The sequence below is a fragment of the Larus michahellis genome, chromosome 1, assembly GCF_964199755.1.
Source record: "Larus michahellis chromosome 1, bLarMic1.1, whole genome shotgun sequence".
NCBI classification, from domain to species: domain Eukaryota; kingdom Metazoa; phylum Chordata; class Aves; order Charadriiformes; family Laridae; genus Larus; species Larus michahellis.
The window spans coordinates 98,965,299-99,028,947 of NC_133896.1; the positions used below are offsets into that span (position 1 = coordinate 98,965,299).

The window sequence follows — 63,649 nt, forward strand, 5'->3', positions numbered from 1 at the left end:
AAGCGTTTCTGTTAGTTCATCTCCCTTCTCCCATTGCGGTAAAGTTGTTTAAAAGACAGGACTTCATATTTCAGTATATAATTTGCCACTAAAACCATTCCCATTTTTGACATACTCTTGGACTGAATTGGACTCCAAGCTGGGAGATTTCTGCTTACATCGAGATATAATTATGTACTTAATGGCCTTATTTTAAGCACCAAACCTATTGAAAAGGCCCTCCTGATCTGCAACATTTTACTGAGCCATTCTGCTTAGAATATATTTCAAGGTTCTCTGGTAAGATGCTATTTTCCTTCTCAACACAAAACCAGCTGCAGGCTTTTATTCCTAACATTTAAAAATAAACAGAAAAGTATCGACCACACTCCTACTCAACTTTTGACCAGGATTCGCTACCTTTTGTTTTCACTAGAGCAGGCTAGGATGCCATGCCTGCTCTATCACTTAACAGAACTGCTGCACATATACACTCAGGCCAGGACTTCCCAGGAAAAAGCGCATATCTATGTTGCTGTGCCTCCTTTCAGGAAGTCTGTCAGTTACTGCTCTAACTTTCTGATGTTCAATATGGTAATCCCTTTCCCCTTTCAGCTTGCCCATAAAATGTGACTTAGTAAACTTTTTTCTTCCCATCTGCCACAACTGGCTGTCCAAGTTCTTCATGACTCTCTCCAAATCAATTTTAACTAACATTTGTATAAGTCACATCCCATTCACAGGAGGAGAGATTGATACTACAAGGTTGCAATCTCATCCAGCAACTAACATCTTTCTCATGAAGTCTTGCATGAAGCATGTTGGGGCATGTGTCAGCAGAGAAGCTGTGGCGTTGCGCTTTAAGAGAAGTGTGTATCGTATTTGCCTCACATATCTGAAATGGAAAGGAGCTAGGGAACTGAGTATTGCCAGTCATAAATTTCAAAAAACAGTAGGGCCAAAACCAATGCTATTTTAAAAAAGATGTGAGGCCAGGGAATGCAAGTCTTTCTTCTGTCTTTTGGTTTTATCAAACTTTCTGGTTGATTTGGGCCATCTTTTAAAACTATTTCAACAATCATAATGGCCAGAAACTTACTCTTTTGTATCATCTTTTCTCTCTCTCTTTTAAAAAATTAAATAAATAAATTGGATTTTGGTTCTTCAAACTCTTGCACAGTCATTACTTGCCAGCATCCAAGCGCTGGCAACAACACAAACCAACACAAATTTCCTAGGTTTTATAGTAACTGGCAATGCCATTCTCCAGGGAGAAGCATTAGCCCTGTGCATAAAGCTTGGATTACATATGAAACAGCCCTATTTCTTCTTTAAATTTGCTCATATGTTCATGTATGTCTTTATTAGTATAATATGATATTTCTTTTAAGGCTTTTAATATTTTCAGACTTCCTCTCATTTATAATTATAATTCTTTGCTATTTCAGTTAAACGTTTGTCATGGTTTAACCCCAGACAGTGACTAAGCAGTAGCATGGGGGAGAGAATTGGAAGAGTAAAAGTGAGAGAACTCGTGGGTTGAGATAAAGACAGTTTAATGAGTAAAGCAAAAGCCACGCACACAAACGAAGCAAAACAAGGAATTCATTCCCTGCTTCCCATTGTCAGGCAGGTGTTCAGCCATCTCCAGGAAAGCAGGGCTCCATCATGAGTAATGGTTACTTGGGAAGACAAACGACATAACTCTGAACATACCCCCTTCCTTCTTCTTCCCCCCGTTTTATATACTGAGCATGATGTCATATGGTGTGGGATATCTCTTTGGTCACTTGGGTCCAGCTGTCCCAGCTGTGTCTCCTCCCAACTCCTTGTGCACCCCCAGCCTACTCGCTGCTGGGGCAGTGTGAGGAGCAGAAAAGGCCTTGACTCTGTGTAAGCACTGCTCAGCGATAACTAAAAACATTAGTGTGTTATCAAAGTTTATTCTCATCCTAAATCCAAAATATAGCACTATAGCAGCTGTTAGCAAGAAAATTAAACCTGTCTCATCCAAATCCAGGACAACACTACACCAATTTTCTTGAAGCTGTGTCATTTTTGCCTGCAGTTCTAGCTCTGCATTTCATCAGCACCCATTAGGGCTGTTCATCAGCAGCATATTACTTAAACCTGTACAAAAGATATAACTGGCCTTTTATCATTGATCTGGTGTTTCTAGAATATATTTTCACATTTTGGCTCTCCTCTTTTCAGTACAAATCATTTTACTGATCACAGTACTGCTGTGGTTGCAGCCCAGCTCATCTCATTTTGCTTTAGTGGGACTACAATCAGACAAAAAAAATTAGGCTGCTCTCCCAATTCTTTATCTGGAAGAGACAGAGCTGATACCAATATGTTCATGCTCTGATTCACAATGTTAAGAGCAGGCAAAGTATAAAATCTTGAAAAAAATGAATTTATTTGCTATGGAGATTACTAATCTCATCGACAAAAACAGGAAAACGCCTCTATTTCTGAAACAGAAAATTTTGCTTGAAGTTCTTCCTTTTGGATCTTAGCTTCCAAACGTTGTCTTCACAGGTCCCAGACTGTAGCATTGTAGTCTCACCTCAAGTTTCTGCTTACACCTGAGGCTCCCCTGTCGATAGCATTAGGCACAAATATGTTACAACTAAACATTATGTTGTTCTCTGACATTGATGTACGGACATAATATTTTCTGGATATAAGGGCCTGAAACGTGACACTTAAGCCCTCTCTTTCACCTTCATAAGGGTGAAAGAAAGGGTGCTTTTAATTATTTTCCCGATTTCATAAATGTGATCTCTTCTCCTCAAGCACGTAAACATATCAGTAGAGCTGCATCTTTTGAGGAGCCAGACATCTAAAATTTTTCTAGTTACCACTGGTCAATGCGATTGGAAGGAATAATCTGTGTAAAATCAAATTCTGATTCAACCTGGTAGAGTGACTAAAGTAATTCAGATGCAGGCAGAGGACTAGAACAATATAGGCAAGACAGAGAATTTGGAGGAGGTGCACAGGTGATGACAGATTGTTTCAACCTGGGGTTTGCATAAAAGGAGTAAAGCTAAAAAAGGAAACTAAAGTCCTCACAAAAATGTAAAATATTGAAAAGAACGCGGAGAACAATACATTAACTATAAAATGGAGATGAAATGTACAGAAATAATCGAAGCAGCAGACATAGGGTTCCTGATTCAGCAAAAGAGCTACAGACTTAAGTTTAAGTGTGCTCTTCATTCCCACAGAAGCTAAATCCGTGGTTAAAGTCCTGCCTGTGCTTATGTGCTGAGTTAATCCCGTAGTAATTATAGTCTCCTTCTTCAGCTTTCACTGAGCCATAGGATTCACTGCATCCAGGGAATTAGACTGCTCAGTACTTCAAAATACTGTTTTTATTTAAGAGTACCAAATCCATAGTTATAAGACAGAATTGGTCTTTAACGTTTTTCTAACTGTTTTTACTTGAAGGATCTTAGTAGTACTGGGCATTGATCCAATAAACATAAACTCGTTCAGGGGTAGAAGACAGTATGAGACCCTCCCTAATATTTTCCTCCTCGATGTTACCATGTTTAAATAAGCAAAAAATAGCTTAATTTTTTCCCCAGCAGCCCTGAATTGTTTCACATATACAATGCAGTAAAAATGTAAAAGAAAATTGTTCTTGGAATTTATGCTACCATTTTTCCCTGATAACGACCTTAGGCACAGTAAAATTAACAGATGTTTCTTACCAAAATAACCCAGAACTAAACATTAAGTGTTTATTCTCTTTTTAAAAACACAAACCAATCATCAACTATAACTCTAGAGTGTCAAATAAATGTGTTTTATGTATAATCATGAAGGTCCTATCTGAAGTGAATTAAAAATTAATCTAAGGTAAATATATCATGGTGGTTTTGTAAATGTGTTTCTGAGGATGAGATTAATTACAACCATTGATGTGAATAATATACAATCAATACTCCTTTTCCTTTCTAAAAGGATGAAATCAAATCCATTCTGCAACTGGGATTTTGTTGTTATTCTTCAAAAAAGATCAGCATAATAGGCAATTAAAACCGGAACAAAGGAAAAATGAAAACAAAGAGAACAGTAGAAGGATTTTTATTGAAAGCTATAACAAAACCTAGAAATCCCAAATGAGATTAACATAAGTAGCCAAGAGCAACACAAGCTAGATCCTAAGGCCTAGATCCTGCAGTCTTTTAGTACCACACCTTTAGCTAATGCCACAGAGCATACTACAGGATTCTGGAGGTGTTTGCAAGACCAACCATTCAGCTTGGCTGTAGGTTAGTAGTAACAACAGTTTATAAAATAACATTTGCAATATCATGTAAACTCCCGAAGCTCCAGAGGTGTTTCCATTCTGTACAACTCATGATAGTCTAAATTACTTACAATTTTTCATGGGTTTTCTTTGGATATTTAATTTAAAATACTATAGAACCATTTATTAAAATGAGTTTCCCAAAAAGCAGAATTATGGCACAGGAAAACAATAACTTTTTCAATAACAGTTTCTGTTTTAATGCACATAATTTAGCAATTAAAAATAATAAGAAAAGGGGGGGTTTTGTTCCAGTGTTGTAGCTGTTAAATTATAAAACTGTATTTGAATGAAAAATCCCTTTACATACTATGAAGCTTGGACAGTTTTAGAGATGGCATGTTTTTTCCATGGCATATGTCAAACACACCTGCTGAGCTGGGTCCAGTTATTCATGGGCAGGACACTGGATCTATCTACTCTCAAGTAAAAGGGCTACTCACCTAATGAACACAGAAGTTAAAGATTTCCTTTTACATTAAAGTCATTTTTAGAGTGGCACCCAGACATTCTTGTATTGTGGTAAAGAAGTTTATATTTTCAATATATGCTGCATGTTTCATGGTGTCCAGGAGCGTTTAATCCAACACAGCTTCACAAGAATGCTAGGAGGAAATTAAAGAGAGCAGACCTTATTCAGGTCCCTCACTCTAGAGCGAACTTTACCCTTGTTAAAGTCTTGTAAATGCTAGAAAGCATTTTGGCTAAAGAAAATTATGCAATTTAGTTTAGTTTTGAGTAGTATATGCTTAATATTATTTGCATACTTAAGTATTACCTATCAGCAGACTCAAGATCTAACCTATGTACTGGACTTTTTAGAAAGCACTTCCACAAAGTTAATGTGCAATAGGGAGGCATTTGTTTTTCTGGTGCTAAAACCTCTAAATTTATCAGCCAAATTTGACTATACTGCCACAGTAGCTGTAATCTAAACCACTCTAAGAATACACCCATTAAGCAGACAGAATAATTCTTTTGGATGGACTTCCACCATAAGCAGTGGAATTTGTTTTCTGGAAAAAAGAGGTAAAGTGATCTAATACTTCAGTGGACAGCAGAGAGAAACTGTGAACCTGAGTACAGATCTGGACTTGCTCACGAGTGATCATCTGGGAACAGGGCTAGTAATAACCTTCAGGTGTCTGCTGACATCAAAAAGGAGACATATGGCCCTTAGATGCACATGTAGCACTTGTATTGGCTGGGTGGGTGGGCCTTTGTGTTTAACATCACAGAAAAAATCTGATGCATATGTGACATTCAAAGATTTAAGGGATAAGAAGATGGAGATGCTAGCAAAGACCTAATGTGTTCATATCACAAAGAAAGTTAACAATTTGTCTGCTTTAAATGCATTATTCCTTTTCTTCAAGTGCAGAAGAATCAACCTTCTCAGAATAAATTCTTATGTCAATTAGAGAATACGGATAAGTAACTACTGAAACTGGAAAGTTGAAGATCTCTGTTGCTGATTTAGAACACGCCCTCTCAGTGCAGAACTGTCCTCCATAGTATGTTATCTGGTGCCTTAGAATCATGCAATCATAATTCAGGTTGGAAGGGACCTTCAGGGGATATCTAGTTTTCAACTCCCTGCTCAAAACATGTCTAATCGGGTCAGGCTGACGAGGGCCACATTCAGGACAGTCCTGAACATGTCCACAGATTGAGATTCTACAACTTCTCCAGGCAACCTGTTCCAGTGCTTGACCACGCTGATGGTATTTTTTTTTCCATTTTATCCGGAATATGGAATTTATCATGTTGCAACTTGTATCTGTTGCCTCTTGTGCACAATACTCAGATGAAGTCTTATGAAAGATCACTTCCCTGGCCCTCCTGTTAATACAGCTCAAGACGCTTGTTGGCCGCCTTTGCTGCGAGGGCACAGTGCTGACTTGTACTCACGTTGTCCACTAGGACGCCCAGGTCCTTTTCTGCAGAGTTGCTTCCAAACAGCCCCCATCCTTCCCAGATGCAAGACCTTGCAATTGCTCTTGTTGGACTCCAGGGAGGTTCGCATCAGCCTTTTTCTCCAGACTGTGGAGCTCCCTCTGAATAGCAGCCCTGCCCTCCAGCTGAATTCAGCTTTCGAAATGCAATAAAAGAATGTAAAAGCTAGAGAGCCATGGTGGGAAAGAAGCCCTGTGCATCAGAAGCCTCCCAAGGGAAATTAGAGAACCAGATGGAGATCATAGTTTCATTTACCTCTAGATGTTACTTGTAACGGGAAGGAAATATTACAGAAATGCTTAGTTGGCTAAGTGTTCTTCTATCAGCAGAAAGAAGTTGATTTGACCTTCTGTCTTACCATCTTGAAAAAAAATATTGGGGCTGATTTCTTAAGATGCGTTGGCAATTATTTGCCTTACGATATTGGTATTGTACGATATTATATTTGCATTTGCTTCCCACAACATTTTAATTCTGTATCTGCTTTGACTTGACAACAGGGACAGTTATAAGTCACGAACTAAAATGGAGCCTTTCTTATACAGTTCTGTTTCCCCCAAAGGAGATGCCTGGGAACTCTCATGGACCAAAATGTGCAGTACTCTGCAGCTGTTCTATTTAAACTCGTTTTGTGCTGAAATCTTTTTAGAAGAAGAAAGATTCTGAAAGCCAGGGAGACCATCTGGATTTATCTAATTCTTCAGATTTTTTTGTTGCATAAAAAGCATATATTAAGATAAGCCATCCAAACAGTTGCATTGCTAATGGAACCATATTCCCAATTTTTTGGCTCTGTAGATTCCATAAATCTTTAAGGCTTTTAGTGTGCATACCCTTTCACAGTTTGGCACCACTTCCGTCAGGATGGTGTCCCCTTTGCAAAATATGTAACCTAGGGCTCCACATAAACCATTTGTGGTCAGGGAATGTGGCTTCAGGACAAACTTCCAGGACAGATTAAGCAAATTCAGCCTCTGGCTGCTTTTAGGAATTCTGCAAGTTTTCACACCCCTATTAGAAATCAACCCTCTTACAGATCCAGATATCCTTTTTACATGAACAAATAAAAACCTTTAGAGCAGTCAAATCAAGCTAACAAAACATCCCACACCGCCTTCATAACAGAAAAGGACACAGGAGGAAACCTCTATGAGGTCTACCAGAGACTGTTATTGATTTATGTGTAGGATGCTCCTGTTAATGCATGGCACTACTAAGCCACAAATTATTCAAGGAGCGATTTTTCCAGTACACAACAAATACCACTAATGATTAGTGATCTTAGGAATGTGCTCTCTGTAGTACAGAAAGGATGTTATTGTAGTGATATAGCTGCTTCACGTGACCTGTGGCACGAAACTCTGCGTCTGGTGAATGGAAGACAAAGGAACACATATAAATTACTTTTGATTCATTTCCATTACATGTTGCAGGATGTCTTGGTGACCATTACATCTTACAAAGTGACTTAAAACAGCCTTATCTGAGACCTCCTTCCATTGACTTTGCTTTCGTTGGGGTCTCTTCGTGCATTGCTAAAAAGGTTTCAAAAGGAGAAAAATGTGAAATGTATTAAAATCCTCATTTTTAACATTCACGTAATACACGAGAAGCCACCTCCTGGCAGCTCTGGCACCACTGTAGGCCAAACAAGTAAAAAATGTGCATCAAAAATTTGCTCTCTTTAGTCTTAGCAACCAAATCTGTTCTGGATTCTTCCATGATTTGGTACAAGTGGTATGGTTGATATCCTCAAGGAAGGAGAACTAAAGCTCTGCATGTTTCTTTGTGAGAAAAGCCTTAATCAGCCCTGAGCATAGACTTGGATGTAGTTCAGTGTCCTGGTTCCGGTGGGGATAGGGTTAACTTTTCCTGGTATTCCATGCCATGTGAGCCACGCCCACCCTGAGCTGCCGGGGGAGGGGGCAGGAAGTTGCTGCTTAAAAGCGGGCTGGGGCGTCCCGGGTCCGGCCGGTCGGCGAGCGGCGGGGAGCGGTGGTTCCGTGATCGCGTTTGTATATTCCCCTGTCCGTGGTGTTGTTGTTGTTTGCCTGTTCCCTTTGCTGTCCTGTTAAACTGCCTTTGTCCCAACCCAAGAGTCTTGCCTTTTCTTACGATCCTTCCTGTATTAGGAAGGCACGTGCGAGCGGCACGTGGTTCTTTGTTGCCATCTGAGGCTAAACCACGACATTCAGTTTCCAGCATCTTAACAAGGGACAATAATGTTAAAACAATTAGTAAACATCATCTAAATAGTTCTTCAGGCAACTCAGTGGGCTGGCTGAGTCTGACCCCTGAGATGCTCTTCCTGCCATTTTGGTGTGGTCAGCACTGGACACTACTGGCCAGGAAAGCAGTGTCTGTTTCACAGAGCTTTTTGGGAAGAGGAAGTGGAGAACAATTTCTTCCTGAAGACACTTTTTACAGCTCCACTGGAGCTGGACGGCACCAGGACATGGGGTTGACTTGCAACAGCCCTTCCACAGCAGAAAGGTTGAACCACTGGCAGAGAGGCCAATCTTTGGAAGCTATGGAGTCCCAAATCCCCTCTGCCTTGTGGTGAGAGTGAGCGTAGTCAGTGGAGGGCTGAGAAGGTTTCGATTCTGAAGCTGAAAGGAACATGAAATGACGTCCATCTGGGTGCTGCTCCTGCCCTTCCCCTCATCCCTCCAACGTTGCCAGGAGGATGCATGGCTGGGACTGTGGCTATGGAAGCGTGGACATGTTTCATCAGCATCTGAAAAATACATTCATTTCATCTACCACTGAAAGACATGTAATGAGGTGCTCCCTTCCATGATGCTCCAGGCCCCATCCCTGGAGACATTCAAGGCCAGGCGTGATGAGGCTCTGAGCAACCTGATCTAGTTGAAGATGTCCCTGCTTACTGCAGGGGGGTTGGACTTGATGATTTTCAAAGGTCCCTTCCAACCCAACACATTCTATGATTCTATGATGGTATTACAAAGGTGATTCTTTGACCCTACCAGCGCTTAGGGTGCTTTCCCCCCAAAACATGCTTTGTTGATAACCACGGGGAACTGATTTGGTAGAGTAAGAGCTAACGTAAGTCTCTCTGAATGTGCTATTTTGTGTTCTTATTGCGATTTTAAAACTTGAAAGGTACTTTTTTTTTTTTTTTTAAAATGTATTTATTCCTCTTGGGTGAATTTAGCCTCCTAAAGCAAACCTCTCCCGATTACACACTGTAAACATTCAAAAGCTAGATGACCACAACTAGAATTGTGACACCTCGGGACTTCGTAGCCACCCAAGCCCTCGCTTTTCTACAGCTCCATCGGCGTTTCCGTGTGGAGATCTGCCACACCAGCTTGTCCTCTTCTATCGAAAACGGCAACACCCGTGTTTCCAAGGAGTTTTGCTTTTCCAGGCAATTCTGCCTCACTTAATCGCTACCTTGAAAAAAGAAAAAAAAAAAGTTAAATATTCTTGGCCAACTCGTTCGGGAGGACGGAGGTGGGATAAAGCGGAAATTTAGGGGTTGACTCCCAGGGGGGGGCTCCGTTTCGGGGCGGCTAACCCCGAGCAGGCCGCCCTGGAGGCGCCGCCCTCCCCTCCCCGCGCACCCCCGCAGCGCCCAGGAGAGGTGGAGGGGGGCGACCGGGCTCTGCGGGGCCGCCGCCGGGGGCTTCCCCCGCCCCGAGCCGCCGGCACCCCCGCCGCTCCTCCGGCTGCCTGTGGGCGGCGGCAGGAAGCGGGGCAGCCCCGCGGCCGCCGGGGGCCGCGCCGCGCACCCGGAAGCGGTTGGGCCGGTTGGAAGGGGGCGGTTGGCGGCTGACGGGCGGGCGGGCAGGCGGCGTCCCGCTGGCGGCCGCGGGGCGCAGGGCAGAGAAGCGGCCCGGCCCCTGCCGCCCCGCAGCCCGCGATGCCCTGGGACTGCCGGCCGCGCTGGCCACGCCGCGGGGCATGGTGAGCCCGGGGCGGCCGCTCCCCGCGGGGACCCGGCAGGCGGCCTCGCTGCTTCGCCTCAGCCGCCTCCTCCTGCTGCTCCTGCTGAGGGGCACCGGGGCGCAGAAAGGTGGGTGCGGGAGCGGGCGGGCGAGCCCCGCTGCCCGGCGGCCGGGGAGAAGGGGAGCCGGCCGGGCGGGCGAGGGAGACCGACCCTTCGGGGCTGCGCTGCGGGGAAGAGGGACCCCCCGCCTCTGGGAGACCAGAGCCCCCGCCTCTGGTCTCCCCCCACCCGGCGTGCGGCCCCGCACCCTGAGCTTGCCCCCTTCGTTGCCAACGGAGGGCGAAAGAAAAAAAACCCCGTTCTTGGAAATCCCCTTTTCTTCCTCCCCACTCCCCGCGTTGTGGGGTGCCCGCCCGGTCGGGGAGCGTGGGGGGGTCCCTCGGGCAGCCCCCGCGCCCCCCACAGTGCGGGGAGGTTTGTCGGGCCTGGGCCACCCCCGAGCTCCGACCCCGGCGGGGGGCAGCTGGGGGCGGGAGGGCTTCGCCCGGGAGGGGCGCGACCCGGGGGACCGGGGGAAGAGGCCGGGGTGGCGTTGGGGGCACAAGGGCAGTCCGGAGGCGGAGGGTGCGGTGGGGTTTGTCGACTGGAACGGCATCCCGCTTTCTGGGGCAGGGTCCCCCCCGGGGGAGGGTCCCCCCCAGCCGCGGGTGACCCCCGGGTTTGTCCTCCTTAGGTTCTGCGTGGAGTGATGTGAGCCAGGAGGCAGGTAAAGGGGAGATTCTGCTTGCTCTGAAAATAAATTTACGCGTGACCAAGAGTAGAAGCCCACTATAGGGGTGCGGTATTGCCCAGAATGTGTGATAGACAGGGTGTTCTCTTTTTTTTTTTTTTTTTTTTTGTTTATTTAGAGAAATTGTCGAGATTTCTCCTCCTCGGGTGAAATTACTGATGAGGCTTTAGGACTTTGAAAGTTACGAGGCACAGTTTGGTCACTTCATGGCGGAAGATCAGAGGATGCCACAGTAACTGTCACTTTGATCATATGCTTGGGAGAAAGTGGTGGGAGTGAATGTTTTGACAGCATCTTGAAACTTTCATTGCTGTGAATACAGGGGTTGAGAAAAGAAATTTTATGGTTTTCAGTTCTGCTTGCTTCTTGCACTGGTCTTGCTCCACTTCAGAAACTCAACTCAGTTTTCATTTAACTTTCTGTGCGTCTCAAAGAGAGATGAAAATGTGTTTGAACATCACAAATGCTGTATTTAAGTGCATAAAGGGAATCAGAAGTATATGTAGCTTACATTTTAATTAATTTTTTGAATGGAAAAAGGTCAGAGATGTGTCCATAGAGCAAGCTAGTCACATTGACTTACCTTTTCATCTTATTTCCAGCTAATTGCAATTAATTTTACGTTATGTTCCTATTCACCTATGAAGCTAATGGTAATAAGCATTTGGCATGCCTGGTTTTATTTTGTTTTGTTTCAATTTCTAATGGAGGAGGAGAAGACCCGTTTGCTTTTGAGAGGAAATTGGGCAATTTTAACATTTACCCTTTTGAAGGCTGCTCCTGGGTGAGTGAGGCAGCAGCAAGGTGTTAGTTCATGCTGTAGAAGCATCACACTCCAAATACTTGTGCTGGCCTGACACTTGTCTGACCTTTTGGTGAGCAGACTGATTTTGTTATTCTAGGAGAAAACTAAAGTAACTGGGCGGGGGAGGAAAGAGTTATTCTCCTCCAGATTATTGAGTCAAATTGGCTCAAGTGAGTGGTCAGAGGTATGCTAGAGGGGGTGGGACCATGCAGTGAGAAGTGGGACGGCGTGGACGGCAGGCTTTTAGATACGTTGTTCACTTTATCTTTCTGAACTCTGAGAAATGGCTGAAGAGCTCCTATCCAGAATTTCAATTTACAGTGTCCCTCTAGTTAACGCTTAAAGTTTGCATAGAAGTCTCGCTTTTGAGCAGGAGGGGAACATCTTTATTGTCCAGCTTCATTTTATTTGGCAACAAAAAAGCAGAGCTTGTTTTAAGGTTAGAGCCTCTGATGTTGTTGAATACAGTGCTCTTCAGTGTGACAAACTTGGAGCTTCTAAGAAAAGTTCTGCTTGTGAGGGACTGTTTCCTTGCCAAAATATTTTCATTTATCTTATTCCAGAGAAGGTTGGGGAGCTCATATCCTGTATCTTTAAATGCTGGTATAGTTATAATTTGGGTAAGGAGTCCCATACAGAAATTAAACCGCTGTCTTGCTCATAAATGGTCTGCACAAAGTTGTTCCTAAATTGGTGGATTAAATATATGCGCAGGCTTCAAAGAGAATATGTTGATTGCCAATGAAAGTACCCAAGGCTTAGGAAATTCCACAGTTAAAGTTGGTTTTAAGCTCTTTTATAAAAATAGACTAAGTGGTACTCTGTAGGAGCCTACTCTCATTCGTTACATTAGGGAGGCTGATCCTCTCTTAATAAGCAACTATTAATTTTCTTTTCCACTGTTCAGTAGCTCTAAGCCTCACATACTACATGGTATTTAAATCTTGTTCTGAAGATAGAGTGTTTTCATTTCTCACGTGCTTTTCTGTAGAGCACCTCACTAGTATGAACTGATTTAAAAATAACAGTATGGGTTTGGTCAACGTGAAACTTGTTTTGAATATTGGGTCAAATGTTCTCCTCCTCCTCCCCTGCGCTTCCAGGTAGCTGCAAACTGAGGAATGAAAAAGTGCAGGTAATGCTGTGATGAATATGCTCTTCACTTAGTAGAGCACTGTATAATCTTGTAGGATTCGAGTGGGATTTTTTTCAGTCTATTGAAAAGTCATTCAGTATATGTAATTCAGCATTCTTTGGTCAAGGTCTTGAACTTGAGCACCTCACTGTCTTGGAAAATATGAGCATTTTATGTGAGGTTGAACACCTTCAGAAACACTGAAAAAGACTCAAAAGGAAAGTATCCTGTGCTGCATTTCATAGTCTTGTGCATCAGGGATTGTTCAGTGCTGTGCAAGTCAGCTCTTGGGATTTGGAAACAATTCTGTAGTGGCTCTAGCTCCTGGTTGCAAGGAAATTGATATTTGAAAAATACTTAAAGTGTTTTAGTTGTTTTTCATGTAATTAAGCAGGTGTGAATGAAAGCAAGCCAGCACCATATAAGCTTCCTGCCCTTTGTGGATTGCATTTTGAGAAACAGTGCTCTTAACAGATGTTCAGCTATTGACATAAATTCAGTATGGCCTGTTTATTAGTTAAGTTTAACCTTTTTTTCGGATGTAGAGAAACATTATAAAACAGCTAAGAGGGAAATGGTTGCTTAGCTTTCATCAAAATAGAAGTCGAGTAATGTCTCAGTTATTCTGAAGGTATGAAGGTTGTAGGGTCTGTGGAGCAAGAGCTTTGTTATCACACATGTAGTTTGGTAGTTGTCTGTTGGGATTCCTAGTGGATACTGATTTGCATATGAAACGTGAAAAAAGCCTTAAGTTAGAAATAAACTTTAGATTCTGAAGTGGATACCCAAGTGATCTGAAGCAGATTTGTTTGCCACTTTTTATTAAAAAAAAATAACTCTGGATGGTTGTTTTTGAATGTGATTGCCACATTTTGTTCCAAACAAATACTGACCCATAAGGGTGTTGTTATATACTCAGACCTCATTGAAGAAGGTACAAGAAAGTGATTCATCACAGTAGCTTAAAACTGTTTGCTTCAGTGTAGCAGAGAAAAAGAATTTTTAAATATATGGTGCTGAGTTACCATGACCTGAAAAGCTCAGTGAAATGGCTCTGTATACATTGCGCCTAATGAAACGGTTTTGCGTGGCCTTGTGTTTTGTTGTTGAACTGCAGTATTCCTGGATCTGTTGTGTGTTCCTTGTTCTTTGATTCCTCTGTGTGCCCTCCCCTTCTGTCCACAGTGCTCCTGGGCTCACCTCTGCTTGTCCATCCAGTAAGACAGTAGACAACAAATTAGGCACATGCTGATCCATGAACCTAGCCTTTGCCTTTCTGTAGGATCTGAAATAGCTTGTGATCATTCAGATGTTGGTGGTGGAAACAAACAACTGCAGTGACTGTTGTGACTTCCTGACCACTTACTGTACAAGGGTATCGCAGTGCCTTTTTCACGGAAGTTGCTGCATCTTGCTTGCAGTATGCTGAGTTCAGAAGTTCCTGGGACAGGTGGGAAGATTAGCTGTGTAATTTTGTGAACTTTATTTCCTTAAACTATGTTTCAGACTTGGAAATAACTGTCTGTCCCTTTTGGCCACTAAGATAACCTTCCAATTGTGAACTTCAAGCCTGAAAGGATCTAACAATGTCCAACTACAGGTTTGGAAGAGAGGTGGCTTGATTTGGGGAGAAGGAAGCAGACAAAGAGAAGGTGGCTCTAGCTACGTATCTGTTAACTGGGCAAGAGCGGAAGAGAGGGAGACAGGCTGTAGGATCTCCTTAGATGTCCTGGAAGCGATAATTTCCTTCTGCAACAGGGGACTGATTGAGGGTTCCAGCTGCCAAGGTAGCCCATTGCAGGTGTCTTTTTCTGCTGCAGAGAGCTCCTGGCATATGGGTATAAAGGACTCCCACAAAACCATCTGTCATATGAGCAATTGTCGTGCGTTGCCCTTCATACGAAGCCCCATTTTCAACCCTTGCTAAATTAGATTGGGTGGTGTCTCATTGCCCTTTGTATCCATTGTTCTTGGCTGGGCTCATCTGGGAGGAAGAGAGTCACAGCCAAACCCACAAGGAATTATTTTGATTAAAAAGACCCCCAGCTCTTCGGATGAGAGATTTATTATCCCTCAACTTAACATTAGAATAAGTCTTTTATGATGGGGAGGGCAGTGCTCCATTGAACTATTTGGTTTTGCTGATAGGACGATTTAACTTAGGAATTCAGAGTGTTTTGAAGATGCATTTGTGCAGAATGCAGGCTCTTGGCGATTGTAGACAGGAGTGCTGTGGCAAATCCCCTTCATCCTTGTGCTAAGAAATATGGAATAATTTTTCAAAACTGGGGCTTGAAGTTCTGCCAAGCTTAGGTGACATGTCTGCTGCTTCAGGTTTTCTGATGCTCTTTTTCACTTCCCAACATTGCACCTTGAAGATAGATATGGTGAGGAGGAGGAGGAGTGCTCTACAGAACTGTGTGGAGGAATGCTCTTCCTGGGGGGAAGTGAGCTGGTGTTGGAAGTATAGACCTAAAAATGGTGAATATTCTTTGCCTTTGAAAACAAGAATCTCAGCAAAGTTATTTTTCCTCTTCCAGTTACTGAGCCTTATTTGAAGTGGTTACGTGGGTCTGGTGGGCAGAAGGTACATACATGTGTTCTGCAGAGCCATCCTTTCAGGGAGGTTGCCTCGCAGTACTGATTCTGTTCAGCCAAGCTCGTCTTTGGAAACCTGCTGAGGTTGTGCTAGCCTAGTCCCTTCCTGTGAAGAAAGCAGGAGTCACCATTTTGTGTAAACACTCTTAGAGTTCTCATACTTGATCCCAGAATGTATTGCATTTTGCTTCGGGTTGAAGCAGTACAATGCACGTTGGTTTTATATATTTGTGTGTGTGTACGTGGCTAGAAAAACCTCAGCTAGTGATAAAAAAGGTAACATAAATGTTCTTTCAGAAGTTTGTATGCTGTTACGGTGTGCATCTCAAGCCAGTGACCTTCTAGCATATTAGTGCAGTCTTTAGGAAAATTATTTTCCTGCTACTAAACAGAGATGTTCAGCTTTCAAGATTTGGAGGAATGTTTTCTTATGTTAGTCACATAAGAGGAAAATAATCCATCTCCTTTTCTGCAATTCTGCCACCTGCGGAAATGATGCATTAGGTTTTTAATGTGATCACTGCTGATCTGTATAGTTTCAGTCATCAGCTAGTTAAGTGCTGCCTTGAATGCATCAGCCTTGGTAGCTCAGACAATCATCAGTACAAATGCGATCCTTGTTGGAATTGCTGCTCGACGTATTGGCAACTGTTTCTATATTGGTTATTTTATCCATATTTTGAAAGGTTTTTAAATAAGCTGATGTGTGTCACCCCCACCTTTGTAGCTGCACCTTGTGCTTTGGGGAGGCAGTTACTGTTACCTAGAATTTGTTTTGTAGCCAAAGGATTTCCCTCTCTGCCTTCTGATTAAGAATTGCTTTTAGATTAATTTTTTTAACCAAATATTATGGAACACATGTGATCCTTTTTGTTAAATAGTGGTAGAGTTGAAACCCTTGTCCAAGCATAGGCTGTGGGTTTGTTACTAAACTGATGTTAGGATGGGTGGAGAGGGGGAGCAGTAGTAATGCTAATGTAAAAGGCCATGTAGCAACTTGCTTTAAAATAGGATCTATAAAATTTGCAGGATTGTTTTTTACACAGAGTGGTGGGTTATTGTCTATGAAGCCTATTCATTAATGTGGTCAGACTGTGAAATACCAGATTTTGCTAAGCTTTATGCTTTGCCTTCCATTATTTGAGGCAAACAGCTTGAGCTGTGCTATTCATATTCTGTTTGGGCTTGTTGCTTTATATTTGGACACTTTTTATGTTACTTGAATTAAAAGTTACAGTTGATAATGTCATAGTGATTTGACATTTGGACCACAGAATAGCATTGATTTTGAAAGTGGCTTTTGTTTGAAGAATTCCTTGTCTAGCATTTGAAAAAGATGACAAACCCTGACCCTTAGATGAGTAAGAAACATTTAACCTGTGCTGTTTCTTTTTGGGCATGTCATTTCTGCTGTTTTTCTGCATGACCACTTAGTTTCCATTGGTGAAGAGCTGTAAAAGGATAACATTTCTTTATGGTTGCTAAGCTCTTCAAAAGTGAATTTAAGGCAGATAGTTCATACCTGTTTAGCTACTGGTATCTCAGTTGTTTCAATCAGTTGGATCTTGGAACTGATACACAGGCACTTGATATTGCTTATGGCATTTGGATGCTTCCTGTTGGCATTTCTTACAAAATATGTATGTTTATAGTTGTCAGTTCTGTTTGTGTTAGATTCGTGTTTTCTCTGCAAGTACTTGAATAAAAATAATTTACTATGAGTTAGCAGTGTGTAAGGCTTAGGCGAGCAAGCAGCTCATGGGAGCTGAAGCTCAGTCATTAGTTAACCCTTTGACTTCGGTAAGACTAGTTGCACCCTGAAAATCAAGCACACGAGTGTTTATCTTTGACAACGAGTGATAACTCATACTTTTAAATAGTTCCTTGCAAGTTTGCAGTGAGACTGAGATTTGAGTTAACCTCTGGATAGAAAACAATTGAAATACATTTACAGTAACAATGTAACATATAATTCTAAGTGCATGAGCCATTAGAAGTGCAAGGATTTTTAGCAGTTACTGGTAATCATTTTAATAAGGTAAATCCTTTTAGAGTAAAAAGATTCCTGGAAGCCGAATATGTGTAAATGGGGTTTGGATATGTACTTGTCAGATGTGCTCACTTTTAGTTTTTGCTGACATGGAGGGGATGTTTTGGCCCGTTTACTGGTCTCTGTATGACAGGTGTTCTGTGTTTTGTCTCAGGTAGTCATTATTTTCTTACAATTATTTGACTGCTGATCTTAAGAACCTCTGATCTTCATATCTTGCTGAAAGTACTAAGTTTTAAGTTTTTGACTGAATGACCTTCTGTCCTAATAATAGAAATTCCACGCATCTTGTTTTTGAAGGGTAACAGAATTAGAGGAGTTCCAGTTCTGCACCATTGTTACAATAGCATACATAGCTGTTGCATTAGTAAATGTTTTTGTGTAAGCTGTATAAAGTTTATGAACTTAATTGTGTCATTCTTGGCAATAGTAGTACTGAATAATAAGGAATTAACCCATATGCCATAAATAAAGTAGGTGTATTTTTTAAGAATAAGTTAGAAACAGTTGGTTTGGTGGTGTGGTGTTTTTGTTTGTTTGTTTGGGGCGGGGGGAGCTTCCTCTCGAAGTGTTTAAAACATGCTAGCTGTAGTTAAAAATTCTCTCTCTCAAGATACCTTTAAATCAAGTCTGAAAACTTTCTGGAAAGTGAAATTTAATGCAACATCCTAAATTCCCTTTGGTTAGAATCATGACTAGCCAACTGTAAGTAGTTGTGGTATGCAAAAAATTATACTTAAAAGGGCCCTTCTGGTCTTCAGCACTGTGAATCCATCTTTCTGTAAAATGACCTATAAATTAGGATCAGGGAGGTTCAAACTTGGCACTTTTTGTCTTTTTCAGAGGCAAAGTATGGAGGTTTGTTTGTGTGTTGTTTTTTGTTAGAAACATTTCTCCAGTGGTTTCTTTATGACGGAGTTTTTATTTCATTGGCAAGGCTGTATTACATCAGTTTTATTAATTGCAATATTAAAAAAAAAAAAGGAAAATTGGATATTTTCAGTTGTGTTTTTTTTTTCTGTTCTGTGTGGATATCTCTGTTTTTGTTAACATTTTTTGTTGATCAGTAAAATTTTTAGATAAATGTATTACATTTTTAACTTTCCTAAATTCTTTATGATGTGAAAACTCAATTCAGCTCCAGCAAAATCACAGGAGGCTGCCTTATTAACCATATTCCAGAGATTATGCATCATTTATGTACTAAAAAATGAAAATAAAATCAGTGGTCAGATCATCTATATGCTTTATTAAACACTCTCCTCCCCACTTTATAACTTCCCTTGTTAGTCCCCCCTGTAAATCTTCTTCTGAGGCTTTTGAAGTTCTTTCCAAATTTGCTTTTAGCTCAAGGAAGAGGTTTTGTCATCCAAGATTGGAATAGTATCCATCAGAACGATAATCCTTCCAGCAACTGATCTTTGGATCATCAGCCTTGCTGAAATTTGATGTATTGTGCATGAGGTCACATGGATTCTTTTTTTTAAGTTTTCTCCCCTACAGCGGTTCTTCAGATAGAACCATTTCTTCAAACAGTACACTGATTTTCTTGGTTCTTTACTTGAAGCGCTGTGGGAGATAACCATTTGATACGTCCTTGAGAAGTGTTATTAGTGGTGGAAGAGGGAACTTGAAAAGCTTGGTATGCTTCTGTGAATGGTTGTGAGCAGATAACTTTCCTGTCGCAGTTTCAAAAAAGATGGTGTAAAAGCTTCCTAGAGAGATGCCGTCAGTCATATTACACTTATACTGTTGATCTGGTATTTAAACATAGCTTGTAAATAAATATTTTGTAAAATTATTCCAGATTTGCAAAAGGTTAATTGAATGCCATTAATTGAATTAATTGAAAGGTTAATTGAATGCCCTGAATGCCATTTTCTGCTCGTATTCAGTGATATATTTATGATTTTCCCAGATTTAGATTGGGCAATCCTAAAACCTCAAATGTTGCTTAACTGTGAAGAGCAAATTTTTTCAGGTCTCTTAATTGCTGTTTCTTGGAGTAGAAGTAGTAGTTGTTTCAGTGCTCAGTTGCAACTTCAGATATTGATTGAGGGGGATAGAAACACTGAACTGGTTTAGCAATTTTGTCACAGTTCTCTTTACACATCCTTTTTTTGCACTTTTATATTGAGGTGAAACTAAAGAGGTATATTAATTAGACTTGGCAAGGCAAGCAAGTTGTATAGCTGCTTGGCTGTAAATTTTTTTTGTACAGAGAAACCCCACAGGAATAAGGCAAATGAAAGATCCTCAGTATCTTGAGTGGAAAGATGAATTAGGAAAGCAATGGAAACAGAAGACAAGTTACAGTGGTGCAATTTTGCTTCTTACTTCTCAGAGTTAGGAGATTCTGACTCTGAAAGGATAGTTTACTGCAGTGATCTAGCATGTATTTGGAGTATGTTGTGCACTTCTGTTTGCCAGCAAGTCCACAAAGGTTTTTCATAGTTGGCAGATGTTGCATCTTTAGCAGGACTGTAGCCAGTTAAATCCATATCTGGTGATTTTAACTTTGCTCCAAAATGATTAAGATGTGGGGAAAAGACATCTTACCTCATTCAGTGTGGTAGAAAGAAGCCACTGGTGCTTGATTTTTCTTTTACAAGTCTGTGAGTTTTGTGAAACCAGGAAGCCACATTTTCTGTTAATTTCTATTTTTATGGCATTGTATACAGGTGTCAAAATATGTCTCAGTATCACAAGGGTGGAAAGAGAGGTGCACTAAATGGAATGCTTTTCAACATTTACATATGAAGTCCAGTGGTGATCAGCAGTTATGTTTTTCTCAAGGGTATTTGAAAACTTCAAATAAAGCATTTTCATTACTTTATCTCTTAATTTTTAAAAAGCTGTTTTCAAGGTCTCCAGTTCTATTAACACAGGGCATCCTTTTCTTCTTGCTATGAAGAAGTTATAGCAAAGCTGATGGGCAAGTTTAAAGTTCACAGTTTTTACTGGAGCTTCATACACTACCAATTTCCTGCATGCTCTTGCTATACTTTTGTGATAAATTTAGCACTTAAAAAACAGTGACTCAAATGTGTGAATTTATTGTCATCTTCCTAGTTAATTTTAGTATTCAGTAGTACATAATGTTTGGTTTATTGATTGTATTTGTAGAGGGTCACAAGTGTGAAAATACCTTCCTTTTAAGGGAACACCTATAAGGCAAAATTAGGAATGAATTACCTTTTAGAACAGATTGTGTATTATGTTTCATGGTGCTAGAATGAAGCCATGTTGTTCACAATGGAAAAACCCCAAATGGTCGCCATTGTAATTTTGCAATAAGAATTGGAAATGAGTGTTAGAAATTAAGATGATGCTGTATGTCACCTACGCAGGTAGAAGGAAATACTGGTGTAGAGATGCAGCGTTACTGTTTCATCAGTTGGACAACAAACTTTGAAGAGGGTTAGAAACTGACATTTAAAGTCACTGTTCTTGATGCAGCTACAGCAGCTGTTTTTTGAAAGCATCTAGATGCCCCACTGTTCTTTGTTCAGGTACCCAAACCATCGGCTTCCTTCCTCCCAGCTTCTGTTGATTTCACGGTAGCCAAACGTGATTTTTACCACTGGCTGTTGCTGTCTCACCTTCTCCTCCCTGTCCCTATCTTGCATCCTCTCCATTGTGCAGGCTCCAGTGATTGCTAGACCCTTGTTGACCCCTACCTGTACCCTTACTCAGTAAAAGGCAGATGAGGTGGTGACTTGGGTATGAAACTGCCGTACAGCTCAACAAGGGTACGATAAGCACTGGCAGTGGGTAGGGTGGGAAGTCCCAGCTGTTCTTATAAAAGGCAAGGTGGTTCTGCTGTGTCTGGTACTTAGATCAACGTATGCCACCATGGATCTGCAGTGTAGGCTGTGCAGTCTCATTTATGAACTGACAATGGAAGAGAGAAAAAGATGACTGTAGTGTTAATTTAACATGTGAATTACTGGTACGTTCGGAGAATTTTTTGCTGCTTTGTTGACGTTTGTAAGACTTGTGAAATTTCATTTGGTCCTGGTGTGGTGAGGAGTTTGAAGACCTTACAAGAGATGTGAAGCCTTTTCTGACCATGACTACTGCTTATTCTCATAGAGTTTTGCTTGACCATCTGTGTGTTATTTTTCATTTCCTTCATCAGCTGTGTTTCTGCTGTGTAGCACTTGGAGCAATGAAGCATAACAGTGTTTATTTTTACAAAAGTGTTGGTGCAGATTGCAAAGTAAATGATATGTCTTGGGATGCGGGCAAGTTGCGTGTGCCAGACAAAAGACGGCAAGCAGCACGAGCTGTCTGTAAGATTCAGCATAGGCAGCAGATCAGGAGGGCTTCTGCATTATGTATCATTGAATGCGGAGCCCTCTTACACAGTCCTCATGTAAATCACTTTTCACTGTGGTCTTTTGGGCTGCTTTTGCCTGCGTACTATTTAAGCAAGTCATAGCTGTCCCCGGGGACTTATTCACATCATTTCCCTGACATCAGTAAGCAAAAGCTCTACAACACAGTCTTATACGGCTGATCTTTCTTTTCTGTTCTTTTGAAGCAGTCTGGTTAGTACATGATGGCAGAGGAAGCAAATGTCTTACCTACTCCGACAATTTAATAATTTAAGATAATTTGTTTTAAAACGTTACCGTATTTTGGATGTTAAATTTAGCAAGGCTAAGTGTTACTTACTCTCTGGTGTAAAATTCAGTGGCTGAAAGCTAAGACTGCTTTTCCAGAGATGGTGATTGAAAAGCTGCGTGTACAGATGAAAATAATAAAGTGCTAATTATCACTAGCCCAGCATGTGGCTAGCGCTGTAAATGAAAACAGTAAAATTTTGTTGTAATGGCATCTTAAATTTTGTACTTTTGCTATAAGAGCAAGAATCAGCCTCTTTCTCCCCCCCACCCTCGAGCTGCCAGCATTTTGAAAGGCAAAATGCTTATTGTGCTTTACCTTTCGTCCTGTTCCTGTCTTTGTTAAACCTCAACCCGTAATTTTATTACCCTTCTAAGGGTGCCCCACAGCCAGTAAATCAATCCAAGCCGAGACACCAGTAATCCCACCTGCCCTCCTTTCCTTGCCCTCTACCACTGGCAGTGGCACAAAGAGCTGTCTCAGAGAGGCGAGATGTCTGAAATCCAACACTGTGCCGTGGGAATGGGTAGGGGCACTGGTCCGTCTTCAGCCAGCTCAGTTCCTGAAGCCAGTGCTCCGCTCTTGTGTGACTGGTCTTCCCTGGGGAGTGGTGGTTTCTACATTTTTGGTTGGGATTCAAGGTTGTTTAAAATGCAAACGCAGGCTGGCAGTGCTGCTGAAAGGAGCGGTTAGTTGGTGTTTCCCTACTCTCACACTGTCCTGTCCCTCTGTTGGGGAAGGCACTGCTGCATGTGCACACTAAAATAAATTAGGGGATTGCTCTAGGGTAAAACTAACAGCTATTTTTATCTCAAGTCCCTGGTCTGCTTTACCATGTGGCTGTAGAAGTGTTTACCTCCAGTGCCAGGAAGGGTGTGAGAACAAGTGGCCGAAAGCGAGAGGCAGACAAGGCTTGCTTTTGTCTGTGGCTGCACTAAATTAAAGTGCCTTCAAGTGTTTATTGAGCTATGGCCTCGCTTGTGGAAGTGTTGGGTATTTTATGTTGTCAGACATCTGTAATGGGATGAAACGCTCAAACTGGTGTGTTACTGAGGCAAAAAATGGTCTAAAGATGAAGGTGGACTGTGTGCTTGTTGGCTTGTTAAGAAAATTAATTCTGACAGAGGAGCAGATTCCTTCCTGAAGAGCATAGTTCTGTGGGTTTTGGTGGAAACAGTAATGAGTTTGGAGGACATAAATAAGGGCATTTGAAAATAACCTGAAAAAGCTATTTAGAATTTGATGTCTCTGTGGTCTTAATTCATCAGTGTTTCTTGTTCATGGAACTGTTTTGTTGGTCGTGTAAACTTTCTGGCCCACACTGAGAAAAGCAAAAAGGTGCAGTGTCTTTTAGTGGCACACTGATAAAGAGCAGGGAAATGCAGAGCACAGGAGCTAAACAGAAGAGGAGAAATTATAGTATTGCATTGAATCAGAAAGCTGTGTATTTGGAGTTAAAATGAGTGCTTTAAAATATCTTTTTGCTTATGTAACTCTAATAGATTTGGTTCTACCTTTGCTTAGTTAAGAAAAATTTAATTACATCCTGTATATAGTCACAAACTTACAGAAAATCATAGCTTATTTACGTAAAATCTTTTCAGGAAACCCACTGGTTAAATTGAGTCTGCTCAAAAGACAGTGCCACGTGTAAAAATTGAGATCGGTGTTTTGATATACATCAGTTATGCCTTATAGACGGTAATCTTAAACTGTCTGATGTCTTTATCCTTCTCCAAGTAAGGAACGGGAAAACATTCTCTAGTCTTAAAGATTAATTTTTAACATGTTTTGGTAGTGAGAACAAGATTAGCAGGCACTAACAGCAGCCAATCTCAGGGGGAAAAGGTTCTGATTAATTGACTTCAACAACTATAAAGAACAATTAATCTTTTTTGTGGGGATTAATAGAGTACTTAGCACCCGCTCCTGCATGTGCAATATCCTTTCATTTTATTAAATTTCACATTTTCTTCTTATCCAGTGTCTTTTGGTATGTTTGTATTGGTTCAACTTCTGTATTTTGTTGATGTAAAGAACTTGGGTATGAGAAATCGTTTTAAATCATATGCATGATTGCATCAGACATCAATGTGCCATAGCCTCGGGGTCATATGTAATCTGTCAGGATAACTCATCCAGACTGCATTCGAAGGCGCCTGCAGAAGAGATGAATGGTTCTCCTGACGGCAGCAGTCTGCTTTCCTCTGCTGGCTTCTTAAGGGGCACCCATGTTTCTAACACACGTTTTGATGAGGAGCTGAGCTTAGTCATCTTTGCTGTGAACATGGTCCTCAGGACACATGAAATTCAATGCACATCTGCAGATCTTCCAGCTAGTGTCAGATGTAACGTGTATGTGCAAGTGATCTGGTGCTTCTGTGAAGAGCTTAATCTATTCTGCAACTAGATGATCTTTAAGGTCCCTTCCAACCTAAACCATTCTATGATTCTGTTGTGCAAGTGCAGTGGGTCTGTTGTGTGACAGAGAGGGCTGGAAGAAAGCAAGAGACTCCTTCAGCTGTGTGCTGACAACAGAAGTTGTCAGCCCATGCAGGAATAATTGATTTAGGAATTGACGTCTGTCTCTTCTCTGTGTTCTCGGATATTCCACTCTCATGCACGCAGATTAACAGACTCAAAAGGTTCTCTGGCACTTAATTAATGACTTCCAAATGAAGTAGCTAATGTTCCTGTATATGTGGCTGTAGTGAAAAGAATTGTACTTTCTCTTTTTCTTGGGGAAATTGCTGAGTATTGCAGATTGCTCCTCTGATACAGGATGTATGTATGTGTCTCCGGGGTTGATCGGTGGTCTTTATACAACTTTGGCAGAAATGATGAAGCACCACTTACGCAGAGAGGCTCAAGAGCTACCCTTGTATAGGACTGATAAAATAAAATGAGGTTTCATTTTTCTGCCAGTTTCACTGTAAGTGTGATTTTTAGAAATTTCCAAACAGCTCCTGAGTGATGCTGCTGCGCTTGGCAGACTGTATATTGCATGCCAGACATGCAATGGTAATCTTTAAATTCTTCGAGCATGAAGTGTCTTGCACTTCTGCTATCACTAACCTAAGTGAAACACACAACAAGATGAGATCTAAAATGTCCAGTCACAATCAACTACTTCTAAAAATTGGCTTCGTGGTAAGATGATGGCGTAGATGCAGTTCAGCACAACTTTTTTTTCCTTTCCATTCCTTTCTAGTATGATTTGACAGCAGGTTCTTTAATGTGGGTAGGTTGGAGGAGTATTTTTCCTTGCATGTTCTCAAGAAAGCCTACAACAAAAGGGAGATTTGAGATTTGCATTTCCATTAAATTTTGTGAGACAGATTAGAAAGTTTTTCTATCTAGCCACTGGAAACACGACTGATTGTTCCAAGCTACAAGGGGAAATTTGACATTTCTTAGTGATGTGTCTTTAAAAAAGAAAGTCTCAATGTCTTTTATTTTATTTGCATTTTATCACCTAAATGTGTAAGAGTGTTTTTGGAGTTCTTTTCACTTTTCTCATCAGAAAGGTGTGCCCTGATCATCATACAAATGCAGTGCTGGTATTGTTTCATGCTTGAGACAACTGAACAGCAAACTAGTGAAGAGAACGGTTTAAATGAATGTTAGGTGTGATCTTTTCTACTTTTAACTGGAGAAATTAACAGTTTAAGTACAGTTTAGGTAGAAGAAGAGATCCAAGCTGTCCTTTGTCTTTGACTTTCAGCAGTTTAGGCTTAAGATGCAAAAGTGTGGGGAGGGATCAAAGGTACGTAATTATGTGCATTATTGATACTTCTGGTTGCAAGAAACATCATTTGTGTGGTTACTGCCTTGCAATAACAGGCTCATTGAAATGAGAATTAATTAACTACCAAGTATTCTAGATCGTGCAAACATTTTAATTTTCCTTAAAATGTTCTCAGAACAATGTATCTGCCCATAGAGGTGAAAGCTACTATGATTCCATGTTCAAAAGGCCACTGTATTAGTGTATCTGCAAAATATTTTCAATCTGTAAATGAGTAAACAGTTGCTCACCCCTGTCACAGGGTAGGAAAAGCACAGAACTGGTTAAATGGCTCAATGTTTTTATTTTGCATTTAACCTAAAACTGACTGCTGCTTATGTTCAAAATTAATTTTATATGTCTGCACTATAAAGAGTTTTGAAATACTAGCCACAAATATCACCATGAAGACCTAGTATGTATTTGTTGTTTTTATTGTTTTTAGTATAATAAGTTCCATGTATTTTGTAATGTGTGTGAATACTTGCTTGCGAAAAGCCAGTTTACTCGCAAAGGAATCAGTATTTTTCTTGACTATTAAGCGTATTGTGACTAATAAGGAATCTGACATTTAAATGTTTACTGGCTAATGAACCAAGGCCTTACAGGTTTTGAATGATAAACATTTCACTTACTCTCAGGTTTATAATGTGCCTTTGGAAAGAAACCAGGATTAAAATGATACACAAAACATACGGTTTAAGTTACCTCTTTGTAATGTTGGACAGTTGTCTCGTATATTAGAACAAGAGTAATTTAGGAAAGTAATTTATCGGCTGTCACCCAAATGGAAATAATATTTGTCATGGGATGGAACAAAGTATTTTAAAGCAAATTGCTAAAATTGGATGAAGAAAAACATGGCTAAACAACAGCTTTACAAATAAAAGTTTTGATTTTACTGAAGCAGATATTCCAAAAGAGGATGCATCATTTTGTTTCGAGATTGTTAACAAGAAAAAAGTTGCAGTTTGCATCTGTTTGTGATTCTGTATATACCAGCAGCACTTTAGCTTTTGAACACGCAGCTATCTTTCAATGTGCTCAGGTTGTAAAGAGAGTAGGTTTTGTTACTAGAAATAGGTGCTTTTGCAAACAGATTAATCCGACCTAGTTCAATATCACAGTTTGTTTTTACCACGTCACTTCAGTGCATTGGACTTACTTTTCCATTCAGTCTTGCATGAAATAGACTTAAGAATTTTGAAATTTAGTTAAAATTCCTAAGTATGTGTACAACTTTTGTCCCTAAAGCTTTGCTTACTTTTTCGTGTTTGGCAGAGGAACTATACGTATTAGTGTGTAATATGAAACACTTTCAGACAGTCACTTTTTAGCTGTCAAAACAAACATCAGTCAATATAAACGATGTTGACAATTGTGGATTTCTAGAGTGTGAAATCTTAATGTAATGTTAAATGTGTTGTAGTCATTTGGTAGGAACTGCATACACAGGCATGAATTTTGAAGGGTGAGATGGACCTACAGATAGTATGTTTGGAGTGATGTCAAAGACATTTTTTAGCAGCATATCTAATCTGATTCTTGTCTTTGCTATTTTTTCTTACGTTGCTTTGTTTAAGATCCTGAAAGGTCCTGGCTGCTTTTAGGATAACGTGTATAGATCTCTTTTAGAAGATCTCTGGACTTTCTAGTGTCAAATCCTGAAAATGATAATGCTGTTCCTGGCCTACTCATTTCATGGGACTAAAGTCAATAAATAGGCTTTTTAACCTCCAGTGCTAACAAAAATTAATCAGAGACATTACGAGGCTTATTTTGTGGGGTTTACGTTATTTCAGGTGTTAATTTTGTTGGATGTGTCCTTGTGCTCAAGAATACTTTGTTTCATCTTGATACAGAAATCTATAAAGAGCCAGTGAGGGTGGATGTTACTTAAAGAACATTCTTATTTCCAAAACAACACACAAACTCTTAACACTTCTTGTACTACATACTGGGGGAAATACATGTCTAGCTGTTGAGTGAATAGATTTTTCAGTTTACTGTTTATAATTTGATTTTGAGAATACACAATTTGTGCTATTTTTTCCACTTGTTAACAATTCTTCTTTAGTATTGTTACTGCAGTTTAAAATTAATACTCAAGTGTTAGGTAGAGGGCTGCAGGTTGGACTTATAATTTAATTTGTTGTAGAAATCCAGAAAAATTGAGTGTGTTCTCTAAAGAGATGGAAAAATTAATAACATTAAAATTGTGATACAGTAGAAAACAATGCCTTGCAGTTTGATGATGATCAGACCTGGCAGTTATTTTCAGTAAAGTATTTGCTGTCCATTGCCTTTCCACTTCTCTTCTTTTTCATCGTGTTGTGAACACAGTAATAACAGTAAAACTGATGTGCTCTTGTTTTAATGGTGGGTTTCTCCCTCCTCAGAACCTGTTTTCTTCTCTGCATGGGTGTTGAGGGAACATGAAATAGCAGGGACACTTTCTGTACTGCCTGTGCAATTTTTTAAGTCATTATGAATAAATTTTTATCTCATTGTGGAAGTTGTAGCAGCTGTCTGGTCACCTATCATGAGAAGTTAAACATCACGCAACACTAGTTGAATGTTATTTTCTTACAAGTACTGTTTCATCTGCATGTGACTTACCTTGGAGTTTGTTTGGTTTGTTTTTTTTTTTTTTTTTTTTTTTTTGCAACATGAGTATGGTTAAAAAACCAACACAATTCATGCCACTGCTAAAACCCAGGGTGAATAAAACACCAGTGAAGCCATGAAGATGTACGTATTTAATTTATTTTTGTTCTTTTGTAGGTGATGGATGTGGACACACTGTTCTGGGCCCTGAAAGTGGAACTCTTGCTTCGATAAACTACCCACAGACCTCTCCCAATAGCACAGTGTGTGAATGGGAAATTCGTGTAAAGCCTGGGCAGCGAGTGCAGCTCAAATTTGGCGATTTTGATATTGATGACTCAGATTCCTGTCATTCCAGTTACTTAAGAGTTCATAATGGGATTGGCCCCACCAGGACGGAGATAGGTAGGAGCTTTTATTATTGGTATTCGAAAGCTATTGTCTTTTACAGAATTTGGAAGATACTGTTGGTACCTTTGTTCCTTTTTAAATTTCTCCTTGTTTGCCTGCTTTGGGCGTAGAATAACTACTAGGTGTATGGTATTAGTGAAGTTCTCTTTTGTAGCACTATAAAAATTTTATAATTCAGTTGGCTATTGGGCACGGTGAGACCTTACCTGAATACATCATACACTGCTTTGTACAGTGTGCGTTGTGAGTCTTATGAGAAGTGATGAAAAGAAAGAAGTGTTTATTATTTACAGGAATCTCAAGTAAGGAAAAGAAAGGAATTTTAGTAATGCTGTAATCAGAGTTGTGTTTTTCCTGAGCTTCATATCAAGGAAACACAGCCAAACTTTGAGGGGTGCTGCGTGTACCTCACCACAGTAGAAAAACAGCTATCAGGGACCAGTTTTAGTAAATATACCACTGGTAGTGCTGCTACTAGAAAGCACGGCTAAGGAGAGATTCTTGTGTATGCCCTACAGGTCTTCAGTACAGAGAGGGAATACAGGTGCAACTGTAACTATAGAAAAATAAAAGTGGTGAAGAAAACAGTAGTGTGATTTTTCTCTTTGGTGACTGCTCATTTGAAGTACGCTTACTGTTGTTCCTCAGCAGATGACCTCTCTGTTTGTAATGCCAGAGTGTTCTTAATGTAATTATTCTTAAGTAATTCCATTTTGTTTACTGTTATTAAAGCGTATGTAAATGTCTGTCGTCTTGACACAGTTCTTATATCCTAAAAATGTACTGAAAAAATTATGAGTAATAATGATAGCAGAACATGCTACATTTTGTTCATGCATACAGCTAGATGCTAAATGCAACACAGATCCTATAATAATCTTTTACTCTTCAGATTCTCAAAGGAAACTCCACTGTAATGTTTTGTTTTGTCCCCTTTAAGGGGAAAAATTGAATTTCGTTACTATAATGCAGTTGTTTGTTTTTCTTTTTTTTTTTTTTTCCCAAATAGCAGTGTGACATTATCATCTACCTCAAGGTATATGTAGGTATTTAAGACCCTTGTGATTGCTTTGCATAAAACTCAAAATACGTTGTCATTCTTCCTTCACTAAAATTAGTTGGTATTGTGCAGATTAATTTTCTTTTCTTTCCTAAAGCTATAATTTGGAGAGGGAGAGAAAGAAAGATTTGCTTCGCCAAGATTCTTTTTGTGCAACTCAAATGCCAGTCCCACTAAATTGAGTCTTTTTATAAAGAGGCTAGTGGAATGTTAGCTTTGTTAACCTTCTTTTCCAACCTAGGTAAGTGTATGTGAAAATAAGTGTGTGCTTGGAGCTGTTGAGCCAGACTTGGTCTAAAATAGGAAACACTGAAGTCCTTAAATGGCAAGGAACGTCCAGTTCTGATAAGTCTATTATTCACTTTTACAAGTGACTTAACGGGTTCGAGTAAATTTTCTACTTCATTTGTTTCTCTTGACTTTCAGCTGTTCCCAGCTGGTGTAGTAGCACAGTATGTTGTGCAAAAATGTGTGCGTTGTTCTGCTCTTAATAAATTAAATCACAGAGCAAACAGTGATATTAACAGTGAGAGATACAGATGATGCAGATTCTTGAATGTTCATGCTTGAAGCAGCAAACAGTGGAGAGACTGAAGTGACCCGAATTTGTTTGGAAGAAATCTGGAGTTATCCTAGTTTTTTCCATTCAAGACAACTGACATGGTCTAACATTAAAATACCTGTATCGCATAAAATTTAAAATTCAATGATATCTACTTTAATCCAAAATGACTTAAAAATTGGTTGATTAGATCAAAAAATGAATCGTTAGTGGGTTAGTTCATTGTTAAACACAGAAAGTTTCTAATTAAGCTTTTAAGGGCTAATTCTCATTTCAAGACTTTCGAATATTGATCAATAAATCAAAAGAAGATTAAAATCCTTGAATCTTCAAGATTCAAGAAGAAGATTCAAATCCTTTAAGTAAAATCTAGAGGTGTTCTGTATTAGATTTCGTCACAGTTCAGTCACTGTGTGTCTACAGTCAGATGTACTTATTTAATACATACAGTGTAAGCCCAGATCTATAGGAGCAGAGAATATAAGCTACTCTCCTCCTGTCATGTTGCACTTGGGGTCCTTCAATACGTAAGTACAGACAAAATAGTAATATTGCGTCTTCTGCACATACCACTGACAGAGGCATCACAGCAGTCGTTTTGTCCATTTCTAGTGCCCACTTTTTAAAAAGATTGCTAAAAATCTGACAAGAGGCCAAGGAAGAGTTAGAAAAATGATTTATAGTCTCAAAAGTACATGTTGCCATGAATCATAAGGTGCATCAGTCTACAGTTTGTCAAAGGCTGTATCTGCATAGTGCAAGCAGCCCTGGATAGTTTATCCAAGCTAGATTTAAATGTCTTGCCCTGTGTATTTGCCCAGAGAGGATAACTGATGTCTTGAGGACAGTCTGAACTATCCTGAGAGGAGTTTCATGCTGGTCAATTGTGTAACAAGATCCAGTGGCTGAAAACAAAAATTAAAAAAGGAAAAGAAAAGTGGTAACTGGAAAAATGATGCACTTCATCATGATGAATGCAATTAATCATTGAAACACGACTTAGAGCAAAACATAGGGTCAGTGTGGAGCCTTGGTAAAAAAGAACTTACTTTGTAACTCTTGCTGATAACCAGTTTAAATAGCGAATTGATGTAAGGTTATATTTGCATAATGTTATAAATTTAATTAAAGTATTGTAAAATCCATTTTCTTTTTTTTTCATTAGAAAATAGCCTTGCTTTGTTCTAAAATACCTGAATGAGCAACATTTGGAAAGCTCTGAATAATGATAGAAACTTGTATTTCTAATTTTTTTTATTATTTTATTAGTACTTGAGAGTACAGTTCACTTTTTAAAGGAATTTGACATGCACGCTTTGTTTGTTTGTGTTATATTTGTTTTGTATTGAATTTGTTACAAACTATTCCTGCAGGGCACTATTATTCCGCTCCCTCTACTTTATTGTCATTTGCCTTCAGTTGAGAAGGGAGTCTGGTGTCTTCTCTTGCTATGTTGAAGTATGATAACATACTTATTATCAAGAATGCAAATAAATGAATGGTAAAGTGAAACATATGCAATGTCATTTGCTGCTGGTGATTATCTACTTTGATTATCCACTGCAGAATCTTAAGTAGGGTTATAGATGGTTTACAACATTGAATGATCAAGGCAGCCTATAGAACAGAAGATGGGTTTTTTTTTTCTTAACAGGTTAATAAACTGCTCAGTATTTTATTAAAGTTTCTAGTTAGTAAGACTGGAGAATTCCGTGTTGACTCGGGTCTGTTTAACTGTCATTCCTCCAGGTAATGCCATTTGGTAGTAATTCTAGGACTTCATAGGGCAAATATTGTCAACGTCTGTGGACTTCAGCATCTCAGTTTAAAATGTATTATTTTTGGTCATTTTGGATGGCATGAGAAGTATCCAGATGCAGAACCTCTGTTAGGTCATATAGGCGTAGCAAAACAGAAAGTGAACCAGCTAGCAGTTTGTATTAACTCACATATGCTTGTACGTTAATGCTGAAGTGCAGTCATCGTGCCTGCTGTTGTCCAAAATTAACAAAAGTAGTTGACAGAAACCATGCAATAGTCAACAAGGAAAAATGCCCCAACAGCTGAGGGAAGAGAAGGGCTTTTTTTCTCATTTGCTTCTGTAGATGATTCTTGTTGCCCTAGCTTGATCCTTTTCCTTGACAGATTTCTCGTGGTCTTTGAAGAACTGACTGGGGGGGTTATGTGTGGCTGGAGGTGAATGGGATAAGGTCACATTTATTTGCAAGTGTTAAGGGTATGAGAGACCCTCACCTGTTGACAGTGGCAAAATAAATGTGGTACCCAAACTCTGCCATTTGCTTTAAATGGATACCGACTACATTATTTAGTGTCACGTGTGTGTATTGTTTTTGAATATATGCCAGAAGTAATGTGAAATTACACTGCAAATGAAAAAGAAGCTTATTACATATGTTGGTTTTGGTCCGTGTCTGTTCTCCCTCTTTTCTGCATAGGAAAATACTGTGGGTTTGGCTTTCAAATGGATGGTTTAATTACTTCAAAAAGTAATGAAGTCACAGTACAGTTCATGAGTGGAACACACACTTCTGGACGTGGATTTCTTGCAGCTTATTCAACCACTGACAAATCAGGTATTTATAATTTGGTAATTTTTCTGTGCTGGTAAAATTAGAGCTGCCTAGTAAAACCACAGAACTAATTTATTCCCATGTTCTCGCAAATTAACTTCTAAAAATTAAGAGTTTTAATACAGTCTTTCTGATACTTCTGCATAGGAAATTGTACTGTCCATATACTATTTAAGTTACTGTAGTTTTAAATAAATGATGTCAAAGCTTAGCCTGGATAGCAAGGCAATAATCACAGTTATCTGTTATTCGTAGTTATCTGTTATGAATGAAAGAGCTGCTTCAGATGAAGGACAAAATGCATTTTTTTCAGGTAGTAATCAAGGTGGCAGATAACACAAAATTTTTCTTCTTAAACTCCATGTATCTTATACAGACCAACCTTGTGGAAAATTTTATTACAGTAATGGTTTCTTACACTCCCTCAACTCTTTAATTATGTAATTTGCTGACTACTTTTTAGGTTTTTTGCCATTTCTTCTGTTTTTTTCATCTTTTTGGTTATTCTTGCCTCTAAAGGAGGCTGCTGTATTTGTTTTGCATCTCTGTCCAGTCATTGTAATAGTGAGTGGAAGATATAGTCCACAAGGAAACAAAGGATTGCCAGCAACGGCTTCACAAGGCAAAAGGCTTGAGAAAACCCTTTCTAGAAGTAATTCCAAAAAGGGAAGATAAAGAGTTTTCATTTGTAATTTGTGTTTGTGGGTCTTCTGGTGTTTTTTTTCCTCTGTGTTTCGGAACTGTATGTACTGATACACGGCAGACTGAACATAAAATTTGAGATATCGGTTATGAATGCCATTTACATGGCACTCTAATGTTTGCTCCTTATGCTGCCTGGTTCCAGTACTGTAGGACTGTTAAATGCTGAAAACACAGCCTGTTTAGCTAGCGTATTAATTTAATTTTGTGAAAAGTGTGTATGTTTGTGTTTCTGAATTATGTCAGGTACTTCTCTGAAGTATAGCTGTAAATTAAAATTGAGCTGCACAAAAAATGAATGTTTGTAGTGTTTCTCTTCTTGTCTGTGTCACGTTCTCAGTGGATTTCTCAGTTATTCAGACAAATTATCAAGGTTCTACTGTAATACAAAATCTGTTGCAAGAAAATTGAGTGGGAATATGGTGTTTTTTTCATTCTGAGACTTTTGGTTAAGCCACAGAGTCTCAAACGTATATTTTTGTGCGCTTTAAAAAAGCATACTTAAGCTTGTTGTCTTTATCATCTTCTTGACCTAACGTTTTTTCTTTCCAGACCTAATCACCTGTTTAGACAATGCAAGTCACTTTTCCGAACCAGAATTCAAGTAAGACTGATTTTATCTGTTTCCCCCCAATCTCTTTAATGAAGTCATTTTAGTCTTTCTACCTCACTTTGTTACTTACACCTGATGGAGCTTGAAAATTGGCTGTCCGGAGAACTTAAGAAACAAACTAACTTGGGTTAGAGCTGAATAGTTTTGACGTTTGCACTCCTTCCTCGCACTCCCCCATTTTTGTTATTTACATGCAGTATACAGTAGAACCTCGTTAATTTGCACTAACAAATAAGAGCTAATATCTCAATCCCATAAAAAGAATATTGCTTTCATGTAAACCCATATTACAGCATAAGTGTACACCTTAAATACTGAAATTCATATTACAGTTACCTAAGGAGCACTAAAACTATGCAATGTGTTAAAAATTGCAAGCCCATTTCACAGTTTGGTGTGAATTAATGAGGTTCTGTGGAGACATAAAATTCTGTACCTTCTGATGGGGGAAACATATGTAATTTCCATGTTTTCTCCTTCTCCATTTCCATCTGAAGCAAGGGCAGTGTTTAAAGCTGCAGACTATTGTTAAGTACATAAACTTATGTTTTGGAGAGCTTCACCCCTAGTGTCACAAAACGTTTCAAGGTGCAACCTTTGCATTTTGCTTTCATTTTCCCAAGTTCCAAAATACAGCTGTAATTGTAGGTTTGGGCCTTACTCAACATGTGTTGAAGTCTCTAAATTCCACTATTTTTGTGGTACCTGCAAGGTTGCTTCAACTGTTGTTGTAATGCAGTGAAAATATTAATAGTTTACTCCAGTTCACTGTTAAATCTTGAAGATTTAAGGGGTTTTGTACGTGCACTAAGAAGTGGCACTAGAACATGAACAGGGGCTTGCATCAGAGGTGCAGATGTCTTGCCTCTTGCTTTTAATGAGCTAGTGTTATTAACTGAATTTGGCTAGTTTTTTATAATCAAAGCATTGCAAGGAGGTATTATGAAGTGTTACTTTCCAGATGTATTATTTAAGTGTGCGAAACAGATGGATGTGCAAGTCTCTAATTTATAAAATAAAATTCATTAATATTGCTACCTATATGACTTTTAATTTACAGAAGCCATGCAGTATTTATGTTATGTCTTCAATTAGGATATATACTTAAATAGTGATATGCGAATGATAACGGTATATCGTAAATGAAAAACGTAGTGACTAACATTATGAGTTGTAGTTGCACGCGTATCTTGACTTGATATTTTGTTCTCTTCCAGTAAGTATTGTCCAGCTGGATGTGTGATTCCTTTTGCTGATATTTCAGGCACTATTCCCCATGGATACAGAGATGTAAGTGAAAATACTGTGGTCTTACTGTGCGTGTTTTACCAAAATTCAAGTGTAATTAAAAGTCCATTACAGTTGTACACATTAGTTCTGCTGCCTGGGTTCTGGAATTTGTACCTCCTAAAGTGAATAGCATTTTTTTGCACAGCTGCTAAATGGCTGGTGCTTCAGATGTTGCCATCTCCAAGAAGTGAAGTAACACAGTAAGAACTGCTGAGAAGGGTGGATCAATCAAAATATTGTTTTATACTTCCTGTTTTGTTGTTGTTGGCTTTCTCAAGTTGGGAAATTCAGATTTATAAAGAGAGAACCAGTTCTTTTAATGGTGTCTTCTTGTTTTTGATGCTGTAACACATCTCTAAACAGAATTTCAGTGGTTATCTTAATTTTTTTTATTGCAACATGAGAGATTAAATACTATTTATGCTCAGCAGCTATAAAAACATTTGCAAAACAGAGTTAATACTGTAACATTAATAATTCTATAAATTGTAAATGAAAATATTTAATAATGTACTACTTACTTAGAACAGTACCAAAACCTATATACGCTTTTTCTGATGTAAGCTTTTATAACTGAATTAGCATACCTGCCATAGGACTGGAGGGTGTTTGCTTTGTTTATTTGTTAGTGATTATAATTTTGCCAGCAATCTAATAAAAAATTACATTAAATCTCTTTGTTTATGTTAAAATACATTTTTAATAAGCCATTAGATCTAGCACAGACAGAAGGCAATTTAAAACATTGGTAAGCAAAGATTTTAATATTCAATATATGAACCTAAAGTGTGCCTCTCTGATTTTATTAAATGTCTGTAAATCCTAGACTGCCTGCTTAAATAATTACCCATATGTAAAAATGTCACCACAGCATAACTGTGTTATGTGTTCTGGTCCACAGTGAGTCCTTGCTAAATGGCTGCGAGGTAATTTTTGTAGCTAGTAACAAGACGAAGTTGATTCGCTGCCTAATGTGTTTGCAGCATTTGTCGGAGCTCTGCTTGTTGGGAGTTTTTTTCCAAAATCTGGAAAATCTGTTTTCTATGGAGGAAAAAGGAAACATTAGGAAATAAATGCCCTGTGATTCTTTTTTTTGTATACTTTATTGCTCTGAATAAAAAGTTGTGTGCAAAGAAAACAAATTGTCCAGCACTCTAGACAGAGTTTCAGGTAGAGATTTCTCACGCATCTCTTTCAAATGATGGGCAGCTGCTTGCTGCTTCAAAAAAACCCCTAAATTTCGTTCTTTTGTGTGTCACCTTAATGTCCACAGTCCTTGAGGACTTGGAGCGCTCATTGCTGACATCTTCTGGTGAGCAGGGAGGAGAGATCTGCATCTATTGCAGAATGCTATCTCGCTCTTTCAAGGGAAAGTAGGAAAGGAAAGGGGAGCTGTGTGCATAAGCAAGACATAATTACATTTATTTAGAAAGCTTTTGGGATATTTGGGGGGTGGGTAGTAGGGTTGGAGGTTTTATGTGTGAATATGCTGAGGAGAATTATGTTTGGGAAGGTCTTGGTGAGCAGTTTGGTTTTTTTTCCAGTGAGCTGAGATATACAGGCATCCTGGCCTGCTGCACCATGCAGTTATTTCTAAAGAAGGTACAATGGAGAAAGTTGTTCTGTTTTTAAAATAATGTAAGAAAGAAAATCATTCATTAAGTCTTCCTTCTTTGGAAAGGACCTCTTCCTGATTCCTTCTTAAACAGTTGTGGTGAGGCTCTGTAGCCTCCAGTGGACTGGCTGGCAGAGCAGTGTGGCAAATGTGTTTAGTAGCAACAGCTAGCAGTGGACTTCATTTGGGGGAGCAACTGTTAACAGTAAATAAAAATCTGCAGTCATCGTCTGTTGTTTATCGACTTGGGCAAGCCTGCGCTGGGATACCACACTAGTAATAACAACCTAAACGTGGTTTATGGAAGGTATATTGGGAGATACCCAGGTGGTCCTTCACAGACGGCCTGGACCCCCTCAATTTCTCAAATTCCGGGTGATCCCAGTCTCGTTGGATGTGAGGGAGGGGCTGCAGAATTGCGGTGTGTCCGTGCATACCCCGTTGCTGCACGCTGCAGGAACGCCAGTGAATAGCCCTGTATATGCCTGTTGCCCTGTGCGTAGCCAGCAATGCTTCTTGGTGCATGGGTGCAAAGCCACTGCTGCTAAGCCTTTTTTGGAACTAGACTGTGTCTCTGCTCCTGAGCACTAGGATGTTTCTTGGTCAAGCCCCTTTGGCCTGGAAGGGTTTGCTTCCCATCTGAGAAGGTCTCCTGGGCTAGTTTTGGTCCAGGAGACAGGAGCATCTTGCTCTGCTCACTCTGTGCTGCGCCCGAAGGACTTGGTGTAGCGAGTCAGCCCTGCTCTCTATGGCATAGCTAACCTGCATCCAGGGAACTGAAGTGTCACTGTCACATTTGTTAGCGGATCTGGGCTAACAGTCATCCAGGGAGAGAAGGAAAGAACAGGATATACTGCAAAAACTTCTTGCATAACTGATCTCCATTGACCTGTACAACCTAGGTAGTCGGCTTCTTCAGAATGAATTGTATTCACGTATTTGTGTGGGTTTATATGGATCAGATTGCTGGATGGTTAAACCACGTTTAACCATGAGTTAAAGTAAAAAATATAGCCCATTGGCTAAAAGTTACAAAATCTGCAGTGCATCACTCCTTAATTGTGAGAAAAGGAATGAACCTACTTGCAGTGTGCTTTCTAGTAAAAGTTTTTCTATGTATTTATATATTCAACTTCTGTTGTCTTGCATAATAGACTTATTGTAGGCTGAAAGTCTGGCTGTCTGGCCTTTTCAAACTAATACACCTTGCTGTTTGTTTGAGGCTGTTTTATTACAAGGGTTACATTCCAAATACATCTGGGCAAGGATGCAGTGAAATATAGGAGCTTCTTTTTGTGTTTTTATAAATCCCATAATAAACCAAAGATGAATGGCTTCTAAATAACAGAGGTAACAGTTAAATAAGAACAGTTTCTTAATGTAATAGTAACAAAAACTATAACTGGACAATATAGCATTTTCAGTATACAGTGTAGTATTTAATTTATTTACAATATAGTATTAAAATTTTCTTTTCCCCCCCCTCTTCAAGTCATCATCACTTTGTATGGCTGGTGTTCACGCAGGCGTTGTGTCAAATACTCTGGGTGGCCAAATTAATGTTGTAATCAGCAAGGGCATTCCATACTATGAAGGCTCCCTGGCTAACAATGTCACCTCAAAAGTGTAAGTGTCCTTCTGGTATTCTTTTTATCTTTAGCACTTTAGATCTTGGTAGTGTTTCATCGTGAGATTAATTTCAGCTGGGGGAGCCATGTATTCCATGGATGGGTTCTCTTTGGTAAGGTTCTCACAATGGTCTTTTGCTACAGTGTAATTGTTTTACCAGATATTTTCTACCTCTAGACCATAAAGATTAATTTTCCAAATTCTTCAGGGAGGTTGGGTTGTATCTTACAAAATGCATGGCATGACCATAAATTCCTAACGGTCTGTGGAAAAATGGTAATTTAGAGGCAACTTTTTAGTTGCAGGGGAAAGAGTGTAACTTGTCATTTTATCTCAGAAGTCCAAGGAATGAAAGCAGAGGAGATTGGTTTTTGTTATTATGATTAGCTTAATTTAAATGGGAAGCATTTTAATGAAGTCTTGCGTTTTGCTGGGCAGATGCTTGTTTGAAAGCCTTTAGCTCAGATAGTATCTCTGGGCTGGACTTCAGTTGAAAAGGTTTTTGTACTGAAAGCCCTGCAACTTGGTGACAGGAGGTGTTACTTTAATTGTGAAGCGCTTGTTCAGGCATATGTGCATAAGTTTCAGTGCCAAGCAGTCAGACAAGAAAAATAAATGGAAGACAGTTTGTTTCAATTTTCCTCACTGACTACCACAAAAAACATCTTTTGTTCTCTGCAGGGGGCCGTTATCTACAGGTCTCTTCACATTTAAGACAAGTGGTAAGCGTTATCACATATATTGCATGTTGGTACTTTGATACAAATTTTGTAAGTAGAAAGAAGCGTGCTTAATTTTTGTTCTAGTTAGTGAGACTTTTTTTTTAGTGCGTTCCTCAGTAATGTATATTTTAGAATCATTTTACTGTCTCATTTTGATGATTAATGAACACTACGTACATACGTCATGTATAAAGTAAGCCTTGCTTAGCTGCAGAAACAGATTCTTCCAGGGTATGTTCCTCTACTGCAGGCTGGTTTAAAGTGACTTGAGGCCCATATTTCAAATACACTGCTAAAGCAGAGTTGGGCACTTAAGAGTTGCTCTTATTTGTACCAACTAGGTACATTCTAGGTTTTTTCTGGGTTTACTCCTTACACTTTCCTTGTTGCCTGCTAAGAAAGCTAGTGGAAATCCCAAAATGATTCCTCAGCTTTTCCCACCCTCTTGTACTTTTTTTTTTTCTTCTGTATTCTTTCAACTGAATGCTGGGTGATAAATTACTTGTCTCTCTTGCTCTGGAAAGGCATCTCTTGGGCCTTGCTCTGTGTGTAAGTTGTGTTCCTTCTTGGCTGCCATGTTTTGTTTCGTAAGTGTGTACCAGGTTGCTGGTTGGTTTAACAAGTGTTTCCCTCTTCTTAAAGCTTTACTGCTTTGCATGTTTTTACTTTCTATCAATTATCTGTTTTCCAAAATAAATTAGCTGTAGTTTTCTAAATGGAAGTCAGCTTTTCTCTAAGTCACTTTAAATGCCGTCTTTGAGTGGATGTTGGAAATATTGTGAAGACAATAGCCTTTCCTTAGTCTGTTTAACTATTCTAATAACAATATTACAAAAAGAAAAAAAAAGAAAAAATAACCACAAAAAAATAATGAAAGCATTACATCTGTTTTCTGTAAGGATAAAGTTAAAACCAACAAAAAAAGGAGTGTATGTATGATTCCCCCCCTTACATAAGTAAAAGTGATGCTGAATAGGGATGTAAAAGCAGGAATCTGAAGCTGGCGGGCAGGAGTGCTTGGAAATGGAAATGCATACAAATAAGCAAAAATTAGAAAATACAGTTCATGTAATATTAAAATAATCTATCTCCCAGACCTCTGTAAGAGCTGGAAAGAAGAATAGCATATCTGGTAATGTTATGCATGGAGAATATCAAACAGTGATCGAGGCAGGGTTTGTTGGGGTTCTTTGTCTTTCAAAACGTGATCTGATAGTGTATATGAAAGTAATTATGCGGCCTGGAGATACGAAGCGATAGGACAAAATGCTGATCTAGACTATGGATTTCACTGACACATTTGAGAAATAATTGAATAAGCTGGAAACAAGATGCAGGTCCAGATTAAAATGTACGGAGTTGGGTGGCCTAGGAGCTAGCTGAAGGAAAAAAGAGGACTGTAGTATGCTCAAAGGAGGTTTATCAGACTGTGTTCAAGTTACTAGTGTGATTTTTCTGTAATAGTTGGTTTCATGACTTGGTACGAAATAGAGGAGTGTGCTATTAATGCTAGAGATGTGGTCAGTGCAGAGGAAGATGAAACTATTCGTACAGGAGGACCTGTCTGACTTCGGGACTTGAGTAATAGAAATTTCACTGAAGAATCACAGAGCAAAAAGTGTAAGGTCAGGTATGTAGAGACTGAGGCGTTCCTGCTTCAAACCGGCAGCGTGTTAGATGGAAACGACAGATGAGGTTAGTGAAGTGCTAACGTGATCCTGTGCTGTAGCAGGTGAAGCGTGTCCAGTAGAGAGAACGAATTATTAATGCCATCGTAGGGGACATTAGTAAGGCTTGGTCTGGGATCCAGTCGCACATGGGCTCTGCCCCCTGCGCCTCCCTTGAGGGATGAGCACCCGACCTTGGCGCACGGAGCGGGGCAGCTCACAGCAAAGGGGAAACCTGGCTGGGTGGTTCAGGCTGCCTGATGGAAGGCAAAGATTGCTCTCTGCTGACCTGTCTGGGGAATACACGTGTGAAAGGGGAAATCCGTTGGCACTACAGAACAAGATTTTAGCAAAGAGCAAATGGATATCAACAGCCGCAAGGAAATTTAGCCAGGAGTACAGGAAAATGCAATATGGGAAGAAACCTCTAGTGAGAACGGTGACAAAAAATTACAACTGATTTCAAGAATGTGTTTGAGCTCAGGGCCAGGATTATGATGGCTTCCTACCTTTGGTGTATTGTTTGAATTATCGTTGTGATACTGAGGTGCGTTTAAAAAACAAGAAGTTATATAGACACAAAAAAGGAAAGAATGACCAAGTAGTCTGTTTCCCATTTCTGCATCACCCATACATACTATCAAACCACGGCAGCTCCCCCGAAGCTTCTCGTCTAGTGCTCTGTGTGGGTGGTGGTTGAGAGAATATCTGCATTAATATTGAGCATGCATAAACCGTGCAGTACTCAAAACCATAAGTTTGGTTCCAGCATCACTTCTAGAAAGCAGACAACAGTGTGTTTTGTTGGTAGGGTGGTTATGGAATAAATTTAGATGGCAGTTTAATATTTGCATATGAAGTGTTAAACTCCAAGCAGGTAAAATAATTGTGTAACTTGAATTTTCATTTTGAATCCTCACCTTTTCTGTTGCTCAGGTTGCTATGGGACACTGGGGATGGAATCTGGGGTAATCCCTGATTCCCAGATCACGGCATCCTCTATTCTTGAGTGGTCTGACCAAACAGGACAAGTGAACATTTGGAAACCTGAAAATGCCAGATTAAAAAGGGTTGGTCCTTCTTGGGCTGCATTTATCAGTGATGAACATCAGTGGTTGCAGATTGACTTGAATAAAGAAAAGAGAATAACAGGTAAGTGAATCTGATGTGGCTTTTAAGCAGCATTCCAAAAGTTTGGTTACTGACATCCTTTTTTCCACTGCTTGATCTTAAAGTCCAGGTAACGTTTAATTACCATTACAGCAAAGTTGGTTCCATGTCCTAGCTAATACACTGAGAAGCCTGGAGTTAAACAGATGGAGTTTCACAGTAGAAAACACCTCTTCCATCAGAATTTGTGTTTACTGTGGTTTTATTGGATATTGGATGCTTCCCTTTCCCTGCTGTTTGTCTCCTTGGAGGTGCAAATCCCTATGCGGTCAGCTCAGTCCACCAGTACTTCTGATGCGGGTATACTGACTTCAGTTTCTAGGTTTTCCCTACTGCCTGTCACGCCTGTAGTGAATCCAGCAGTGGAGATGGGAACAGTTGGAGTGCAATGTGAGATAAGCAGCGGACAGAGTAAAGCAGCTGGCAGCCTCCCTCCCCTTCACCTCCTTGCCTGAAGTGGAGCTTGGGCTGAGGTGGTGGCCCCTCAGCAAGTGGACCGGACAGTGCAGACGGATGCAGCCAGAGTCTGGGTTAGGCTCTGCTCCTCCTTCACGGAGATTGTGAAGGACCAGCCATTGTGATTTTAGTTGCTGTGTTTATTTGGCGAGGCAGCTGGAGGTGCCGTTTCCCAGTCCGCTCTGGATGTTTGCCTCACATGCTGGGTGCTGAGCGAGCGAGCTCATGGTTACTTGTTCCTGCTGATCACAGTGTGGCCCCCTGCTCCTAGTGACCTGCTGAGGCATTTGCATTTTGGGGTTAACCTCGGGGGGGGTGGGGGGTGGGGGGGTGGGTAGCCTAAGTAGCGACAGTGCAGCTATTGTGTCTTCTGTGCTGACCTTAAGTGTTTTCTATATCGAGTTAATTGGTCAGAGGTGATTTGCTGTTGTTAATTGGCATGTTTGCAATCTGACTTAAGTCAAAAATAAAGTGGCTTTAAGTAGAGTGCTTCGTCGAGTCCCAGGCTTTAAGACTATCGTGAAACGTCTTCCTTTGATCAGTTTGGGTTTGTCTCTCTCTCAAATGCAGGAGCTGGTCTCTGGAAACTCAGCCGCACATGCACATCAGCAGCCTGGCTTCCTATCGTTAAGCGACTCGGGATTACCAGCAGCATTTGTTATTACCTCCCTGGGGACTATTTGGATTTTACATTACTCCTCTAATTCCTGTGCTAATAAGCTTTTACAAAACAGCTTTCCTGTGTGAGTCGTTCTGCAGCGCTGAAGTGTCAGCTTTAGGAAGCTACGGGTCTTTCAAGCTTGCTTTTCCATTGGGAGTACAAAAGCAGGGAAGCGTGGTGCCGTCTGGGCAGGTGGAGACAGGAGTGGGCCACGGTCAAATCAAGAGGCCGTCTCCATCAAGGAATGGGGGGAAAAGTGCTTAGCAAGGTTATATAAAATGAGAATTAAAATACAAAAGTAAGTAAAATGATTATTAAGTTTCAGTCACTGCAGAAGTGTCTGACCTTGGCACCTTGGATAAATTTTTCTGAAATGTAACTGGACCAGTGGAGATCACAACTACATAACTCTGGATTCAGAAGCTGATCTATTAATTGTTACAAACTGGTACCAGTTTTTTGTTTTAACTGTGCACCTTCATTTTCACAGGTATCGTAACTACTGGATCAACCTTAGCAGAGTACTACTACTACGTCTCAGCCTACAGAATTTTATACAGTGATGATGCACAGAAATGGACAGTGTACAGAGAACCTGGCATGGATAAAGATAAGGTAAAATACCACACACTTTCTAGGTATGTCCTGCGGAGATTTCACAATTGTAAATACAACTAATTTTGATACAGTGAGGAAGCATTAAATAGCTGTCCTTTTCAGTGTAATTTTGAATCATAAGCAGCCTCTATGCAGAAGAAAATATGAAAATACGTGAGGATTTGAACAGTTCTGAAATTCAGAGGTATTCTTCCTACTGTTTTGGGATGGGAATATTCTCTACAAGAAACTTCTGTTGCCAGTGGTAGGCTGTCTGGTACTGCCTCCCTGTAAGAATAACCAGATTTCTTTCAAAATAGGTTGTATGTTTCAAAATTAAGGTTTACTTTCTTATCCTCTTGTGGTTACAGAATAAATGTTAGGGATTGTATAATTTTATGTCTTTTATGTTTCTGTTAAACTTAATTTTTGACAAAATACTGGCAAGTTTGTTTCTGGTATAATAGAACAGCCCTTGCAGAGAGGCTTAAAAAATTCATTAATTTCATTCTTAAAAAATGAAATGGTATGTTCAGATTGCAAATCCTTAGCCACACACAAAAGTTACCTAACATTAGCAGCAAGATAATCTTATTTTCCTCATGTTTACAGTTTTGCAGTAAAAATGAGAAGATTAACGTCCTACCTGGTCTTCCCAGGGGTTCAGATCAGATTTTCTTAAACAAAGGAGAGGATTCGCAGTAACCTGACTGGAACTAGAATTTCCTGCCCTTTCTTAAAATTCTTGGATGTAATTTACCTTACTTCCAGAGGCCTGTGGTATTACCTCCATGTAATAGTAACTAGTAACGTAGTAACTTTTTAGGAAAGGATCGCAAGAATGGTAACTCTTTAGCTGTACTTGGTTTCTTCTCTTTACTGTGGGTTAAGAATGTTTCAAGGTCTGATGTAGCGTCCTGTTGATGAAGTGAAAGGCTGAAGTATTTTGTTTGTTAAATTTTTGAACGTTTTGAACACTGAACGTAACCAGAGTAGGAAACTTTCCTGAAAGGAGGAGACTTCACTGTCAGGGCTGGTCCATCTCCTTGAACCAACACGTGAACTACCAGACTGTTAGTATGAAGTATTCAAGGAAAAACAAATCAAAATCCAGCATCTTTTGCTAGTTTTCGAGTGCCCTCTCCTGGTCGTAAAATAAAACCTCAGCTAGTGAGCTGCCTAGATTTAGCTTCATGTGTAGTTCGATTATTTTCTTAGAAAACTTCTGCAGCTGTTGCCTTTTAATTTGAGCATATTGTTTTTCTTGCAAGTTCATGAAATTAAACGAATTGTGGAGCTTGAAATTACAGGCAACAGATCTTTTTTTGCACTCCTTGTATGTACCTTGTATTAGGTGCAATGCATGAAGAACCAGACGTACCCAGAAGCGCCAGCTGTAGTTAAACGACAGAAATAAGGGTTCAGTTATCTCTTACACTTCAAAATAGCAGATTTTTCCTCTGTCTGACATCATCTCCCTTGATACAGCTTTGCTTTTGGATGCACATGCCTGCGGGCTTCCCCCTCTGAGCCTTACATAATTGCACACCAGACAGACCAGGAGGTGCTATTACCCCTTTTTTTGAAAAATGTTTGACATTCCTAACGTTGTTCATGAGACTAGAAGCTTTTCCAAGGCTTTCCTGTAGTCCTCTTTGAAATAGCTTCTAGAGATCTGTCAGTACTCAGGAAAAGCTTTTCTTAAAACTTTTGTCTATGAAAAAAGGGAATAAAATGCTTCAATTGGGGGAAAACTGACAAATTAAAGCTGCAGCATTGGCAAAGTTTTGTTTGACGGTACAGAGGCAAATGGAGAGAGTTTGATAATAAACAGAATATGAAAGTCCTTATCAAAAAACTTGCACTGTATTGATCTCGAGCATTTTTTTTGAGCGAAAAATTAAATGAACAAAAAATACAGAGCTGCAGATAAAGTTAAGTTGCTTGCATAACACTTGACATCAAAAGCTCGAACAATAAAAGCCTGGAGTAAAGAACTACTTTACTGTTAAGCTTTCTTGAAGATTATAGTCAATGTTAATGATTCGTGTTGCCTTTGCTGTTCCATGCTCATCCTCAGAAACCCGATGTGAGACTTTTAGTGTCGGGCGTCTATTTCCTAATCTGTAACTTTTGCATTTGTTGCTTGGTGAGCCGGGGGCAGCTTGTACCTTCTTGTAGTCATGGGCCCTGGCATGGCACAGCGCAAACAAGGATACAGGACAGCAGTGTGGGCTGGGCGCGTTCCCCTCAAAGAGTCACCTCTATATTTTGCTTCTCATTTACATCTTTACCAAAACAAATAATTCTCTGTTGAGGTCTGTAGCTACAATCCTGTCAGATTAGTAAGTAAATTAATAATTTTGCCTTAGTTTAGGGGAAAAGTGGCTGTAAATTGGAACCTGGTCTTCTGTGTTCTTGCCACGTCTCATTAGATTGCGAACACCTGGACACGCTAACTGTGCCTGCTTTGTATTATTCATTTATTTCCAAAATAACACCATAGACTTGCTCCCACCTTTAAACTGTTTTAATTCATTGCTAGTAAGTATATTTGAGAACAATAAGCCTTAATTCAGAGCAGGACAATATCACTGAGAGCCATGTGCTTGTAAATCTGTTCTGCGCTAAGCTGGGGAAGAAGAGAGACTGTACGCTTTCAAGGCAAATCCCTTGTGTTTGCCTACCTAGATTTTTAGTATCATGACTAGGTTAGCAGTTAGTTTGACAGCATTACTTGCATACCTAAGGATGAAAATGCCCGTTACTAATTGAAGCTGTAGAAAAACCAATGCACTCAAAGATGAAGTAGTGCATTTAAGTTACCAAGTGATTTATTTTTCCATGCCGAACAAAATTATGTGTCTTATTTGGTCAGTCAGTGCTTTCAAACATGAAGAGAATTAATGCCTATGTAAGGACAAACCAAAATTCTTACGCTTAAGCAACAGTAATGGGACTTGTGTGTCTTTTGAGAGCGGAGGCAGGTAATGTACGTCAGGGAGCCCAGGTGTGAGTCCCTTAAAGGTCCCTGGGGTTGTTTGGGGTTTTTTTGACTTTTGAATGGATAGCTTCCTGGAATATCCCTGTAGGGATATTCTAATTGTTTTGGTACAAAAATTTCAACACAAGAGTGCAATACAAAAACCACTGTAAGCAAACGTGTTACTCATTTACTGCCACCTCTATGGTGATGTGTTGCAGCAGCACCCAAGAGCTGCATTTGCAGAGCCAAAGCCCAACTGCTGCGCCCTGACACGGAGAGACAGTTCGCTTCCTATCCGAAGACACAGTAATACCAAACCAGCCCTCCCAAAGAAGATGATGGGATGGCTCTGCTGGGTTGCAGTACTGGGCCTAGTTTCTGTATTAAGCGGCTCAGTGCAAAATCTGTAGTTGGCTGTAAATGTGTAAGTGTGCTTACGCTGCGTCATACAGTGACTACCTGCTTACCGGTTTTAAATTTCAACCAGACAAACCCGTTCTGTATTGTCAAGTTTTGATGAGTTCCTTGTGTGCGAGGCCCAGCAGTGAAGGACCAAAGCCTGAGCCCTTCTCTTGCAGAACCTCAGGGCTTCAGGTGGGACCCTGAAAAGAGCGCTCACATTCTGAACCTGAATCCTTCTGATTTTGCTTGTGGTTCAGCCCTTGCAGACGCAACCGCTAGAGGACAGTGTGATTACATACTTGGCTGTGTCTCTTAATGCTTTCTAATAAACGCCGTACCCAGTCTCAGGACAGACTATGCTTAAACTATGAGGCTGTGCGAAGGCACCACGTAATTCCTGCTTTCACATTGTTGCAACTGCGTGCTATATACACCTGAAGAGTAAGTGCAAAATACCAGAAAAGGGCTGAGTTAGAATTATGCAGGGCCATAAACATATGAGATGTCTTTACCAGCAGCCATTGCCTGGGGAGCAGCTGTAGAATATTACATGGTACCTTTATTCTGAAGTAAGTAGTTGAGTGCATACACGCACACTAACACCCCTTTGTTTTATTTAGTTATATATTTAATAGGCATCATCTCAGTGGAGATGTGCAGGCAGCAGCACTGTTCTGGGGTGAATTTTCAGGATTCTGCACTGCTTATTTTTCCTAAATAAAATATCAAAATTGGTTGTAATTACTTAGTTGCTATTGCATTTGTATAACATAATGTTTGTCTTTTTTTTTTTTCCCCACCCCCCAGATATTTCAAGGGAACACTGAATTGTACCACGAAGTTCGCAATAATTTCATTCCACCTATTATTGCACGCTTTTTCCGGATTAACCCCTTAAAATGGCACCAGAAAATTGCAATGAAAGTAGAATTGCTAGGATGTCAGTTTAGTATAGGTAAGGCAACTGAAAACCTTTCGACTGTGCAAGACAAGCAATGAAATAATTCGGCAAAGATTACACTGGGGGTATATTTTCAATGAGGAGAAAAAGTACTTCGTAAATGCATAATCCTTCTGTAACTAATACGTCTGAATTTCTTCCAAAGTTATTACCCTCAACCTGGTGAATACCTAGTTTAAGCGTAAACATGGTAATTTAGAAAATAAGTGTTTCAAAGAACACCAGTCGCTTGCTTTCCATGTTATTGACTTGTGGGTTTTTTCCCCTCATATATAATGATATATAACATGAGAAAAGCTTTGAACCAGCTGTTCCAGCTGCTTCTCCTGAAAAGGAAATAGGGAAAAGTAGCACTTCAACAATTTTTTTTTTTTAATATAAATTCTTTTCTTCTGAAGGCCGTGCTCCTAAAATCACCATGCCACCACCACCTCAGAACAAGAACGATGACAAGAATGATGACTTCAGTGATGACTTCATTCATTCAGTGAAGACTTCGTTGCAGACAGATAAAACAACTTTCACACCTGAAATAAAAAACACCACAGTGACTCCAAGTGTAACCAAAGGTACCCACCATTAAGCAGTAGAAGGCTTTGGGAACTTCTTACAGTACTTTGGCCTATGTTAAGTGTGGTTTGGGAATTTAAATTTTCTCAACATTTACTATAGCAAATTACCAATCTTTTCTTTTTAATATTTACCAGTTATTAAATATACATATGATAAAAAACTGCATGCAGAAACAAAACCAATCTTCCAAGTTACATAGATGTTAAGTTCCGTCTTTCAAAACTTCTTCAAACTGAGTCCAGCTTTTAATTACTGAACAAATTTTGTCATAAGGAGAAGTTGCAACTTGGACTTCCCTTTAGAATTGATCAGATGTAACTGCTTTGTTATTTAATTTGATAATTTCTGAGGACAAAACACTTTCAACATAGTTAATCTTTTACGGAGCAGTCATGGTTTGAAATTTGAAAAACATCATCTGGCATCATCATTTTGTTTATCAAAGAAAATTGTCAGAAAAGGGAGCAAGATCACTGCAGATGTGGCATTGGTGAGGTGTCCTTTGGATGGCAGGGGACAGGATGGTCTCATGTCACAGGCAGACCCAGCACAGGCTGGTTGTGATTAACTGTTAAGGTATGGTGGTATTTACTTCTCATAGGAAGTTCAAGCTTAAGTGGTTGCGTATTCCTGGGCTCCTTTGATTTTTCTTGTTAATAATAACATATATTGTTCTAACCGAAAAATCTTACTTCTATTAAAACAAATCTCTTGATTTTGATGAAAAACCTTGCAAAAATAGCAGCTCTGCATACATGTAGAAGAGCTAGATGTTGATTGACATCTGCGCTGTGGGAGCGTCCAGCAGGGTAGCTTAGCTGGGGGATCTGGTGTGATAGACGCTATACGTAAAAACTATGTGCTTTACACAAGTAATTTTCAAATTAAAAATTGATTTATGAAAAGCTCTTCTGTCTGACACCACTCAATTTAATGGCTTTCAGATGTGGCATTGGCAGCAGTTCTGGTTCCAGTGCTGGTGATGGTCTTCACTACTCTGATTCTTATCTTAGTTTGTGCGTGGCATTGGAGAAACCGGTAAGTGACCAGATGAATGAAAGTGCTGTCAATGACTGTTAGCCTGGTGCGTGGGAGTGAAATGCTGCATGTATCGCTGTGGGAACTACCCAGTCCACACTTGGGGAAGGGCTTTGTCTCAGAATTGTATTCTCTATGAGAAAGTGTTCACTTCCATAACCAAAACAGCGTTTTGTAACTATCTTCATTAGAATTGCTTTTACTGAAAACTGGTTTCTCCAGTAGCAGCAGACTGGTGATGGCAAGCCAGGTTACTGGGGCTTATACCTTAAATTTGAGGACCAGTTACAGCCAAGGTGGTCATTGCTGAGCATTAATGAATGCATTGTCCTATAAGCAGACTAGCTGAAATATCCCCTTTTTCTTTTTTCCACAGCAAGAAAAAAAGTGAGGGCGCTTATGATCTACCTTACTGGGATCGTGCAGGTAACAAAATGGTTTTATGAAATCCTTTACTTGGCATTTTTGGTTTGATGCGTATATTTCAGATTGCATTAACACAGACAGTTTCCACCATCAGAAGCTTCTCTAGTTCTAACCAATGTAGGCATAGTGAACACTGAATTTTTTTTCTGGATAGACTCAACTGCTTCATTCTCTGAATTTTTTTCAGAAATAGAAAATGCCTTGTCTTCTGTTACAGCTTCAGAGGTTGTTTGGTTTTTTGTTTTTTTTTTTTTTTTTTGTAAACAAAGTTTTAGAACCTCTTACTTAAACAACACGAGGGGAAAAATCATTTATGAGGAATGTCTTTATACATTTGATAATGTATTTGGTACTTTTTTTTTTTTTTTTGTCCTGGAAAAAAAGTCTTTTGCCTTACTGTGTAAGGCCTTTCTTTGTTGGCCTACTAAGCATGGGGGATTGTTTGCAGCCCCTTTTAGGCATATTTTCCATCCTACTGTCTTGTGCCCCATTAACTTGGGATCAGACAATTCCACCAAGCAGCACTTAGCAAGTGTCTTGAAAAGGCCTGTGCTACAGCGTGAGGGGCTGCTGCAGCAGCTGGGTTTGTACTGTCTGTATGACCGGGCTTCTCTTCTCTGGCCTCATGCTGAAAATTTCCACATCTGGGTGTTTGCTCGCCGGCAGTTTTAAGTACGCCTTATCCTTTAGACAAGAAACCTTTTAATGGCCTTATTTATATTTCTTACGTGTCTGTTTCTGATAGGTCACAGCCCTGTTGTCTTAGAATATTAGGCTCAAAATATCTTGTATTTAAATGTCAATGATGGATGTGCCAGATGTTTTTCCTGTTTGCTTAAATTTAAACGTTCGGTCTGCAGGTCTGTTTTAAAAGGAAATTTGGCAAAATGCAATATCAAAATAACATTGCTGCGCTTCTCTGTGCAACCTCTGTCCCCTCCCACAGGGTACCTCCAGTTTTGTTTAACATTGTTCTGTGATTTTGAATCTCCTGTTTCCCGGGCTTTACCTACAGGATCGTCTCTTACAGCTGCAACGAAATATGTTAATGGCCGGCAAAATGAGAATGGCTCTGGCTGCTGGGGGGAGGGAGGCGGACCTAACAAAACCAACCCTCCCTACCTTCTCTCAAGAAAATGTTCATGACCACAGTCACTCCTTTTCATTTCCACTGAATAAAGACCACTTTAACTTCAGGTTTTTGCAAATATTCACTGATGAACCTTTTTCAACAATGCGCGTTAAAACCATGACGTTAGCAGCCTGAAATCACTACTCTTAGATCATATCTGAGATTGTCTAAAATTTTGTGTAAATATTTGATTTACAAACTGGAATCAGGGCTGACATTTTAGTATTTTCTGTGTTTTATGAGTTTATTAATGTGATGAGTAGCCCCACCAACCACTGCTAATGAGCATTCGAGGATAGATTCCCTAGACTGCAGCAGTTCTGCAGGTGTTTGAAGGGGGAACATTTGGGCAAGTTGCCTGGGTGAGAGTTATGTTGTCCCCTCTGAATCTGCCAGAAAATGTTAAAATATCTTGTAACCTTAGGGTTCTACAAATACTGATAATTGAGTGGTTTACCTGCTACTACAAAATAAAAGATGTGGTGTAAAAATATTTTAGTAGCATAAAACACAGTATATACGCAGTCTTGGGTGTTTTGTTTTTTTTTCTTTAAATGTGAAGGATGGTGGAAAGGAATGAAGCAGTTTCTCCCGACCAAATCAGCAGAACACGAAGAAACTCCTGTACGCTACAGCAGCAGTGAAATTAGTCACCTAAGACCAAGAGAAGTCCCAACAATGCTCCAAACAGAGTCTGCAGGTACATTTTACTGGGTTTGTGGGCATGTTTTTATATATCTGTCTAACTATATATATATATATATCTCTCTGTCTGTGTGTGTGTGTAAAATATATATATATGATGTGCTAAAAAATGACAGGAATTTGGCTACGTTTAATTATTTCCTGTTTGTTTTGGGGAACAGAGGAGAAATGATTAGTTCTGTTGGTAAGGGCATTTCTTAAAATGCAGGCTTTTTCAAAACTGTTCTCGGAGTATCATAGAAGTATGTATTGAGTGATTTGACGTACTGTGCAGAGACACTTTCCCAAGTTAACGCAATAATTGAAAATTTCTTTACTTGTACTTGTTCTTAAACGCCATAAAGAGTTGAAGGATATTTTTTTTTGTTGTTATGTCTTCATGCAGCGGAAATAATTTCACCCTGTTATCTTTATGCACAAATCTGAAATATGGCACTTGGTTCCTTATGCTGACTCTATAGATTAAATCATTCTTTTGATCCAGAAAAGGAGGAGTTAGTGATAACTGCGTATGCCCTTTCCTTGCTGAACCAGTCATTAGAAGAAGATGACTGACTATGCCTTTTGTTCTGTGCTTACGTGCTGATGGCAGAAATTACAGCTTCACAGGAGGCAGAATTACGTTTCTCTTTTCAGCTGCTTGTCTGTTTTTACCCAGCTAGCCAGGTTTCTCACCTCCAGTTTTTGTAAATCAGATTATCTGTTGGACTAAAACACCTCAGCGGACCACATGCAGGCTCCCCCCCTCAGAGGACAAACCCTCCGCCTCAAGGACTACTTTTCACCCAAAGCCAGGCCGGATAATTTCATTTAATTTTAATTTTGCAGGGGAGAATGTTTCAAAAAAACTTGGTTTTGAGGCAGATTTACAGCATGGGAAACTGCAGCTTACAAGGGAAGAAGCATAAACCTGAGAAATTCAGATGTTGTGGCTATCCCGGTGGCTTTAACTATTGGGTGGAAACTACTTTTTTTCCAAATCAGTTGGTACTGGTTTGATCTAGGATAATAATTTCTGTGAAACTATTGACAGGTTGTATTTAATGTGATGCTAGTGTAAAAAAAAAAAATAAAATCCATTAAGTGTCTTTTTATTTTGTTTTGTTGGGGCTTTCAACACAGAGTATGCTCAGCCACTGGTAGGGGGAATTGTTGGCACGCTTCATCAGAGATCAACCTTTAAACCAGAGGAAGGGAAAGAAGCAAGTTACGCCGATTTGGACCCTTACAATTCACCCATACAAGAAGTTTACCATGCTTATGCTGAACCACTACCTATAACTGGACCGGAATATGCTACTCCAATAATCATGGACATGTCCAGCCATCCCAGCACACCTCTTGGTGTTCCTTCCATTTCCACCTTCAAAGCTGCAGGGAATCAAGCTCCTCCACTGGTTGGAACTTACAATAAACTCTTATCTAGGACAGACAGCACGTCATCAGCACAGGCGCTGTACGATACACCAAAGGGGCAGCCAGGGCCAGGTGCTGCCGACGAATTGGTGTATCAGGTACCACAGAGTGTGGCTCATTCCGCTGGGAGTAAGGATGAACTAAGTTAGCTCACGAGTAAGGTAGAATGATGGCTTGTTTTTAAAAGCCAGTTCCATAACGCTGACAGTTTCATTTTTTTAATTGCATTGTTTTGATATTGTTAGTCTTAAATAATACAATGTTGAACCAAAAGATGTGTTATCGGAGGTCTGGGAAACCGGTAATTCTGCCTTTCGTTAAGCTGTATATATAATTACAGCTTGTCTCCTGCAAAACCGTGGACTTTTTTTATTACTGCTGTACAATTGTCTGTCAGACATGAGAGAAGAACTCTTCAAGCTTAGCTTCAGTAATTCATAGATGTGAAAGATAAGTTGGGAGAAACAGTTAAAAGTACGAAAGCCAGTAACTTCTTGCTAATGGTACTATTTCGGGGGGGGGGGCGGGGGAGGGGAGACGAGGGGACACCTCAAAACCCAAAGCAGTCATAGTGTTATAGTGTAAACACTATAGCTTCTTCTAAAATTCATTTTACCCTATAAAATGCCTGCACAACTTTGGAGTTTAAAAACTACTGTCAGGACTGATGTCAAAAATCCCATTAACTTCATGGCATAAAATAGCTTCAATTCTAAATTAGGTTATATCGGGTTTTGTTCACAGAATTAGAAGTCATCAGCTGTGTGTTCCTCAAAAGGTTCCCACCATTTTTGTTAGCCTTCCAAAACTAGAATCTGCTGTCCGTACAATCTGTTTTCTGCCTCACCTCCTTAAGCCACTCAGTCTTGTTCCTTCCTAGGGATCCGGGAGGCACAGACTAAGTCATAGAAGCAAACTGCACGGCAACTGCTTTTACATTTCTCCCTACTAAATGAAGGCTACTCTGAATAGCGTTTGCCTCAAATTCAGACTTCCCTGATGGTCTGTGTGCAAGAAGCATCCAGGTGTTTGAGGTGACTGAATTCAGAAAGGTTCTCCCTGTGCTGTCCCGTCCCCCTGTCGTCTCCCTTCTGCCGGAGTACCTGTTGTTGTGTGTTAAGATGTGAGCATATACAAAGAAAGATGTGTATATACTTTTGTGAGTGCATAAGGAAGCACACAAATATTCTAATGGTGCACAGTTTGTGTTATACACGCATTTAGCACATATGGTACGTTTTAGCACAACTGAAAAACTTTAGCCTTAGGGCTTTTCTTATGATTGTTCTTATTAGAAGTATAAAAGATTCCAAAACCTTTGCAAGAGAACCAGTACTGTTCCAAAGAGTGTCCATTTCAGAAGCATTTAATGGAATTTGTGTCTTTCGAATGTTCCAGTGTTCTCTACTATGAAAACATTGCAGTCAGTCTTCTATTTGGGATAATTTAGACTAGTTTTAGCTAGGTAATCACAAAATGAAAACAATTTGGATGTCATATTTTTTATCTTGTTAGAAACAAAGCACAGCTTTTTAACCTAAGTAGTAGAAAAACCCCACAGTAAAAATGCTTTATTTTTATTGTTACAGCACTGTTGGGAGGATGCTGAATTAATTTATACATGTGACTCCCACCCCTACCTACACATTAGCCCAGTTTTATGGACTTCAGTTGTTACTGTTTGTTTCTGTGATATAATTCAAGTCAGCCTTGTTTATTGCCAGGGGTCCTTAAACTGGGTGGAGAACATTAAAATCAAAACTAAAATATTGTTCAAGAGGGCTGCCACCATGTCCTTATACCAGTGGCGTATCCTGACTTACCACTTGAAAATGTGTTTGCACAGGGGCTATATATAAACTCAGTAATTCAAAATTACTTGTTGCCTGTTCAGCATCTAGAATGTGTTATTACGTACTCTGTGATACCTTAAAGCCCAGTTCTACAATTTTGTGATCTTTCATTCTCATTCATTGAGAATGATTTTTTTTTTTTTATTAATTTTTTATTTTTTTAGAATTGGGTGTCTTAAGCCTAAATGTGAATGTAAGTAAGGGCGGTATATAAGACCCATTCACAAAAAAGAAATTCCTGCCTCTACTTGTACTTTGTATGTCACTCCAACTTTTTCTGCTTGATAAAGCTAGCTTGCAATCTTTGTAGTTTTGCTTAAGCAGGTAAGTGTTCAGACCCATCAGCAGCAACTCTGAGGTTGAAATTATCTAAGCTGATTTTAATTGAAAGGGATGGGAGGTTATTTGTTTGCACCAAAATGTGCCATACTTACTCCAGCCAAGTTAAGAAACCTCTGCATTCTCAAACTGTCCCAGTTTAGGCTTAGAAAAATTAATCTACCATAAAAATAAATGGATGTGTTCAAGTCGGTAAAATTAACACTCTTGGATTTAATTTTTACTCTAGGCCAGATATGGTGGAACTGTGGATATACTGCAGGCTAAGATGGTGTACTGATTAAACGGTTTCTCTACAGTAGCTTATTTTTTAAGCAACCATAATGCAGTTTCATTATCTAAGCAGCATGAGCTGTCGACTGGAATGGATGTTTTTAAGAATTTAAATCCTTTTTCTGAAAGAAATAGGTCCCAAGTTGTGCTCCTTGCTTTCAACTTTAAACAGGTTATCTGCTAGGGCTAAGATAAGTTTGAATATGTAACGGTTGGCTTTAAAATGTATGCTACAAACTGTTGAACACTGATTCTCAAATGTGAGTTGCATGACACACTTAAGATTAGAATTCTCCTGTGTACAATACAAGCAGAGGTACATTTAATGGCACTCTCTTACATGTGAAGACATATGGATATAAAATGTATTTCAATCTTGTTTGGCTTGGGTATTCTCCCAGAATGTATGTTCTTACCTCAGCATGTATTGTAGTTGCTCAGTATTTGTATATGTTGCTAGAACTTAGACTGTATAAATAGTGAGGGGTTTTTATATGTATGTTAAAAAGTATTTTAAATAAATTGTACATACGTCTTACTCATTATGTTTGCATTTAACACCTACCTTATGTCTAATTCATACAAGGCTTATTTATGAGTGACCATATTGCAAGGGGGATTATCCCTGCCTCCCAGAGTGACACTGTACCGTTTCCTAGCAGGAGGTGTATGTAACAACCACCCACAGAGGGTGGGTTGGTCCCTGCCCCATCTCACCAAGTGCTACAAGTAGTGAACTGACACTTACCGGACCAGTCCTCGCTGCTGGAGGCTGCTGCAGGGGCAAGCAGTATTTAGAAGAGCTTCGCCGGTGTTACCTGCTGCTGGCAGAACACTGGCTCTAGAGTCCTATATGACAAGAAGCTAAGGCACAGTACAGGCAGCTGCCCTCTGTTAACGTAATGAGAAAGTCAGGCTCCCGTCCAGTATTATTAGATGCAGAGAAAATGCCGCCTCAACCCCAAGTCAGCACGCCACCTCTGTATTGGTGGAGGGTTGCTAGTTTATTCTTCAACTAGACCATGACTATTTTCCAATTATTGGAAAAAAGAGCTGCTTTTGCTTCCAAAGCTTTTCTCTTAATTCTAGCGCCGCAGTACCTAAAATAAGGAAATCATAATTAGGTTTTTTTTGCAAGTAGAAGATTAAAATTGGATCATAAGTGGCTTTGTTCTGTCCTTGTCAAACTGAAACATCCTTGTAACATTACAAGCAGACTGACTTATCTTCAGAAAATGAATGCCAGCATGCCTACAAGCATCCCTGCTTTAGGTGACCCGTGTTCTACAGGGACTGTTCTCAAGTGGGACAGCCATCTGTGTGAGGCAGAACACTTGCTCTTTCCTTATCTGTCTCTGCATCTTGCTAAACATACATTCTGTATGAAACACAGCTTACCTGAAATAATGCTGCTTGGGCTGTCTCAGCTTCACGTTTAAGGTTTCCACATCTTGGGTGATGGAGGGGAGGGAAAAAAACCAAAACCAACCAACACAAAAACACTGAAGTAAAAATGTATCTAGATCCCTGAAGACGTTTCAGGAGCAGAAAACACCCTGCTTTCACACACCTTAGTGTGCGTCAAAGTCTCCTGACATACTACTTTTTTAATTACTTTCCCACACATGCTGTATAGAAATAGTGAAAGACCACGAGAAGTGGTTAAATTAAAAGGCCAAGTATTCTGTTCGCTACACAAATAGCACATTATTTCTAGGAAGAAAAGTTCCTGGAAAAGTAAATGAATAAAATTTGTCCTTCATCCCTAAGCATAAGTGTTCAACATTTGTACTGTTTTTGTTTTGTACTGATGAAAATGGAATATACTTATAGTTTGCAGTAAACTCTCCTCTCCTGTACTGGGAGTTCACAGGTGTCTTGTTGCAAGCTGGAAGAAACTCCTGTCACTCTACTAGACCCTTCAGCTGTCTCTTAGTATTAAAACTTCAACGAAATGCACATACTTAAAATGGGTGATGCTTACCTGTGAGGTGACTAGCACTAAGGAATTTTACTGTACATGATTGTCCGGGGAACATCAACTTACTTTGGAAGTTGTCTGTTCAAACTTTCTTAAGTTTCTCAAAGTTTTCTTAAAGCAATTATTGATAACGTAATCAAATATACCATGGTTCAGGTGTCCCTTTTATGAAACCACATGATCAGTAACCAAATTCTGATCTGACGCAGGCATATAAAACTTGAAACTGGTGTCAGTTTTCAGCACAGCCAGAAGTTTATACCAACTGTTTGCTGCCTTGCAAAAGGAAAAGAAACACTTCTTTTTTTTTGCACATGTAATGACAGTATCACACATGAAATTGGAAGAAAAACTCCTACCTACGTTCACATTTAAATGGTAGAAGACTAGAACTTTTAAGTGTACTGTCTGCATGCTGAACTCACCAAGAGTGACAACACAAATGACTCTATAGTCAAATTACAGCAGAACACAATCTACCTAAAAAGAAACTCAAGATTAAATAATGTTGTGAGTCTTTTAGAATTTTTACCTTTGTATGTGGCTTTAAACAAGACAGAGTCAAAACCAGTCAGGATGCCACTGAAGGGGACAGTGAAAGTCTACAGGTCAGCTTTTACATTTAATACAATACCACAATACCTAAGAATTATTTATAGACAATTATAAAGTTGTCTTTAAATTATTTACCAAGTGCCTGGAGTTCACCTGCCTTGCTCCTGAACATGCTGCAGCTTCACATGACTTTAGTTCTCCAAAACCAGGTTTTGGTGACAATGGGCTGAGTGCCAGAATCCATTCTGCTCAGGAAGGCTCCTTCATATTGGATTATTCTAATATACATAATTATTTCTGAAACAAAGGCAAAACCCATTTAATTTTATTAGTAAAAAAGAATCCATGCTTTATGTATCAAGCAGCTGATACGCATCTAAGCCAGCTGATACAAAGGCATGGGTGATTAATTAAAATATTCCTTCAGAAGTCACAGAAATAGGTCTAGCTGAAGTCATTCTATAGGTTTACTTTATAACCTCTCAAAAGTAGATTTAAAGATATGGTCTTTACTGCTGTACCTTCAGTAATTGTACGAAGATTTATTTTTTTTTCCTGCATCAAAAAAACCAAAGGCAGCCTTGTTACTGACAACAGTGCTTTGTCACTTAACCCACCTCTGAAGCAGACCACACTACTTACATGTTTAAACGCTGTAATTATTATTAGGAGAAATTACCAAAAAGTAGGATTTTTACAATGAAGTTAAGCTAATCAGATTTTGTTTTAGCGTCTCACCTGGAAAGCAGGATGTCCAGCAGCATGACTGCCTACTGCTACTGTGGCTTATTGTCACTTCCAGAGTCAGTAGTGACCCGCTTTCTGCACCTGGAAACTGCCAGAATCCTGCTGCAGCGTCTCCAGGCACAGGGAACACAGGGGCTGAGGCAGGAACTGCGCCTCACTGCCTGTCACCTTCCGGCACCAAAACAGCCACTCAGCATCGCCACACATTGACTCAGGGAATCACAGAAAAGGTTTCGTTTGCTCACACAAAACCCCTCAGCAGTATTAAAACCCAATACTGATGAACAGTTGAAGTTCTTGCACCAATAATTACTTCATTTCACATTAAGGAAAAAAGCAACTTTCAGCATTCACCTTATACTGCCTCTCACACACTGGAAATTACTTCCTTACCGTTTCTACAAGTTCTTGCATTCCTTTCTGTTGTACTGGTAAAAGCGCCATTGCCTGCTGTACAGAATATTAGTACAGGTGTTAGTTCCCCCTGTAGAGGAGAAACTGCCTGTGGAAGGAGTTTTTGCGTGGAAAAACTCCTATTTAGTGAATGAAGTATTTTGCCTGTGAAAGGACATTAGCTATTAACATGTAAGATACCGAGATGTAATATGTACAAAATATTCTGTAAATACGAACACTTCAAAGAATGAAAACTAGAGTATGTGGAGAATTAGAGGTATTCTTTTCTAGAAAGTAGCTGATTTTTTTGTTTCACCAGAAATCCCCGACTATGCTGAGAAAGTAAATTGGACACCAGAGCAGAGCTGTTTTTCTCAGCATCAGCAGTCATGAGTCCACATTATTTTACTTCTACTGGTATATATATTTTTGAGCTGTTAATCAACAGCATCTTTGTCCCACACAGCCCAGCCCCTCCACCTTTCAACGCCAAGTTACTAGCTTTAATTTTGTCAGCGCGCAAACACAATAGTACTTGGTGTAAGGAAAAAAAAATAAATCTCACCTTAGAACTCAGTTCTACCTGTACAGCCTTCAGGAGGCCACCAGCAACAATCATGGTAATACCAAGGCAGGCAAGTTGCTACCCCACTGTAACCTGAATTTTGTAGGTGCGTGTCGCACAGTTTACAACCACCAGGATATGAATGTGGAATAGGAAGGGACAGGATCATCCAATAAGGTCACCTGCAATTCAGGTGAGCAACTGCCTCTCCGCTGAAAAGATATCCATGATTAGAATCTGATTTCTGATAAAGAGGTATGCAGAAGTATGGAGTAGTTTCTCATGTCTTGCTCATGTGTTGGTTTTTTTTGTTGTTGTTTTTTTTGGGGGGGATAGTTAGCATAATGAATTAGCATAATTCTAATTAGCATTAGAATAAGCTTACCTGAAATATCTACGCTGAGAATTATTTTTTCATGTGTTGAAGAAATTCTAAATCCTCCCTCATGCATCTAACCTTTTATTCTTTATACTCTTCCTATACTCACTTCACTGCAGCCTGGTCACAAAGAAATGCATGCCTGGGTTTTTTTGTCTAATGGGATGAGTTATGCCAACTTTTTTACTACCAGGATGCCTAGTGCTTAAACAGGAGAGGAAAAATAATTGCTAAAATATGCCCCCATCAGAGAAGAGCTCAGGTCACTGCACTGTATTATTAATAATCTAAAAGAAGTGAAATACAACCTTCTGTCTTTTGTCTCCTTGTGCATGCTCTCCTCCAAAATATCTGACCAGTTGGAGCATAATGGTCAGGTGAGTTCTGTCCGCCGCTCTAAGGAGTACTCAGTTGAGTTTCCTTCACCCAGCCATCCACTTTTTAAAAACAAAACAAAACAAAACAAAACAAAACAAAACAAACCCCCCCAAAATCTGAAGCCTGTGCTTTTTCAAGTTTGGCTGAAATAAGCCCATGGCTTTTGGCAAAGGAGACAGCACAGCAGACAGACCACACGGAAAGCCTCAATTCCTTCAAGAAATGATAATAAAAACAATTTGTGAAAGCTCCATAATTAGTCAAGAATTTCCACCAGTGCAAGCAAAGCATTGAAGTGCAGCCTCTGTCAAGGATTCTTATGAATCTGCTCAGAAAAGGAAAGCAGGTGGAGACAGACAGAGGAAGACAGTGCAGTGAAACAACTGTGACAACACGTATGTCTATATTAATAGCTTTGAAAAGCTGGTCACTCCCTGATCTGTCAATGACTACAAAATTTTGCAGTCCTGTTTTTAGTGGAATAGTTTAAAAGGTAAATGTCATTTCAACAATTAAATGACGTTCCTTAGCTGCCAAAGTCATGAAAAGCTATCTGTTTTGCATTTCATGAACTAAAGAGACAAGAAAAAGTTTTTTATAGCAATTATTAGGAATAAATGATGAATAGCTACAAAGAAAACAGCAGAGGGAATTTTAAATGATGAGGACCTCTAACATAGTAGTTTTTGTAGTTTTAAGATCAAAAGGCAGACAAGTTTCACACATACCTCTAAGAGGCAATAAAGAAAATAATTAAGAGCCTGATGCGAATAAACCAAAAAGGGCAGTGATATTTTATACTCCTTCATACTTCAAAGGGAGAGAAAACAGAACCTTAGTTTTAACAGTCATCTCTGCTCTACCATAGTAAACTTAATTTAAAGGAAAGATGAAAATTGGACAAACTGCTGGGAAACTCAGTACAAGTAAAAGACTTTAAAACCAGCATGGACTGTCATACAAAATACACTATAAAGAAACTGACCAGAAAAAAATAAGAGCAAAGGTCTTTTACAATTATCTACGATTATCTACACTTCAAATTCTACCATTCAAGCTAAGAAAGGGTGCTGTAAAGATGACAGGTAGACTCCACGGAGAAGAGCAGACAGGCACCACCGAAGCACATGCGTGGCAGAGACGCATCCTATGGGCTGGAGTGCGAAACCCAGGCAGCCCTGAAACCAAGCCTAAAAACAAACAGAAGCCCGAACCATGCTGACAGAAAGCTGACACCTACAACACAAGAACACAAGGGATTTATGATGTCTTTATTTGTTCTGCCTTAACTTTGATACTCTCCTTTTTAAGTTGCTCCAGTTTTTTTTTAAAATTGAAAAGCCTTTCCGTTCTCTAGGGAGGTCATCGTACATAGAGGTCCAAGGAAATCTATCTCAAAACTCCACCCCACACAGGATCCCATCACAAACCTACATAATTTGCATGCGAACCGAAAAAGGAATGTATAATTTACATTCACTGCAGCATAGCAGATAACAGCACCTTAAACAGGATTGCATACAGACATGAAAATAGTACCTGTCTTGAACTCGTATTTGATATATCTTTCAATCTCGTGACACAGCAGTGAAAATTTCTGATTCACAAGAATCTTGCTGAGATTCAAGATTTGTTTTTAGCTCCTGCTGTGAACACAAAGTAATATTCTGTATCAGAGATAACAGCATTGTAAAATACACACAAAACTGTAAACTCATTTGTGTATGTAAAACAGCTATGACAGAATATATTCAGGATTCATTCAGGACTACATTTGCAGAACAAAAATTAGAACACTCTCCAGACCCCGAAACAAAATACTGAAAACAAGGCACTGCTTTTTTTCTTCAGGTTTTACAATGACAATTTTGGAACAAAAAACAAAATGGAGAAAAACAATTAAATCCCAAAGAAAGTCCCTAAGCCATCTATATTAAAAGGTAACTCATACCAATGTCTCCTTCTGCCCAAGATGACTGATTCATTGGAAGCAAAAACTTGCCTTTTTCACTAAAGCTCAAATAAATGTTTCATAACTTTTAAGAGATTTTCCAGCCACAGTTTCATGCAACAAGAAAGCATCACACTGGTCCAAAAAAAATCATTAATGTAAAAAGGTAGGCAGAACAGGGTTTGTAGTTCTCAGCCCACGTAAGCTATAATCCTGGAAAGTCATCTTCCTTCAGACAAGTGGGCAAAACCACCTCATGTTACTGTTCTCA

The 63,649-nt window shown here is 39.6% G+C and overlaps 1 protein-coding gene across 2 annotated transcripts; it reads left to right on the forward strand.

Annotated features, from left to right (window-relative positions):
* Window positions 1-9,723: 9,723 nt before the first annotated feature.
* On the forward strand, window positions 9,724-56,965 carry DCBLD2 (discoidin, CUB and LCCL domain containing 2). 2 transcript variants are annotated; one of them, XM_074595461.1, is made up of 15 exons: window positions 9,724-10,301; window positions 28,754-28,981; window positions 33,066-33,203; window positions 34,455-34,506; window positions 35,733-35,805; window positions 38,913-39,046; window positions 39,731-39,771; window positions 42,375-42,590; window positions 44,216-44,340; window positions 48,518-48,665; window positions 49,070-49,240; window positions 50,189-50,282; window positions 50,659-50,708; window positions 52,403-52,540; window positions 54,842-56,965. In XM_074595461.1, the coding sequence occupies exons 1-15, from the start codon at window positions 10,190-10,192 to the stop codon at window positions 54,868-54,870; spliced, it is 1,749 nt and encodes a 582-aa protein (XP_074451562.1). In that variant the 5' UTR covers window positions 9,724-10,189; the 3' UTR covers window positions 54,871-56,965. The 2 variants fall into 2 exon arrangements, with proteins under 2 accessions (XP_074451562.1, XP_074451553.1); XM_074595452.1 differs by having other exon boundaries at window positions 9,725-10,301; window positions 53,668-56,965.
* The last annotated feature ends 6,684 nt before the right edge of the window (window positions 56,966-63,649 follow it).

Bases quoted from the DNA above. Each gene is read 5' to 3' on its own strand.
- DCBLD2 (XM_074595452.1), top strand. From the start codon at position 10,190: ATGGTGAGCCCGGGGCGGCCGCTCCCCGCGGGGACCCGGCAGGCGGCC. The intron at 42,591-44,215 runs GTAAGTGAATCT...TCATTTTCACAG, and splicing joins TAAAGAAAAGAGAATAACAG to GTATCGTAACTACTGGATCA. The intron at 44,341-48,517 runs GTAAAATACCAC...CCCACCCCCCAG, and splicing joins CTGGCATGGATAAAGATAAG to ATATTTCAAGGGAACACTGA.